The 72,089-nt window shown below is 41.0% G+C and overlaps 3 protein-coding genes across 4 annotated transcripts in view; 2 read left to right on the top strand and 1 right to left on the bottom strand.

The window, feature by feature from the left end:
- Window positions 1-4,262, top strand: part of LOC311064987 (nck-associated protein 5-like) — an 89,896-nt gene extending 85,634 nt beyond the window's left edge. For both annotated transcript variants that reach the window (XM_084085116.1, XM_084085115.1), the window contains exons 12-13: window positions 654-746; window positions 1,626-4,262. In XM_084085116.1, coding sequence (XP_083941242.1) covers window positions 654-746; window positions 1,626-1,627 — 95 coding nt within the window. In that variant the 3' untranslated portion in view covers window positions 1,628-4,262. The remainder of the gene's footprint in view (window positions 1-653; window positions 747-1,625) is intronic.
- Window positions 4,263-16,573: 12,311 nt separating this feature from the next.
- Window positions 16,574-44,197, top strand: LOC311064386 (ly6/PLAUR domain-containing protein 1-like; the record flags this gene model as incomplete). The annotated part of the gene is made up of 3 exons (XM_084084217.1): window positions 16,574-16,710; window positions 17,760-17,894; window positions 43,953-44,197. Exons 1-3 carry the CDS (start codon window positions 16,662-16,664, stop codon window positions 44,195-44,197), a joined length of 429 nt encoding a protein of 142 aa, XP_083940343.1. The 5' UTR covers window positions 16,574-16,661.
- A 3,092-nt stretch (window positions 44,198-47,289) lies between these two features.
- On the bottom strand, window positions 47,290-68,868 carry LOC311064385 (G-protein coupled receptor 39-like; the record flags this gene model as incomplete). Its single annotated transcript, XM_084084216.1, has 2 exons — window positions 47,290-47,813; window positions 68,106-68,868. The coding sequence occupies 2 exons, from the start codon at window positions 68,866-68,868 to the stop codon at window positions 47,290-47,292; spliced, it is 1,287 nt and encodes a 428-aa protein (XP_083940342.1).
- Between the last annotated feature and the right edge of the window lie 3,221 nt (window positions 68,869-72,089).

Below are 72,089 nucleotides of genomic sequence, written 5' to 3'. Positions count from 1 at the left end.
ATTGATATAACTTTTAATACAGCAATGCATTCATTTTAAAAATAAAGTGTAATTTGTACTTTTGAACAGTACTTGCGGTTGAGTAATATTTGACCAGGAGTATCTATAATTTGACTCAAGTACTGGGGTTGAGCACTTTGTCCACCACAGAAGATGAGGAAGATGAAGAGAGAGGGGAGGATGAGGAGAGAATAAGTTATTAAGGAGGATGACTAACACTTCACATTATTTCACTCCTCTTTCCTTGTATGCCTTCTTGTCACCTTTTGATAGATGCTAGTTATACTATGCAGATGTTGGTTACTTGTTCACATACAATACAGTATGTTATTTAGGGTGCGTTCGAAAATACAGCACTGAGCGCACTGGCCAATACAAACTAATAGGCGAGTGTGCTCCGGTGCGTAATTTCCGAACGCACCCTTAGATTGTTTGCTTTTGTTTGACCACAAATGTTCAGATATTTAGATAGCATGTTCTTTAGACAGATGCCAGGTTTGATGGTTACATTGTATCCTAGTTTCTTTGAACCAAACTTATGTGACTATTTACCCTGTCGTTTGTTGACTCGCTGGGTTCTTGCCATTTACTTAAGTGTCTGATAAATTCCAAAATTGTAAATTATATTGTGTGTCTTTTATTTCCTGTTATAGGTGGGATGGAACCAAAGAAGCTGACCTATAAGAAAGCAAAGAGCAGAAGCGCTCCGAGCCAGAAAGAACAGACACGACTTCAGCTTGCCAGCTGTAAGAATCACAGCTTTGAAACGTATAGAATGTGAACTGCACTAGTCCCAACACAACACAAATTCATACTTCATAACACGACGGCAGGGTGTGCCAAAACTAGCCTATCCACGACATGCTGTGAGCTTGTAGATCTACTATTTCTGGCGTGCGACGCCATTGTGCGATTGTGCATAAATTAGGCCTTACGTTCTCTATTGTACTGTACTCTTATTTGCCTGAGTGTATTCACTGTATCATGTTGTGTTGTGTTGTGTTGTTGTAAAGTTTCTTATTTTCTTTAAATCAAATTTTTTTAAATCAAATATACTATGTCAATGTCAGTGATTACCATAGTAACAATATTTTCATGACAACTTTAAACCCTCTGTTTGTGGTCAAATTCTCCTTTAGCCAATTGATTTGCATAACATAATTCTATCACTATGTACCTTTGGATATGCAAGTCCTTGAAAAGGGCTTTCAATTTCATACTGGAGCTGCCACTTCCGGTAGTTGATTCATCATTTATCTATTTCTGGTGAGAAGCTGGTCATTAGCAATGAATATGGGTCATTTTGTCAACCATAAATGAGCCGGGCAAGTTAGACTGAAGTTTGAAAACGTAGTGTTTTTGCCCTGAAAAGCACCTGGAATGCATAACTAATGACATTTTTGTTACATGTTTCCATACCGCCAACACACACACACACACACACACACACACACACACACACACACACACACACACACACACACACACACACACACACACACACACACACACACACACACACATTCCAAGTTAACAGTGGATTCTACATCTAAGATGGCTTAATAGTTTTACTCATTCTTTTAAAGGTATTTTTGTGGATTATTTTCCCCTCTTATCTGTTCCAGAATCCATTATGAGGCGAGGCCAAACGGAAGGAGAGATCAATCACCAAGGATTGGACCATTCTGACACCATTACAATGAAACTCTTCTGAGTGTTCATTTAACTCTGAGAGTTACACATGCATAAATTAACCCTGAGGATTTTACAATGTACAAGGTTCCATCTGAGTTTATTATTGAAGGAAGTAGTTTTGAGATGTTTTGCAAAACAAAAATATGACCCTTTTAAATTTTTTATTTGCATTTCTTCAAGCTCCTAACCAGTTTCACGAATCAAACTTCAAGCACATATAAAAACGTGATTGTAATGGTAGATTGCTTATGAAAAATATGTAAAACCTCACTCCTCACCAATATTTCTGAAGAAATCTTACAATACCAAGGCAGTGGATCACAATTTCCATCCAGATCTGTCTAATGTATGGCACATGACACCGATTGCTATTCATGGGCTCTGTGTTCTGTGCATTAACTTGGTAGCTTTCTGTTATTCTGTTGTCATATAGTGTTAGTAATGATTTGCATGCAAACAGCCTATGTCAAACTGGAGAAATGATAATGACACCTCTCTATGAATGCTTTCATTTCAAAAACCCATGTATTCATCTGGGTAGAATTGTGACCTGTTGTGCATTGCTCAGTATTAAAAAAAAAAAAAAAACATTAAAATAAATATCTCTGATTACAATATTATCTAACACAGTGGTTCTCAACTGGAGGGTCATGACCTAAAGGTGGCTCACTAGACATCCTCATGGGGTCACAGCACAGCTTAGAACATTGTATGTATTCAACTAGGTCATAATACAATAACCAAATGCACTTCTTAATGTTTGCACAGTTTGGAAATGGTCAAATTTGTGTCCCGAGTGAAACCAGTTGAGATCCACTGATCTAACATCTCATTAGCAGAAGTCTTCTGTTATCTAAAGGTCTTCAATAATACATTGTGAGTTTTATCTTCATGCCAATAATTATTTGCCATAAAGTAGGTGCCATAGGCCTATATGTTTTTTGCTGAATGAACCATTGTATTTAATTGTAGCGTATTCCACAGTTATGACGTCAAGAAAGACCAGGGAGGATGTTGCACGTATACTTAGTTATAATGACATCTACACTGTAAAAATCCTGAGTGTTAAATTAACATTCAGGATTTTGCAGTGTAGGCACATTGTGGATGTCGCAATGCTAGCTCAGGGAAAATAATTGTGTTGTGGTCTCTGGCGCTCTTGATAGATGCTGTGGAGGGTTTAGCTTCACCTTGCTACTCTATCTACACTGGTCTTGTCACTTTCCATCCGCACAAACAGCTGTAAAATATACCAACATGACTCAGTTTCTCTATATATTACTTATGCTGTGTTCTTTATAGTTAACGTTCTTCAGTGTTATGAATGCATCCTGACATGTTTGACAGTTTTAGTTGCCGTGAGATGTTTTTCCTGTCTTTCCCAGTTGTAGATGTTTTGAAGACATTGCTCTCTGCATTGTGAGAATATATCGCCAAGCACTACTCTTTGCTAATCACGGTATACAGTGAACAAACTGCACTGAATCTACATATCAGATTTGTCATGTCATGACCTAGAGCCATATTCTCTTTGAAAAAAAAATACAAGATTAGCATTAACCTGATGTAGCTACTAAGAAGCACTGTAATGTTTTTTTAATATACAGTATATTTACTGTACATCAAATCAAGTCAAACAGTCTTTTAAAAGTCAAGCACATATCCACATGCTCAAAGTTATACACAAAATACAGAAAAATAGTTCCAAGTAGTTTTTTTTTTAATCCGATACCAGTGGTTCTCAAAGTGGGGTCTCCAGCTAAATGAGGAACAATTTAACCACTTGAACGCAATTTTATACCTAGGATATTCAAAAATAGCAGATCTACAAGCTTGCAATATGAGCTTGTAGATCTGCTTGTAGATTTTTGAGGGGAAAAATCCTGAAACATTAATAAATAAATGAACGAATAAAAATAAATTGTAACAACACAAATCTTCTCTTATGGGGGTCCCTGGCACAAACTCTTTTCAAATGGGGATCTGCGGCCAAATACGTATCAATTTGGGGGTCCTTAATATGAATATATTTGAGAACCACTGTCTCATCCTATCTACTTTGATCTTTGATCACTTGCTATGTTTATTTGTAGAAAAAAAGCTTCTGTTTGTAAGCATGCACTTGTGTTTAAGACAATAGGCACATCTAATTATGACAAATGTAGCATAAAACAAGGCAAGATGTAATGGATCAGGGATCAATTCACTACATTGATACCAGTTGATGGTTCTGTGTGCATGGGTTCTATGTTTTGACACGTGTCAATCTGTGGACTTCAAAAGAGCATTGTATTTTTCTAGCATTTACTCTTATGTACTATTGTCTGGTATTTGTACTCTCTACACAGATATTTATGTAATTATTTGCTGTCCCTGCATATAATGTTATTCACATTTAATTAACCTTTATAAACATTTTCTGGTTTTCCAGGCCCTATCACATCTGGCATTCCTGTGTGACAATCTCCTTAGCAGTATGAGTTAAGAGTTGTACATTTCTGATATTCTTTGTTTTATGTAAAAGAGGGAAGAAAATAATAAACTATTTAAATACTTATGCAACAGTATCAATAGTGTCTGGTCACATCATTTGGTACTTCTGAGCAGCAAATTATTTAACGCGTGTGCTGAATGTTTTTAATGGTATGATTAAGCAACTGAAAACATTCCCTTATAAGGGAATAAAGCACTGCATCATTATTATAAGCTATTCTACCAAGGACCTGAATACACATAAGTACAACCAAATACATGTAGGTCAGACTTCAATAATTAATATGTTTGGCTTCTTCTCCATCTCCTGGCTTTACATACAGTACTGTAGAGAGTGTGGTGTGACTTCTAACTAAAGTGTGATTCAGCACAAGGAGGCATTGGTATGGATAGAGCGTCTCACCCAGGTCATAGACTGGACCTATGAGGTCTATTAAAACAGTATGAGATTACACAGACTGAACCAGGACACAGACAGGACCCGTTAGGTATGTTAAACACAGACTGACCCAGGACATAGACTGGACCCATTAGTTTTATTAAAACAGTACGATAAAGTGTCTGACTCAGGTCATACTTTAGACTACGTACAAAGTATAAGTATAAGTATGTATGTACGTACGTACGTGTGTGTGTGTGTGTGTGTGTGTGTGTGTGTGTGTGTGTGTGTGTGTGTGTGTGTGTGTGTGTGTGTGTGTGTGTGTGTGTGTGTGTACATACTGTACATACGTGAATGAATATATGTGTGTGTATGTATGTATGTATGTATGTATGTACAGTATGTATGTATACATACATTTCTTGCTTGTAGATACATCTATGTATTGTATGTATGTATGTATGTACTGTATGTACTGTATGTACAAAAAAAAAGCACACCCAGTGTGAAGAGAGTGGTGCTTTTCATGAGTTTCATTAGTTTAACTCACATAAGTTACTTTTAAGTACTTAAAGTACGTTTACTCAAATTGTAGATCGGTCGTTTTTGTGTGTGTGTGTGCGTGTGTGCGCGCGTGTGTGTGTGTGTGTGTGTGTGTGTGTGTGAATGTGCGTGCACAAGTATTTTTACTCAATTTAGTAACTTTCAAGTGCTTTGACCTAAATTAGTTACTTTTTACAGACTTTGATGACTTTTAAGTATTTTAAAATGTTTTTACTGACTTTTACGTGTTTTGACTAATTTTAACATCTTTTAAGTATTTTTACTCATATTTAAGTATTTTACTCAAAAGTGTGTGTGTGTTGCACTCCTGTTTGTGTTTAATTAGTTGCATCTTTGTGTTGCAATCAGCCGCAGCTGTTGAGACCGTGCTCAAACATACGGATTGAGGCTGTGCTCAAACATACGGATTGAGGCTGTGCTCAAACATACGGACGGACAGACACACACAAAGTCAGTCCTTGGAGTGGCTAGCACCACTCAAAAAGCGGAGTGAGACCAAAATTGTTGGAGAAGAAAAACACACAGGATAACAGAGGATGACACAGGATAACAAGGTAGGAACAAACTGAAAAACTGGTTTTGAAGACGCCATGACATGGCCAGAAATCCTCATATTTGATTCTACAGATCACATGATTCCTCTGAAAACACAGTCAGCTAGGGTGAGACATAGCAATGATGTTGATTGGCATTTACAGTAGCCAATGGGACGAGGTTATCAGTGAAAATGAATTAAAATGCCTCAGTGGAGATTTCATTCTCTGTGTCCACTGCCTCTGTAGAGATGTCATTGTCTGTGTCTACTGCTTCTTAGCAGGGCGGAATTTTGCCGTTTTCAATACACGATAGTGCACTTGGTGATACAAGCGCAAAATTTGGCACAGATGTCCTTCATATGACCCTAATTGATAATCAACCTCTGGCCACGCAAAAATCCTAAGATTTCAAGATGGCCACCACCAGTTTTCAAAATGCCTGCAACTGGGCCAACATTTTGGACTATATCACTTTGCTGGGGCTGTAAATCTTTGATTTTCCCCTTATTTTAATATAGGAGAATATGTTCTGAAGGTATTTCTAACAAGTAAGATAAAAAAATATATATTAGGTTCCAATATGGCGGCATATTTTCCAATATGGCTGCCGATAAATTGCATAAATGTACATTCACATGAGCTTGTAGCACATGTATTCTTTTATTAATTACCATACACAGAATCAATTTATAGCACATTTTAAAGTGATTTGGTAGCTTTTTAATGACCTAGGGCAACAGACTTTTCAATATGTTCACCAATAAATACAAAAACTTAGATATATATAGGGATATTTTCTCAAACAGGTGCCGACCTTTTTCTCTTTCCATGGAAGGACAAAACTGTATGGCATCTGCTGAACGCATGAAAGAAGCAAAGACCTGATGACTTTGATCCAATAGCTGATGCATTTTCATGAAGGGGGATCCATCTGAGGTCCTTCGACAGCTTTTTCAAGCCAAGTCTTTGTGTCTGGGTAGCTCAGTCGGTAGAGCTTTCACCTTCGGATCACATGGTCATGGGTTCGATCAGGATCAGTGTATGAGTAGGTACAGTGAGTGTGGCGCTCCACCTCAGCAATACCAGGGGGTCTATAAGACCCCTGCGTTCTCAGCTGATACTGACAATAAGTCTCAGACTTACTTAATATGAACAAGTGCAACTGCTATGACAACAATGTCAGTATCTGAGCTGCGAATCATGATGTGTCAGATGCTATCCTCAGCAGCTCTGCCTCAGATACTGACATTGTTGACATAACAATTTCACTTGTTCAAAGACTTCTCTTGAATTAGCTGTGGATTGCCTTTGGAAGGAGGGAAGGATCTCAGATGGATCCCGTTCATGAAATTGCATCAGCTATTGAATCAAAGTCATCAGGTCTTTGCTTCTTTCATGCATTCAGGGGATGCCACACAGTTTCGTCCTTCCATGGAAAGGGAAAAAGGTCAGCATGGCAAACAACTTCTCCAAATTAGGTTCAACACCTGTTGCAATAAATGATAAACATATGCAAGTCATTGAGGAGTTCATAGTACTCATGTACGATAGAACTTCATAGAAGTAGTTCCTACAAGGAAGTGAATGCAATTGAAGTGCATTCCAAACAGGACATATATGGGGCCAGTCACTCTTGTGCAGTCCTGTTTGCCAAATTATGCCAGAAGCTGACAAGATGTGGATGTAAAAAAGCATGTTCTGGACACTGAAAATGCTTTAAGTTTGGACTTATCTGCACACCCCTCTGTGGTTGCAGTTGCTAGTACACTGGCCTGTCACTTGCCCAGCCACCATTGTAAATGAGAATGTGTTTATAATGACTTAATAACAAAACAAAAAGTAAGCACTAAGCTTTACCAAGCTAATAAATCACTTTCAAATGTTCCATAAATGGATTCTGTGTATGATAATTAATACAAATACATGTACTACAAGCTCATGTGGATAAACCATAAGCAGATGCACATTTCTGCAATTTATCGGCAGCCATATTGGAAAATATGCCGCCATATTGGAACCTAATGTTATTTTTTATCTTACTTGGTAGGAATACCTCCAGAAAATATTCTCTTATATTAAAATAAGCCCCAGCAAAGCGATATAGTCCAACACATTGGCCCAGTTGCAGCCATTTTGAAAACTGGTGGTGGCCATCTTGAAATCTTAGGAATTCCGCGTGGCCAGAGGTTGATTATCAATTAGGGTCATATGAAGGTCATCTGTGCCAAATTTCGCGCTTGTATCACCAAGTGCACTATGGTATCAAAATTCCGCCCTGCTATCTGTGGAGAGGTCAATGTTTGTATCCACTGTCTCCATGGAGAGGTTCTTCTCTTTGTCCACTGCCTCTGTGTAGAGGTTATATTCTCTGGTATCCACTTCCTCTGTAGAGAGATCATTCTGTGTCCACTGCACTGCCTCAGTAGAGAGGTCATTCTGTCTCCACTGCACTGCCTCTGTAGAGAGGTCATTATGTGTCCACTGCCTCTGTAGAGAGGTTGTTCTGTGTCCACTGCCTCTGTAGATAGGTCATTCTGTGTCCACTGCCTCTGTAGAGGTCATTCTGTGTCCACTGCCTCTGTAGATGACATTCTGTGTCCACTGCCTCTGTAGGTCATTATGTGTCCACTGCCTCTGTAGATAGGTCATTCTGTGTCCACTGCCTCTGTAGATAGGTTATTCTGTGTCCACTGCCTCTGTAGAGGACAGTCTGTGTCCACTGCCTTTGTAGAGAGGTCATTCTGTGTCCACTGACTCTGTAAAGAGGTTGTCTCTGGTGTCCACTGCCTCTGTAGAGAGGTCATTCTGTGTTATACACTGCCTCTGTGATGAGGTTCTCTGTGTCCACTGTAATGGATAATTGAGTGTTAGAAGAATAGATGTTGCTCTTGAAGGGTGTATTACAGTTACAGTATAAGGGGAATGTGACAGTGCCCTGTATTATGGAGGTAATGGTATAGTCTGGGGTTATGTACCAGCTGAGGGAAATTGGTGGGTCTGTTTTTGTATCTGCCAGTCTGAGGTTATGCTGTAGCCTCTGTCATGAGTGAAATGTTTGTAAATGACAACTCTGAATCTCTGCCTGGCTTGTCATTCTACATCTAGCTGTACACCTCAATCCTGCTTTCCTAGGCTATGAGTTCAAACTTCAGTAGACTTATAAAACTTTACTAGTTTAGGAAATGATCTCCAGCGTTAATGCCCATGTACAAAAACTGTAGTAGCTTGTTGATTTTGTCTTGTTGCTTACATGCAGCATTAGATTTCCCATTTATACGTTAAAGGACGACTTCACCCATTTTCAACCTATCAACCTATCCTCATAATGCACCATTTGTGTCTGCTCGGTCTGTGTCTCAGGGCTGTGGACAGTTCAGAAACCCGCCTACCAGTAACATCATCGGTGGGGAATCCAAGCTAATAGAACAAGCTAAAAGAAAAAATAACCTGCCTAATGATTATGTCACTGGTAGGCGGGTTTCTGAACTGTCCACAGCCATCCTATGAGACACAGACCAAGTAGATTGTTTTAGCATTTGTGAGGACCATGTTGAAAATGGGTGAGGTCGTCCTTTAAGACTTTATTCCTTGGATTAATTCTCACACACAAGGAGGCTTGGATTGTACATATGACTTTCCGTGGACACAATGGAAATGTCAGGCCTGTGACATTTTCCTCACAGGAATGTCTCTCTCCATCTGTTAGCATCATGCCACATTTGTAAAGGCCATGCTTATTAAGTCAAAATGAAAGGAAACAGAGGAGCTTTATTTCGCGTATTGTAAAATGAGCAAACATGCAGAGCTGTTGGAAGTAACAAAGTGCTTTATCTTTACAGAGAACACGTCACAAAATTATTTAAGTTTCATGTTATTCTTATTCTGTTTGACATAATGGCTTCCCTTTGATGAATAGGCCCAAAGTCAGCAAAGATATGCTTCATGAGCCTATTACAATGACATAAGGCCTTTTCTTGGTATTATAAATCAAGTGTTTCAGGCTTTGATCATAGTGTCTCATTCTCTGATCCTGGGTGTACAGCTTTTGAAAGTTTGAATTGGTTAATTTCTTCGAATCTGTGCACTCAACAAATTGAAGCCGATTCTGTTCAAGTGTTGAAAAGGCATATGTGCAATTATCCATCAGTGATGCATAACTTGATGGCACTCCTGTTCTGTCATTTGGGATGATTATGAGTGACCTGGACCAGTAATTCGATTAGGCTCTAAGTGTGAGTGTTGCAGACAATCAATGCTGAACATTCCTTTCATATGCAGTTGCTGGACACTGTGCAAAAATTACAAAATCGCAAAATTCCTTTCAACCAAGAGACAACATTTGTTGTTTAGTGTTTGGTGTTTATCATTACAGGAGGTGCCCATGCCATTTAAGTAGCAGACCCAATGTCATAATGTACCAAAAGCAATTTCCACCAGCCCTGATTATGTGGCAAAATTAAAATGGTCTGTATCATGAAACTTCACTTTTTCAACCATAATGCCTGTTTGGGTGTGTGGGTAATGCCTTCATTGATAACCGGTCATTTATCATTACACCTGAAAAGGGCTCAGAACATGAAAAGAGAGAATATCTGAGAGAATCATCAGTGATTTTAAGCTAAAAACTTGTATAGCACTGTATTGTATTTTTCAAAAACAGCATAAAATGTCTGCTTTAAAAAATCTGTACATGATTCAAGATTCAAGAGGGTTTATTTGTCACTCACTCATACAGGTACAAGCAGTAAAATGTTGGTGTGACATGTTGCGCAAGGCTGTGCTTACAGATTGAATGCAGTTTTGTGTTACTTTTTTGTCCTTGTCATTGCTCTGCAGCCTCAGGGGGGGGGGGGACTCATTCTGAACCTTGAGGCACCAGGCTTTGAGACACCTCAGATGCTTGCCAGTGTGCATCATTATATAACAGTCCATTACTGAGGTGGTCTAGGGTTATTACTGGAGTGCGATATCATATGGTATAGGCCAGGGATTCCCAACTGGTATAGGCCGCAGCGTTGTTGCCCAGGGTTGGGCCCCCAAATAATTAGCAAAATACTACGATTTTAATGATTATGTATTTAAGTAAGCCTTGCTGAGCCATGTGGCCCATATAGGGCAGGAGCCTATCTCCTGCTTTCGTAGTGTGAGGCAGCTTGATGTACAAGTACATCCCCAGCCAAAATGTACAAGTACACCCCCTTTACACAACGCTAGTAGGCCAATGTCGCAGGGACTTACCACGAATCCAACCCTTGATGCTGAATGCCAAGCAGGGAGGCTGTGTCCCATTTTCTTAAAAAGAAAAACGAACTCTTTTGAGATTTTCAGGTGGGCCCTGATCCAGAAAAGGTTGGGAACAACTGAAGAAGGCTATACATGTCACGCTCACGGCCCGATACTCAGCCCTTGGATGTATTCCTCAGTTTTTGGACTTTTACTTCTGTTCTTGCTCCAGGGGCGTAGCTTGACTTTTTTTGCCGTGTTTTTTTTTTTAAATCAAAAAGCCCTGATATGGATGCATCATATGCAGCAACTAATTTCACTCGTTTAAACAACATTTACATTATGTAATCGACTAAGATATTCGTCTAAAATTAAGGAAACACACAGAAAACAGCCACAACTGTGCACATTTTGATAAGACATAAAGGCTTAATATAATTTAAAAAATGTATTTTAAATGCAGCTGAGAAACTTTGGTCAACTTAATTATGTACTTGCATAAAACGTGGTCTTTTGGTTGCAGAAAATTACCTAGTGGTGAAACTCCCCCCAACTTGGGAGCAACAAGAGGTTTATTCACAATCTTTGGAGTGCTTAAATATGCACTTTGCAGCTGTTGCACAGATACAGTATCTATCCCTCTCATTGCGTTTTTGAGCTCCTGATTACATTTGTTACCCCATTTTCGAAACAAAGTGAATGAAATCACATGTTGCTTCCAGGTAGAGTATGGTAGCCGGGATACTGTGCTTCTCATCAATGCGGAAATAATATGAATATTATGGGGATATAATCCTATAGGCTACATAATACTGTATATTGGAAATGACAAAACATAAATGTAATAGCAGATGTATTTACTGTATATGTAATATGGGCGGCTATTTTTTTTAATTAAAAACATGATTAATGAACTTAAATGAATTAATGAATCCCCTCCTGGAGGCCCCCTTGCGGTGGAAGTTCCATGTACAGTATGGTTCACATAACCCAACGACCCTATGCAAATTACGCCACTCCCCGTTTGGTTTAGGTGTTTAGTCTTGGTTACTTGTTGTTGGTCTTGTAGCCCTATGCTCTGTTGTTCAGTTCTGTATTAGTCTTGTAATTCTGATACTCTGTTGTTGCCTTGGTGTTGTGTATCTTATTTTGTAGTAGTATTGTAGTTGTTTCCTGTCTGCCTTTGTTTGCTGTTCCCTGTATTGTCTCTACACCCTGCAAATATTTTTGACCCTAGTCACCTGTGTCCTGTTGGCCCGTTAGCCTATCCTGTGTTGATTGTTGTTTGAGTTCATCTGTCTCTAGTTAGTTCTTTGTCTATTTATAGCCCTTGGTTCAAAAGTGTGAGTTTTAGTTAGTAATTTCATGTGGAGTGAGTCTATACCCTGTACAGTATGTTATCTACCTGAGTGAAGGTCTTATCTGGAAGAACCTTGGTTATTCTAATTAAATACTTTTAAGTTAATCTGTTCTGCCTCCTGTCACCTGCTTTTGGGTCCTCTTCCAAACTCATTCCTGACAATACATGATGGTTATAAAAAACATGGTTTCAGGCTAGTCGACAATGACAAAGCATAACTAGATCCTCCTATTACCGAGTGAGTCAGAGAGATCACCCTCAACAATTTTATTCTGCGCTACTGTAAAACCCTGTTCCTGAGTGTGCTGTCAGGTTTAGCCAGGCATACACAGTACAAATGAGTTTGGTGCCAGGAACAAGCAGGTTGATATGGTGTCAAAGCTCACTGGAAATTATATGGAAATCCTTGTTTTTCAAGGAATGAAGTCATGCGGCCTCAACCCTATTTAGCCCGTACTGCCTAGCTGCCAACTCTGAAAAGAGTAATGCGTCTTTTGAATTTGTGAGAGTACGATATTCAACTTGCAATGACAACTGAATTTCCCTCGTGGGATCAATAAAGGTTTATCTAGCTTATTTTTATTTATTTATTTATATTTTATTTTACTATTATTGTATTGTAATTGGTTCTGTCCATTTGTCTGTCCGTCTATCCGTGTGTGAAATAACTCAAGATTAAGAAGAGTTCGGGGGATTATCATGAAACTTGTTGGGAATGATCAGCAGGTTGCCTTGCAGAGTTGATTATGTTTTGGGTCAAAAGTCATTATCAAAGTGGCATAATAAGTCATATTTCAGGAACAGAGCGATGTAGTAACAAGAGATACTGGTGCAGGCAGGGTTTTCTCTTGGTACATTTTAATGGGGTGCCTCTGTAGGATGCTAGTCATCTATAAGAGGGTCAGCCTGTCCGCCGTTTGTCCTGAGCTAATTTCTTTTGCACGCTGCCAGTAGATCAACTTAGTACCTCCACACATTCTCTCTCTTTATATCTCATATGTTGTATATGTTTTGAAATATTGAACTTTGATTTTCTAATAGAAGTCAATGGTGATCGGATTGGGCTGGAACCTCAGATGTGTCACTCCCTTCCTATGTGGATCTCGAGATCTGAATACGATTTTTTTTTGCTTTTAAAAATCCTTACAAAATCCAATATTTCATAGAACCTTATTGCTATACCATCATGTATACATTTCAGTGTAGTGTTGTCATATGAACCTCAGCATAGCATGACGTTCCATCTCTTTTAATGACTAGTTTGTAAAGGGAATGTCTCATGGTATACTATACATTAATGAATTCATATATAATTCAAACGAATTATATATAAAAAATGTCTGTCAGTCCATTTGTCTCCACCAATATTCTACAAATATTCTACTATTTTTTTCTATATGATTTGTTTTTCTGTATAGTTAATCTTTCTACTGGCGAATGAGGTGTTCCTTTTGTCTTACGTCAGAATATTACGTTGGACAGGAAAACTAATCAGCAAAAAAGAAAAATATACTTTCCACAAAAGAGAAGTGATAGAAAAGTGAAGAAGTGGTCCAGAAACCTAGATATTCATTGTATCGGTGGTTTTCAGAATCGTGCAATGCAAACATTTTATTCTGGCAACTTCGTTGCAAAACATGTGACTACCACTGTCAGACATTCTTTGTGATCCTTTTGCCCTGGCATAGAGTCCAAAATTGCACTTGCTGTGAACATATAACTTTATTTCATAAGTTTATCTATGTAGTCTGCCACTGTACAAACATAATTGAAACAAGCCTTTAACCATCAGCATGACAGCATCCTTTATCATAACCATTCCCCCCCATTAACCTGTGCCTTTTCATACACACACAACCCCAAAACAATGTCATCACATGCACCATACACACAAGAATGGAGGATGGTAAGGTGTGCCTCCTTGCAGAGAATTGTGCTCTGAGCGCACCTTTCTAAATGTGTTTAGTCTTTCTCCCAATTTAGTCTTTGCCAATTCCCTATGTGTGCTTTAGTTCCTGTCACTGCCAACCTCTGCTGTTTGGTCTGGGGAGGGTGTGGACAACTACATGTCTCCTCCAAAACACATCGAGTTACCAACCACTGCTTTTCACCTGACAGAGTGTGCAGAGTTTGTCCTGGAGGATGTAACACAGGTTCACAACCCTGTTCTAGTCGTCTCGGTTTTGTGTGTGTGTTAGTTTCTGCCTTTTGTTGACAACAGAACATATGGCAATGCCAGTCTGAAAACTGAAACAGGAATGTAATAAAATGCAGCTCTGCTCTGAATGAAACTGATTGGAAATTATATTAGTTTCTTTGCCTGGTTCAAAATGAAACCTCCTTAATTGTCATTAATTAATCAATGAATTGTCATTGCCCAATAAGGTGGTTTCATATTTTACAATACTGTGTATTGCACATGGACAAGGTTGTAAATGACGTAATTGAGCCATTGGATTGCAAAAAAAACTGTGCCACGCTTTACAACTATTTTTCAAAAGCCTTTGACACAGCTGATCATCTTATTTCAAAGCAATGGCTACTCGTGTCCAGGATAGATGATGTCTTATACAGACAGGCGATCATCATATTGTTGCCTTCCTTTCCCCTCGGTGTATCCCGACGATGTGCAGGTTACTTCGCCTCGATCTATCTATTTTTTATTGGGATAATGATGGAAAATTGGCTAGAATTGTAAGTGTTGAATGTTGTTTGTACAGGTCAGGTGCATGTCTGGAAAGGCTACTAAAGCCTAATTTATATTAAAGCGAACAACTTGTCACAATGCAATGCTTTGTTGGAGTGACCTGTGACAGGGCCTGTCACATGATCACATGATACTGACATGATACTGTCATGATACTGACCATGATACTGATATAATACTGACACTGTAACTGCCAGAGTAATCATTTTATTTCCTTATTTTTGTTCTCTATTTAATATAATTATTTATGCCCATTTTTCATGCCCATTTGTTTAACAAGGTTATTAGAAGTATTTATTTTGTACCACAAAGTGAAATGCCCAAACTCCTTATAAGGTATGGCTGGGACTCGGAACCCTTTATATTGTGCAGTTTCCTTGAGCCACACAAGTGTGCAACACCAGAACTTCCGCTCAGACGGAGCGTTATGTTTGAACGTGTCAGGACAGAGAATGGAAAGGTTCGTTTGTTCTTGAATTGTGTCAAAGTCAATATTATGATGGTTTGAATGTTGTGTTAATTGTATTGATTTTATTGCAGTTTGTGTTGCTGTGAGTTGTCGTGGGCACAAGGACTCACAAGGACTCATTCCCTTACAAGTCTATATGCAGCCAGCAAGGTGTGTTTGTTTGTATTTGCTTTAGTTTGTTATGTATGTTTATTTGTACAATGTTTACGTCATGTTTCTGTTGTTAAGTGTTTGTTTGTTTATGCTTTGTTTTATGTATAGTTCGACGTTGGTGCATTAAGCCAGAAAGGTGCTTAATAAAACTGTCAGTATGCAGAACCACTGTGTCGTATTATGACTACTGGAGGGAGTGACAGACACGATACTGAAAAAAAAAAAAAAAAAACCTTTGTCCTGCATGTTTCATATCTGACTTTTAAAGCGCCACCAGGAGGCCGATTTATGTAAAAAAAAATATATATATATATTACCCCTACAGATTTCATCCAAATTTCACGCAAATCGGTAGGCCTACACAATACGATCTCTATCGTCATGTGATCAAGATGGAGACGGATCTGTTTGATTTTTCATATTCCATCCTGATTGGCTAAGATTGACATCTAAAGTTTGCAGGAGTGGCCCGTTTTTAACAAAATGCCTCAAATCATGAACGCAGCATCTGATTTCGGTGAAAGTTTACACGCACATTTCCACTTTATAGCACCATCAGGGGGCAGATTTTTGCAAAACATAAAAAAAAAAAAATATTAATCCTACATATTTTGTCCAAACATTGATTGGTTGATTGATTGATTGAATAGCCTACTTTCTTTAGAAGATTGAGATCCCCAGGTACTCAATTCATGGAGAAAAACGCAAATTATCTATAATCATGTGATGAAGATGGATCTGTCCGGTTTTTCATATTCCATCAACAATAACCTGCCTAACATGGCGGCGACATTTTTTAAATTATTATTTTTAAAAAAACAGGCTATATTTACTCCTGACCTATAAAAACGGACCAGCGACCCAAAATGCGTCCCGACCCTATGTTTGGGAAACGCTGACTGAGATGAAAGCATTAAGTTAACGTCACACGGTGACGGTACGTAGACTCAGTGGATCACCATCATTCCACACCGTGGTTGAATGGTGTGGACGACGGACGCAAAATGAGCAGCCTGTGGACTCTACCTGTCATCTGATCCAAAAAGTCTGATGTTTCTGTCCAACTCGATACAACAGGGACAATGCGGCTGTTTATTGTCACAGCTTTGATCGTGTGCCTTGTCAAGTCAGGTATGTTAAAATATCTGTTTTTATTTCGGCTTTATCATGATTCCATGGCACCGCGTTCTTGCGCGTAAAAGCTTGATATGATCCAACATGTGCGTAACTGATCTCTGAACAATTGGATTATGAACCATATAGATCAATTCCAAAGTTACAGGTTATATCGAATCATAATTAGGCTACTCGAGCAGATGCGCACTGAATAAAGCATTCATGCAAACATAGAAAAATAGCCTGGTTGAAAGATTTTCAAAGATTCGCTTAAGAACTTTCAACTTAATGTTTCCCTATTGTGCACGTTAAGGCGTTTTTACAAGCCAAATGCAGAATGTCTATTTTGGTTAAACTTTGACGGAAGCTAAGAGAGTTGTAATTGGCAGTAGCTATAAAAGCAATGGATTCAGTTAATGATGTAGCAGGTTTCTTTTCTAAAAAGATCATTGGCAAGTGTTCTACATTATTCCTTGTATAAACAAATACAACCTTAACCTTGTTAAAATATGTATTACTTACTACTTATGATTATGAAACTGGTAAGGAATTCCATGCAACCATTGCTAATGAACTGTTACAGTATAGTACTGTATGTATTAAAGTAGTTCTACACAGAGGCAACAGAAAACCACCCTCTGACTGATAGATAGGTCACTATAAAGTATTTCTGAGGTTTTACATATGATTAGCACAGAGAATAATGGAATACAGTTTATATACAGTTTAAGGCATAATTCAAATGTGTTTCATTATTATTATTGTTATTATTATATTATCATAACCTGGTCCCTGTTGAGTGAGTGACATCAAAGTTGGTGTTAGTGGATGTGTGTGTATCCCTGTATAGTGAATGCATGTGATGTTCTGCATAATAAATCAACCAAGGCTGACAGACAGACAGGTAGACAGACAGACAGACAGACTGTATGGCTATACTTGCACATTCAAACATACATACATAGAAACAAACAAACAAACATGCATGCAACAACATATATAATACACGCACATACTGTAACATACGTACTGTCCACATTGATGACAGTATGTGCGTGTTGCAGGGCTGGCGCTGCAGATCCGGTGCTACCAGTGTGAGGAAGTCACACACAATGACTGCTCCACCCCGGAGTTCATCGTCAACTGTACCGTCAACGTGCAGGACATGTGTCAGAAGGAGGTTCTGGTGAAGAAAGACGGTAGGTTATGATACACAGATGGTTCTCAAAGTGGGGTCCGGGGACCCCCAGGGGTCAAAATATACATTTATATGTTGGTTATTCAAAAACAGCATATTTTGAATAATCTTTTTTTATTTTTTGCATAAATCTTCTCTTCTGGGGGTCCCTGGCACAAAACATGTTCAGATGGGTGTCGGCGGCCAAATACACAATTTGGGGGTCCTTGACTTGAAAAGGGTTTGAGAACCACTGGTCTAGCATACTCTGGGGCAGTAGGATTTTCAGTTAGGATTTAAGGGGTTTATTCTGTTATTAAATGAACACTGAGGATTTTCCTGTGTATTTGTTTTATGTTGTTCCGCTTGAAATAATTATCATTACAAATGCCATTTGTATCTGAATCAATTCATACAGAAGGAATACATCATCAACATCATTACACATTATAATCTGTGATGTGTGTTATGCTTAGTGGCTGTAATTTGAGAAAGTGTAAAAGAGATTCTCACTATCGCCAGACCAGAGACCACTTTATGTGCATAGATAAAGGTATCAATTGATTAGAGATCAGTGCAGAGAGAAAGATAGAATACAATACTATACAATACTTTTATTGGCAACATTTAAAAGAACATAGAATCATCATTAAAAGCCCCGAAATCGATAAAATCACAAAAATGCTGAAGCTTGTTTCCATTGTAGTCCATTTTAAAACAATCAACACCAAACAGACTATACAAACAACATGGTTTGCATTGGTTACATTGTAGCTATTAGGAGAATACAAAACCTATTTTGTCTATCAGCTACAATGTGCTTAAAATCAAATGTAGGGCTAAAAACTAATTTCACATCAATATATACGGGGGGTGTGTGAGAGTGTGTGTGTAAATGGTGCTTTTATATAGCACTTTTATTCAAAGCGCTTTACATAGATTGTGCATTACATTCACCCACACATTCATACACCGATGGCGGAGGAAACCAAAGGCACCAACATGCTCATCGGGAGCAATTAAGGGTTCAGCGTCTTGCTCAAGGACACTTCGACACTAACTCTGGGGGAGCCCGGGATCGAACTGGGAACCTCACGGTTGCCATCCGGCCACTCTACCCCTGAGCCACAGCTGTGTGTGTGTGTGTGTGTGTGTGTGTGTGTGTGTGTGTGTGTGTGTGTGTGTGCGTGCGCAAAATGTTATACCGTATACAGTACATACAAAATGTCACTCTTCCTTTTTCAAAGGAAGTTTTCAAATAATTGTAGTGGAGTAAAAGTACAGTACAATATTTGCCTCTGAGGTGTAGTGGGGTAGAAGTATTTAAAATTAGAAATACTCCAGTAAAGTAAAACATACCTCAAATTGTACTTAAGTACAGTACTTGAGTAAATGTAGGCTACTTAGTTACTTTACACCACTGTAATAATCATATCCGTTGATATGCTCTGGTCATGATAACTGTCTGCAAGCTTAGCAAGCATCTCTCAGGACAACATTGATGTTGTTGTCTGCAGTCTCCAGATAATAATGGTTTTCCAACTGTTATTTTTCCTGTAGTCCAATTGTTCATGGCTGTGACCCTGGATAGGATAGCAAACACACCAGCCTCAGGCTATTCTGTGCAATTTGCAGGTGACCATATCTCAGCATGTAAAAGTAATGTTGCAGCTGGCAGTTTATAGAACAGCCATCGATATGTGGCCACCTAGCTTTAGGGACCATTAAAATCCCCCTGTGGGCTTGTTACACACTGTGTCTGCCCAAATGCATTTTGTTCTTGTATGTTTATTTCTGTGTGTTGGTGCACGCACGCAAGAGCATGTGTGTGTGAGTGGGAGAGAGATGTTAAAAGAAACAAAAGCCAGCATGGTGTGTGTGTGTGTGTGTGTGTGTGTGTGTGTGTGTGTGTGTGTGTGTGTGTGTGTGTGTGTGTGTGTGTGTGTGTGTGTGTGTGTGTGTGTGTGTGTGTGTGTGTGTGTGTGTGTGTGTGTGTGTGTGTGTGTGTGTGTGTGAGAAACCAGCATGACTACGTTTGTGCAAGCATTTCTGCGTGCGAGTGTGCGTGTATGTTCTAGAGCCATGTACTGGCAAGCGTTCTGGTGGAAGTGTGCATGCCCAATCACATAATTCCTAATGACTTAAGACGGGCCTGGAATATGATTGTAAAATTTGCTGTCCACATCTGAATCTCTCCTGAACATTCACACCAGATTCAATGCTGCTGTTTGATGTTTTCTGCGGTCTCTATTTGATTTTTCAGTCTACTGACTTGCCTTGTTAGGACTTAGGAGTAAAGTGTTTCTGTTGTTCTTTTATAGGGGCTTATTGGGGTCCCAGGGGATGGCAATTTCCACCCTCTAGTGTGTGCATTTAACCTCAAATTCAGTTATTTTATGCATATTTTCTCCACCTCTGAAAATGTTTTGTGTATCTGAATCCATGACCATCCATCTACATTACAGACTAACATGCCTATAATGCCTATACAGTTTTTAAATAAACTTTTTCCTCTATTTTTCACTATTTTTGCAAATTTTGAAAAAGGGCTTAAGTGGTCACTTTTGTTTGCCACCCTCTATTTCTTTTTCCCAAATTACACCTCTGTTCTCATACTATGCTTATTTGATAGCTTTGTCATCATCCCAACGACAACAGGTCGCTACACCCCCCCCCCCCCCCCCCCCACACACACACACATACAACCCAGCCCTGCAAGGTTGAATAAAAGCAATAAGCCCCTGTCTTCGGATGTATGACATGTCATTCCCAATCCAAAGGGCAGGAGCGCTGTAATGCAGAGTCGGCAGTTCTCTAATAGGAAATTTCCACATGAATGCTCATGAACATCCATGCCTTTATCTCTCAGCTTCATCATTATTGCTCCTCCGCGCGGAAAGACGGACCCTGGGAATTATAACTGACCGCGCCCTTATCAGTGTTTGTATTTGATGTAAATGTAATGGATGCATTCGCACAACTATACCGCCATCTGACTGGTATGTGGTTTTAGATTGGGTCATTGGAATTGTAACGAGTGGGTCGATTTGATCTTTCTAAGTACACTCACCGCGTGATTGCTGCCGTATGGAGCCGTGGTTTTGCATTCAGGTGTACATTCAGGTGTAGATGTAGAACATGAAGAACCAGTCAAGTGTGTCCTCAGTGTCACTCCCCCAGCACAGATGAGTCTCTCTCCATCCTCATCTGTCTCCCTGACCGCAAGCTTAACATAGATTTCTACATAGATTTAATTGACTGGGGTCCCTCAGGCCTCTATGCTAGATCTGCTAATATTTCCATCTACACCAAATCATAGTTGCTGAAAATATCCGATCTACAAGTTCGCAACGCGTTGTGATCAGCTATTTTTGGCTTATGTTTAGCCCATAATAGGTACGCACTAATAGGGTTCATGTGGTTTAAGTCAGATCATCGATAATGTGTACCGATTGACGTGATGTTTGGACAAAATCTGTAGGAGTAGTAACAAAAAAATAGTTTAGCAAAAATAGTGTGTAGTGCCGGAGATTAGCTGCTCACAGGCAGACGGACGGACGCACACACACGCACGGATGGACGGACGGACGGGTGTGAAAACATAGTCGACAATAAATTCCTTCCAAGTCCTACTACAAATATGAGTCTGGTCAGACATAGATATAAACGGCAACTGGTTGGCAGAGGCATACAACCGCAATGCACTATTTCTAAATCTTTCACTGTTTCCCCTACCATTGTGTTGTGGAAGGGGGGGGACGTCACGTCAATTGTATTTTATTTTATAGCACCAAATCACAATGTATCTAAACGTGCTTTAGAGCAGGTCTAGACCATACTCTTTAATTAAAGCAACAAAATAAATGTGTTATTTATCAAATTGATGTGTGCACCCGTTTCAACATCATCATCATTCCATTCTATTTACATCTGTTTGCTGAATGACAAGGGAGTGGTTATTTTTATTTGGCTAAAGAGACCTGTCCTCTCAGCTCTCACACTGAGCTGTCATTGCCACATGGCAAGCTTCCTGCCGTACATTTAAATGTCCACTGCCTATTATGTGTTGGAGGCCCCTGAGGCCTCAGCAGGGGGACTGAGAAAGACTTAGAATTACCTCTCTGTGCCACATCTCTGCACTGTCATTAGAGATATGGACTGGGTCAGCCGCTATTTTCTCCCAGGCCAGTTCCAAGATGATGAAAGAAAGTCATTGAACGCAATCACACACACATGCACGCGTGTGCACACACACACACACACACACACACACACACACACACACACACACACACACACACACACACACACACACACACACACACACACACACACACACACACACTTATATCCACAAAATAAGGGTTTCAGGGTGTGTAGTTGTAATCATTCCTGCTCGTAATGGAGTTATTTGTGGTCTTCGTTGATCTGCAGGTGACCACTTCCCTCATTGACTGTTGAACTGCAGTGAACCTTATGATTGGCCAGCTTAATGTAATCGTATTATCTGACTTGGTTACTGTTCATGATTGCAAGTGCAACTAGGGTTGTGTATTGAAATTCAGTCCCAAGTAGGAACTGAATCCCAATGTCATGCAAGTTTTGTGTTTTTCTTTATGAATCTATTTTTCTGCACTTCATATGGTTCAATTTGTAGCGAGGATTTGTGTTTTACGCAGAATAACAATAAAGGCACACAGCTTTTAATATTTAACCCATCGGCTTCACTGATTGGCTGAGCTATGTGTCATATTTATACCACTTCGACAATATAAGTGGTGGCCTGTGATAAAATGTGAGATACGCCTAAGACCTGATGAGTATTGCACAAACGGGCACCCGACTTGCGTGGCACCCGAGTAGGCCAGGCACCCTAGTCATTCTAATTTTGTAAATCCACACTGTCCACATACGCTTTATCATAAAACATCTTTCAGTGTCAAATGGTTGGGGGAGAACATGGTAAATTTCCACTTCAGTGCCGTCTTGGTGCATGCACTCCTCTGATACACACGTGAGCTATAATCAGTGTGTAGATCCTATACAGACTACCCCTGTGCATCCTGTGCATTTTGAGACAGGCATTGAAGTAAAAATCACACCCTGTGTGAAGGAAGCGGTGCCTTTGGGGCGGGCCTTAACTCATTTCAGTTCGTCCCTATTGGTGGTATGAGTCCACTTACCAAATCTGTACTTGGTAGCATGCTGCAAACTGGAATGATGGCTGTTTAAAGGCCAGCCAATGGGCAGACAGAGGGGGCGGGGCTTAAGTAATGACAGTGAGTCCCTATTGCTGGCTTTAGTCCATGTACAAAATTTGTACTCCATAGCATGCTGCGAACTTGAGTTATGGCTGTTTGAAGGCCAGCCAATGGGAAGACAGAGGGGGCGCGGCTTCAGCAATTCATGCTGGTCCCTATTGGTGGCCTAAGTCCACATACCAAATGTGGACTTGGTGGCATGCTGCAAACTGGAGTTATAGCTGTTTAAAATCCCGTGCTCATCCCGTGCTCATACGGGCGCTGGGGGTCCCTGGACCCCTCTTTGATAACTTCATCAATGCATGCTCGTGCCTATTGGTGGTCTAAGTCCACATACCAAATGTGGACTTGGTGGCATGCTGCAAACTGGAGTTATAGCTGTTTAAAATCCCGTGCTCATCCCGTGCTTCCACGGACATCCCGTGCTCAAACGGGCGGACGGACATAACTTACGGGGGGGTCCCTGGAGCCTGCTTTGATAACTTCAGCAATTCATGCTCGTCCCTATTGGTGGTCTAAGTCCACATATCAAATTAGGACTTGGTGGCATGCTGCGAACTGGAGTTATAGCTGTTTGAAATCCCGTGCTATAAACGGGCGGACGGACATAACATCATTGGGGGTCCCTGGACCCCTCTTTGATAAGCAGTGGCACGTGTGGCCAAAGAGAGGAGAGATGGCATAGGCAATGTCCAAGGCCGTGTGTGTGTGTGTGTGTGTGTGTGTGTGTGCGTGTGTTTGTATGTGTTTCTTCTTTGCCGTCAGGCTCGGACGGACGGACGGACGGACATACGGACAAAGCCACGTATAGAGCGGTTGGCACCGCTAAAAACAAAGCTGTGGCTTTGAGAGAGAGAGAGCACAGATTTGAGCAAGAGAGAGTACATTTCAACTCGTATCATTTGATTGGCTGATGATAAAAACATAATTGGCACAAGGAATCAGACTTTTCATATTACATAGACGTTTGAATGACACAAATCCGTTCAGAATTATGTACGGTATCAGACCGGGGATATCATACATCATGCTCAGCTTTCTCCTCGGGTGCTCAGGCCCCGAAGCATCCACGGAATCGGCGTCTATGGCATAAGTTTACAGCTATAATGAAATTCCCAAAATACGGACGTCAGGTTGAAAGTCTGTCTGTGGGTTTTATAAATATGTAACCAATGAAAAGAGTTAACAAGAGCTTGACGACTTAATACAAATTACATAGGACCCAATGGAACACAGGTTCTTTTTTCCATTTCCTGAAACCAACCATGTTTCCGTAACACTACATCTATTAAGACAACTAGAACTTCGGCCCCGCTGCGCGGGGCCTCAGCTCTAGCGCCCGCGCCCACGTATCGCCCGCGCCCACTTGGCAGCGCATATCAGTGGCGTAGCCAGTGGAACCCACTTATAACCCACATGGGCATCCCAGTTAAGAGCCACCTCGGCCCCACATAGAATTCCCTTGGTGGGGCCCACCTAAGGCCCGTTTCCTGAAACCAACCATGTTTCCGTAACACTACATCTATTAAGACAACTAGAACTTCGGCCCCGCTGCGCGGGGCCTCAGCTCTAGCGCCCGTGCCCACGTATCGCCCGCGCCCACTTGGCAGCGCATATCAGTGGCGTAGCCAGTGGAACCCACTTATAACCCACATGGGCATCCCAGTTAAGAGCCACCTCGGCCCCACATAGAATTCCCTTGGTGGGGCCCACCTAAGGCCCGTTTCGGTGGTCACAAACGGTGTTAGGGTGACCACCTCATTTGGTAGCATGCAGGGGCCTTAAGCAGCAGTAATGTAACACAAGCTTAACACAGTAGAACCGAAATTAGCAGAAATTACTACATTTCCCATGATGCCCTCTGATTGTGCAGCAACGCGTCGCTGCCATTATGTTATATTGTGTAACAAAAACCCACAAAATACACTAAAATGAAACTCTTCAACGGGCTAATTAGGTAGCATTGATGACATTTACCAGACTAACGTTCATACAGGTTGTTGGTAAGATGTGTAACAGCTCCGTTTCAGTCACATCAACAGCGTTAGCATTAGCCGCATGCTAATGCTACTCGTTTGTTAGCTCATTATAGGCTATAACGGCTCATTATAGGCAGTGCTTGGCTAATAGTCATTTAACCCAACTAACGGCAACACAGTATGGACATAAACATTCACATATATGCTTTAGACACTATTAGCAGGCATTAACAACCAGCAGCAACAGAATCCAAGTTGCAGGCCACGTTAGCAGCTAATGCTGTGTACGATGAGGGTTGGCAGTTCTGTTTGTCGTATAAGCGATTTTGGGCTTATGTGGGCGCACAATCTACAATGGAGTAACTGAGCAGGAATAATAAATAATTCACCACACTAACGTTCAACACCCACATGATTTTGGGGGGGTCCCCAGGTGATAGTGAAGTGACAACTTAAGGACATTTAAGACCTTTTTATTACCGAAAACAAAATAAAAATGTAAAGGAAAAGACCATTACTGCAACAAAAGTAGTAAACAAACTATACTATAAAACATTGGCCAAATTGTCAAATAATATAAGAAAGAGGCAAACATTTTGAAAATAGCCGATCTACAAGCTTACTACGCCTCGCAACGTGAGGCGCTGTGAGCTTGTAGATCTGATATTTTCACAATATTGACTTGTGGAACGGAATCAAACAAAATGTGGGGGTCCCCAGTTCAAATATGATTATTTTGGGGGGGCGCGGCCTGAAAAGGTTGAGAACCACTGCCCTAATCGGACCGAAATTATCTGAAATGACTACATTACCATAATGCAGCCTAAACGTGCATTGCACGGGGCGGTCCTGCCATTACGTTAGTTACTGGAGTTGCTGTGGAGCTACACAGTTCTCCACAAGACACACAAGCCCACAACATACACCATGTACAATGGACTAACCGAGCAGCAATATTAACATTCACCACACAAACGTGCATTGTTGACAAAGTGATTGCACAGCCGCTTTAGCGTTAGCTACATGCTAACGGTGAAAGTCTGTTAGCGCTAGCTGCATGCTAAGAGCTGATGTTAAGCACCCCTGGGAACTAATCATTCAAATACAACGAACGCTATCACAGTAGTGGACATAAACATTCGTTACATTAGTAGCAGGCTGCAGTGACCTAAAAGTCTTGACAATATGAATGACAGGGCGATTTATTAGAGAAATTGCGGTGATTGTGCTGTCCAGCTCAGCTCGCACAACTATCACAGAGCCCTGTCGTTGCTGCGTCTGACTGTGATGGTGGCAGCAAGCTGTCTGCGATGCTGCTGTCTGGAAACTGGCCTCAGCATGACACGACCAATGAGAGTGAGCGATTTTGTTGTTGCTAAGATACAGTGTATGGCGTCTCTGCCCCATGGCTTGTAGATCTCTCTCACATGATTGGCGTAGCCTGCGTTGCCAGGTCTGCCTTTTGTGTAAGCGATTTTGGGCTTATTTGGGCGCGCTTTTGGGCTTGTTTGCATAGACCACGGCAACGCTTGTTTCTTGCCTGTTTCACGGATGTGGCAACGAAGGTGCTCAGTTTTGGTCCGCAGATGATGATGATTGGCTGTTAAAAGAACCATCCGGAAGTAAATTGCGAGCTGGCGAAGTGATTTGCATAAGTATTGGGGCATAATGCGTTTCATATTAATTGTACATCCTGCAAGTACAGTAACGGTATGGGAAGCAGCTGTTGTTACAGGCAGAATATTGAGGAATTTTGGGGGGAAATGTGGAGTTAGTTGGGCCATGTGTCTGCTTGGAGAGTGGCCCCATACACAGCCCATACACTCGTGTACACTCCATGAGTGTGGCCGCCAATTATCGTAGCAGGATAAATCTGATAAGACTGATATTGGGTCATTTACTAATACAGTTTTAGATGACAGAGTGTTTAAGAGTCCACATTTAATTATCTTATTTTGTTGGACTATTGCATTGGTAATGGTATATTTTATTAGGTTTTTATGCTCTTCTTTACTTTTGATTGAATTGATATACGTGGTCGGTGTGGGGGGGGGGGAACAGGCACAGTTTCTATGGGCTTTGGGTGGGTGACTGTTCTAATGGGAATGCAGGGAAGCATGTAGAACTGTGACTACCACCTGGTCTCAACTCTGGGTTGGTATGGTTTTGGCCTACTAATAAACTCAACCGTGTTTCTAGATGGTTCGATTTGTAAAAAGTGGGGGACATTTTCTGAACCGATTAAGCCCTATATACTTCCTATGACAAATAGAGAAGATGGCTGATCTACAAGATCCATAACGCATGGCATTGCAATGCTTTGTGAGCTTGTAGATCTTCTATTTTACTTTTTTTTGTAGTAAATAAATTATAAAAACATTTTTTTTGAACATACATTTTAATTAAATTGTAAAATATGACATTATCTAAAATAATATAAAAATAATATTTGTAATAGTATATAAATAATGGTATTTAATTCTATCTGACCAGAAGCAGGGATCAAACATCTTCGCAATGGCCATAAAAATGAATTAGCAAATATTATCAAAAGGAGAACATGGATCCCACTCCCCTCCCTCCCAGCATCCCACCCTATTTCTAGATAATTATAAACTAAAATGTTTATAAGCAAAGTTTTTAGTTGTAGAATGAGTACAACTACTCTCTGGCAAGATTGTTTTTGTCATTGAACAGGGATTAGATTCATCTTGGAAACTACTTAAAATTCACAATACAGACATGTCAAAGAATATGAGAACCCCAGGGGTCCCAATTAGTTAATATAGCGTCACAATCATTTTAACCACTTTAACCATATTTTATACTTTGGCTATACAACAATAGCAGATATACAAGCTCATAGCACGTCACTTTGTGCTGCTCTATGAGCTTGTAGATCTGCTATTTTTGAAAAATCCCTGGCACAAAATATGTTTGAGATGGGGGGTCCCCACCAAATACATATCATTTTGGGGGTCCTTGACATGAAAAAGTTTGAGAACCACGTGTTCTAATGAATCCCTCAAGGTGCTCATATACATATGTCACAGTTAGCAGTTGTCACTGCTTGCATCGGTGCCCCTCCCCAATTGTTGGTCTTAACACTGGAGATGTGTTGTCATCATGGGAGGGAGAGAGAGAGAGAGAGGGGGGGGGGGTACATGGGGTGGCCTGGTGACAAGACAAATAAGTGTAATGATTCCCCTACGATTGGTGTGAAAGGAGGTCTGGATAGCGAGGGGATGGGGGTGAATCTCTCACAGTGTGGTATCTTTCTCAGGTGATGCTGATAACTCACAGCACTGGAGCAGAAAATGGCGCTGTTGCTGTGAAATCTTCCTTTCGCCGACCGTTTGATAAGTTATTATAGATATGAGCATGAGTATAATATAACTGGCCATGAAATGCCTTGCCGATTTCACAGTGTGAGATGTTGCTGCACTGAATCTCATGTCTAAATGTTTGGACATGAGAATCTACTGTACAGCACCAGGAATATCCAAATACATACTGTAACACAACCTCATCACAATTTATGTGGTTATAAAGACAGATATGGAGGTCACCCTTAAGCCCTTTTCATACTCGCTGCTATTTTCAGCACGCGATACCATTGTGCGAGAGAGTTACAGTATTATGCATTATAGTTCAATTTCTTTGACTTTCAGAGTTACATAATTTGCGGTGTATCAGGAATGTAATGTAGTGCACCTCAAAATGCTTAGGTGGACATGGATTAAACATGAACATGTCCACAATGCAAGCCTTTAGATATTAGTATAGCAACATATGAAGGGAACCAATTAACCCATTCAATCCGGGAACGCAGACTGTGTCATTTATTTTTATTTTTTTTGCTATAACCATTATTTTACACTTTGGGCTATTCAAAAATAGCAGATATACAAGCTCATGCCGTGCTACGAGCTTGTAGATCTACAATTTCTTTTGAAAATGTGTGCAAATCTTTGAATATATATATTTTAAAGCGAACATTTTTTTAACTCAAAATAGTTTTTTTTTTAACTTAAAAAATATTTTGTGCCAGGGATTTTTCAAAAAATCAAGCAGATCTACAAGCTCATAGCGCCGTACTATGAGCTTGTAGATCTGCAATTTTTTAATTGCCAAAGTATAAAATGTGGTTAAAGTAGTTAAAAGGATTGTGACGCTATATTAACTAATTTTGCTGAGGACCCACTGGTACCCCCCCAAGGACCCATGGGGGTCCCCTGACCCCACTTTGAGAACCAATGAGCTAAGGGATCAAACCAGGAACCTTCCAATTCCCAAGCAGCCACACCTCCTGGGCCACTGCCGCCCATTCATATTGTACATTTTTGTAAGCATCAGTGCAGTAGCCCAGTGGTTCTCAACCTGTGGGTGGGTGACAATGTAAGACCTTTTTAATTCCTACAACAAATAAAAAAAAGAAAATAAATGAAATGGGGGAAAAAAGCATCAAAAGTAATCATCAAAATATAGCCTACTATAAAAACTGGTCAAACATTGGCCAAATTGTCAAAGAATACAAGAAAGAGGCAAAAAATGTGAAAATAGCCGTTCACAGAGCTTGTAGATCTGCTATTTGCACAATATTCATCTGTGGAACCGAGTCAAACTAAATGTAATGCCTCAACTCCTACAATTCCAGGTGCTTGTCAGGGTGGGGAGTCCCCAGTTCAAATATGATTATTATGGGGGGTCCCCAGTTCAAATATGATTATTTTGGGGGGTCGCGGCCTGAAAAGGTTGAGAACCACTGCAGTAATTTATAGTAGAGCAGTCGCATGGGAATCAGACCCTGTTCAATCCCAGCTCCTCCCATGTCCTTGATAGTGACCTTGCCTCCTCTCTGCCACCCCAGGTATAAGACCCTGGAAACGCCACTGTGATGGTCAACTGCCATGCGCACAGGCATGTTGACAGTAATTGTTGAGAGGGGAAGGGAAGGAAAGGTTTCAGGCCAAGGACTCACCCCAGCAACCTAAGGTCCCATTACCATTACCCCACTGCCTCTGTTTGACGGGACCAGCGAGGGGGCAGCAGAATGTCTGCAGCAGAAGTGTCCCCGCACGATTTCACTGCTTATCTAAATGAGCCAATTCTATTCATGAAAGTTAATTTGCTGCATTGGGGTAGAAGAAATGACTGCGAGGTTTTGTCACAATGACACAATTCACCATTCTATTGTGGAACTCTGAATGACTTTAGGAGTCATCTCTTGTTATAATTTGGAAACGTGGTTTTAGATCCTGTGTCTTTGTGAAGGACTTGGGCTTTTTGTTTTTGTTATTTTTCCTTCGCTAAACCACCCTCGGACGATGTCCAGATTTCATTTAAATGAAGATGACGGACCGTAGTTCCAAAATGAGACATCCACAAAGTTTGTTTGTGTTGCAATAAAGAAAAGATACATTTTACTGACTGAATTAGCTATCTACGCCACTGAGTAAAAGAGAGTGTGAGTGCATGCACGCACGCACATGCACACACACAAACAAACAAAGACACATACACACGTACCTGCCTCTATATGAAATTTGACAAACACAACTTATCAACATGGATCATATCTGAATGGTTCAATAGTTCAAGGTGTGTACATACACACACATGCAATATACAGTACAGTAAATTGCAGCATTAGGCAGTTACATTCTTGTACTTTAGAAATAAGTGGTATGAAATAACAGAATAAGAATATAATTTAAACAAATAAGGTTAAGCATCTGGATGCATATTGTCTCTTTCGGTCCACATTTAGAGTATTTTTATTTTCTCTTAATGATCTTGGCCTTAAGGAAGATCATCGAGGAGGTGAAGAGGAACAACCTGCCAGCAATGCTGTGTTTTTTTATCCATTTAAAAAAGGCATCCCAACACCACAATCAGAGAGCCCCGCGCCTTTGGAACCTGAACATTTTAGGAACAACTCACGACCAAAGCAGTGGTCCAATTCCCTCCCAACTTGCTACAAAAATCGCTCATACAAAAGTATATAAGTACTTCTACTTTCTTTTCCACCTTCACATGTGTCTCCACTTCTACTATCTAAAAATCATACGGTGTTACATATATTTCAGCTCGCAATTTACTTCCGATTTACTTCCGGGTGGTCCGTTTCTACAGCCAAAGCGAGCACCTCTTTGACGCTGGCACCTTCTTTGACGTTGCCTCATCCGTGAAACGGGCAAGAAACAAGCACTGCCGTGGTCTATGCAAACGAGCCCAAAAGCGCGCCCAAATAAGCCCAACATCGCTTACACAAAAGGCAGACCTGGCTACGCCAATCATGTGAGAGAGATCTACAAGCTATGGGGCAGAGACGCTATGTGCCATACACCGTATCTTAGCAACAAAGAAATCGCTCACTCTCATTGGTCGTGTCATGCTGAGGGCAGTTTCCAGACAGCAGCATCGCAGAGAGCTTGCTGACGCCATCACAATCAGATGCAGCAACGACAGGGCTCTGTGATAGTTGTGCGAGCTGAGCTGGACAACACAATCACCGTCATTTCTCTAATAAATCGCCCTGTCATTCATATTGTCAAGACTTTTAGGTCACTGCAGCCTGCTACTACTACTACTCCACTACTGTGATAGCGTTTGTTGTATTTGAATGATTAGTGCCCAGGGGTGCTTAACATGAGCCCTTAGCATGCGGCTAACGCTAACAAACTTTCACCGTTAGCATGTAGCTAACGCTAACGTGGTTGTCATGCCTGAAGCGGCTGTGCAACGACTTTGTTCACAATCGCTAGTTCAAAATTTGACAGGGGTGCCACACGTTATTAGATTCTATGTTTTTATGACATAGACTCGTTATGCCATGGTGAGGGGGGTGATAAAAGGACTGAGAGGGTGATAAGCTTGCATTGTTGCCTCATTGCTGCCGCCTTATTTTCCCAAGGGGTCCATGTCATCCACAACAGTGTATATGGCTGTGTGAGACCACACCTACTTGCTTGTACTACTTGCTACCTAGCTTGACATCACATATATGAGCCTCTGCCCTGCTTCCAGTGCCATTGAGCAGAACATTCATGTTCAGAGGAACTGGACTGTACATTTTGTGTGGATGGGACTGGAGTTTAATTGGAAAACACTAGCAGTAACATCATGCTTAGGCTGAATTGTATTTTAATTTGAGGACATTCTTTAAAGGGCTTCAGAAACCTAAAAACAAAATCAATGTTTGGAGAATCGTTACGGCACAGCAAACTATTTCAAAATCTGGTGCTTTAACCCCCAGAGTATGAATGGACCTATTATGCTGTATTGTCACCTAAAAGGGTCGATTTCTACATAGCTGAAATGGTGTCCCTTGTAACAGTTCTGCAAACATTGCATGAGCCTTGGTTAGTTTGTTGTTTGATTTCATGCATTCTGAAACTTCAGGCTGATTCATCTGTCTCACTTAAAAAGAGAAATCCTCAAGTGTCACCAGAGACTTTGAGACGCTGGACTGTTCATCATTCTTCATCGTTCTTTGTGCATCCAACCAAAGCGTTTCACATTAGTCCTTCAAGCATGTGTTTTCCTGCAGTGCTGGAAAGCTGATATGTTATTTTTTCCACTTTTCTATAAAGTTTCTCAGTAGAATAATTAAGATAGGAGTGCTGAATGTTCAAATTTCCACACACAAATGAAGTGAAATCCCTCCCAGCAGAGAGAGACAAAAACGTCATTGCGTTTGTAAATCTTTATTGCGTTCATGCAATCTGAGTTGAGTGTTCCCCCGCTGGCTGCATGGTCAGATTTATTGTGATGATGTTGGCCAGAAAAAAACACCCCACACCAGTGCTCAAACCCTTTGTGGAAAAAAGTCATGATGCATTATACCTTATGACATTGGGTACTGGGAATTTCACAGGTGTTCTGGTGTTACTAGCAAGCCAGAAGCTCAGTGTAACGCTTACTACACAAATATATACAGTATATTGATCCCTAAATAATTATTGGTACTTTGCTTTCACTAAACTACTACTCGGATTCTCGTACAGTACTATTATGTAAATGTATATGTACACTATGTACATAGGTAGGTTTGACCGTTTCTTTGTTGTTTACCAGCTTTTAATTCACCTTTACGCTGCAATAGCTCAGATAAGGGGGGGAAACACTATTTTGCCAGAACATGTTCAGCTCTGCTTTGGTGAACCTGTGATGAAGTGTTTACCTGACCAGCATAGCTCAGGGCGGGATGGGCTCTTATCTAAGCTCCTTTTCAGCTTTAAGCTTTTGTTTGGGGGTCAGTGTGGTCATTGTACAATTATCCACCGGGACATTTTGGAGTCTGTTTGTAGATGGATACGCTGTCAAAGGGATGCTTTTGTTTGGGGGAAGGTTTTTCACGTTCCTCCGTAGGATTTCAAATGCAGCATTGAAATCCTGTGTAAATCACACGTTCATTACACAAGCTAATGAAAGCAGAATCTTTCTTCCTATACTTAATGAATAGTAACAAATGAAGGAAAATGCAGGTGGGAAGTACTATCACTTGGATTAAGAGTTCAACAAAACAATAACTGAGGGGAAATGGCTGTTCCTGGATCTGGTGGATGAGGTCATTCGCCTCTGTGAGCGGAGGGGGCGGAACCGTCTATTGGTGGGGTGGGAGGCGTCCTTGATAATATCGAGGGCCATATCTTACCCCTTATGTCTAAACTTATTAGCCATATTTGACTATTGTGGAAAATATGTTTAAATAGTTCAACTAGCCGATATACATCGACGCGTTGTGAGCTTGTAGATCAGCTATTTTAATAATTTTAAAAGGTTTTTCGAAATAGTAAAAATGGTAAAAAAGTTTAGGGATAAAGGGCAAGGCGGCGTGCAATATAGGGCCCTAAGGGCCTTAGACTGACAGCGTTGTTGGTAGATAGACTCGATTAATGGTAATGAAGAGCCTATGATACGCTGAGCAATTTTCACCACCCTCTGCAGTGATTTCCGCTCCAAAACAGTACAATATCACACCCATGGGCAAGTCAAAGCACACCCAATTATTTTTGCTATTCATAGCAAAAATAACTGATCTACAAGACCACAGTGCATCGCATCATGACAAGTTGTGAGATTATATATCTCTATTTGCGCAGATTTTTAAAATGTATGAATTATTTATTTGGCCTTTAATAGCATGCCTAAAATTGGAGGCAGCTTGTACAGGTCCATGACCCTAGTATGTCACATGATGTACACGCCCTGGACATGATGCTAGTATGTCGCAGGGAATTACCCACAATCCAACCCTTGATGCTGATTGTCAAGCAGGGATGCATTGGGTACCATTTTTATAGTCTTTGGTCTGACTCTGCGGGGGATTAGACTGAAAGAACGAGCCCAATCGATGGTCTCGAAGGGCGGATCCAAACCCAGCCGCCCGGATTCGTGCGCCGCTTGCTATTGCTTCACCAATCTATGTCCCCGCCTCCCCTCCCCCCCCCCCCCGGCCTGTACACGGAGCACGCTGACGTCACCAAATTTAGAGCGACGCCCCTCTGCACTCTGATTGGTTAGGAGATAACAAGGTCCTAAGACCATCGTTCCTGCACCGTTCTCCCAGGCTTTTTTTTCTTTTGTAACAAAAAAAAAAGCATGGGTTTCCGAGGCTAGCGGGGGATTGAATCCCAGCCTCCCAGTCTCAGTCACAAGGCCATTGAGCTGGTACTCATTTAACTATTCTCATTTCCCTTAGCTACCCACTCTCCCATTGAAGGTGCAATACAACCTGTGTATGCTCTGCACACGATTTGGACAGCATTGCTCTAAAGATTCGTCTGCTCAGTCTCCAATCCTCAGACCTGCACTTCTGCAGTGTGGGTTGTTTGCACATGAGCGAGCTGTCAAATACCATAACAACAGCACTAGGAAATGTACAGATGGCCCTAATGAGTATCAGTGATGAGAGTGTCTGCAAGGGTGGATGAGGGACCTCTCAGTAGCCAGTGGTCATGGAGGCATGACAGAAGTCCAGCCCTGAATGTCAGTGAGACAAGTAGGCCTTACACAGTTAGTACATAATCGCCTGATCTCAATTAATTGAGCTAATCGCAATTATTTTGGGATAATCGATAGAATCATTTCCATTCATCTGTATAAAAACAGCTGGATGGAATTAATGTAATTATTTCCATGTCGCTTTTTAACCACTTTCAACCTTGTGTACCTATTTTGGGCATTTATGTCAAAACATTTTTTAATGTTAATATATTTCTCAACAGATCTATAAGCTCACAACGTGTCATGATGTGTGTTGTGAGCTTGTAGATTGGCTATTTTTGAAATTGCGAAACTGTACAATTATTAAGGATATGGCCTGTGTTGGCCATAGTACATTAATTATTTAGATTATTGGTACCTGTCATTGCCAGTTTGTATATTTCAGTAGTAGGCTTTGTATATTTGTCATTATCTGCCTTGTGCAGTTTTTGTTTACAAAGCCTAAAAGGCAAACTGGAAAAAAATAAAATCATTAATCGCAATTATCTGTATGACAATTAATCATCAACTAATGTCATGCTCTTGATAGCTCTAGAGACAAGCGAGTGTCTGTCGAAGTTGTTCTGAGTTTTAAGATTTAATTCTTTACAATTATGTTAAGTATATTATTCTGTGATGCCCCTTCTATGGTATAACACCCACAAGCACCACGCTCACTCACATCACCCTACACACCAGTTATACTTAAAAGAGCCATTTTTCATTTAAATTCAGACATGGCATCTAAAAACGAATGAACTCTAATTGCTGCACGACTGGAAGCATTCTGCCAGGAGACAAAGTTGCCTCGCAACTTCACCGTCACTGTGATGACTGCATAATAGCCCCATCATGGCTGTGCAATGAAACAAGAACTTTAACAATATTGTTAGAGTCTATCAGAGTATATCAAAAAGAGTCAGCTAACTAAAAGATGTAGTACACAGTCTGACCATATAACATTAATATGCTGATTAAACTGTGGTTCAGGATGTCTTCTCGTCTCAGCCCGCCTCTCGTTGATCTCGCCGCTGTTCTGTCAAAAATCAACAGAGATGCTACAGAAAACAGAAAAACATTACATATATTTTATAGCTGCAAACACGTACGTACGTACGTACGTACGTACGTACGTACATACATACATACATTCATACATACATACAGTACATACATACATACATATAGTACATACATACATACATACATACATACATACATACATACATACATACAGTACATACATACATACATATAGTACATACATACATACATACATACATACATACATACATACATACATACATACATACATACATACATACATACATACATACATACATACATACATAGACATACAGAACATATATATTATACACACATAGACATACATACATATACATACAGAACATATATAGACACACACACACACACACACACACACACACACACACACACACACACACACACACACACACGCACACACACACGCACACATGCACACGCGCATATGGATTATGTAAGACCGCCTCAAAAAAGTGAATCATCATCAGTTCATCCAGCAGTGTCATGCTATTGTAGTTTTTGTATGTATAATGTTTACTGTGTATATTGTCTTTTATGACAGATGATTGCTTTATGTTTTTAATAAAATGCAATGACGAAGTAGCTGGAATTGGAACCAGACATCCGTTTAATTAAAGAATAATAAATATTTTGATAACTCACTTTCCTATCAAACAAACTACAGTATGTAAAACATAAGTGGCTCCGTGGTAGTCGTGCTTTTCTAATTATATTTTTTACATGAGAAACATTGGTTTAATTCAAAGAACCAATAAACACCCTGAAATGTGCAAATATAGATGATAAAACAGGAAAATGACATTACATTATATATATATATAGCCACTCCCCGTTCTAAATCGCTTCCCTTTCTACCACACTTGCCTTCACTCATTAGCCACTCCCCATTCACGATCAACTGCATCCACTACACCTGCCTCCACTCACCACAGCCAATCCTTGTTGCAATCACCACAGTATAAATACACCTGCCATCTCTCGACCAGTTTGATGTGGAGATTAAATGGCGTTAGCTGGTCTCTGCCGGACAGCAACGATATATATAATGTAAATTCTATCAATTAGAATTAGTTGAATTAAATCTCTGTTACGTTTAGTCTAGCAGAGTCTTTCCAGTGACCCAACTCCGCATGATGGGGTGCCTGACTCTGTTTGACCTGAATGGATCAGAGCCTTAATTAGTGTCATTGGTAACATCTGTGTTTACCTACTATTTTGTGTAAAAATGGCTCAAAATGCTGCACTCCTCAAACACAAACACCCATTTCTTCTTGAAGACAAAAGAATAGAAGTGCTGTGTGATCACATACAGCTGCTCTGAGAGGGTGCAGGGTTGATACAAGGAAGCACTGATTAGTGATTACTGGAATAAACAGCAAGTCTGCTGCAATAAATCTACTGGTTTTGTAGAAAAAAGTAAAGTTAAAATGCCTCAGTATGTCTCAGGACTGCATTTAGACAGCAATCACACAACATGCTGTATAGGTTATTAATTGGCTAAAAGGGACAGAATATTCTATGTAATTAGTCAGTGGTTGTTTGAGGGAAAGATGCTTCATTATCTCTATGCCACACGTTCCAATTACTGCCATCTGGTTCTCTTGCTGTTTTCCAATTACCGCTCATGATGAAAAACAATATATTTATGCAGTCATCCACACCCATTGTAGTTTCTACTGAATTTGATACCTGCAGCTGGCTTTTTTTCTTTTTACCCCCGCCAGGCCGGAATGGCTGAAGGCAAAGGATTATATTTCTATATGTTGACAAAATTGAAATTATATTTAGTCATCGTTTTTGTCATCACAGCTTAGTTTTTATCTAGTTGATTTCAATGATGATGATTGCTTTCACCTCGATTCAGCTAACTGATGTAATTAATGGTGCTGTAAGTGCTGTAAAAAATATTTTGTCTTCAAGAAGAAAAAATATTTTGTTAAACAGTTAAAGCTCTATATTCTGATAGTAATCATTGCTATAAGTGCTTGTTCCGTAACAGGGATCTCCTTGTCTCTCCAGCTCTTTAGTAAACGGAAAATACATTTTCAGGTGGGTCACAAATTTCATCCAATCAGGATGAACCCTTTGATTCATCAGCTTCAATTTTATAGTGTTCCAGTTCCAATTTTGTCTGCTCCATGTTACTTACTTATCCTATATCCTGAATTAATTCTATCTCCTGTTTGGATACAATTTTAATCCCGACTTGGAAATCATGTAAAGAGCTGGAGAGACGGAGAGACCCCTGAACAAATTTCAGAATATAGCTATTTAACACTTATTTTAACAGAAACATATCACTTATAATATCACCTTTATTATATCATTATTTCCACATGAACAGTGTTTGGCTCTGAAAATACCAGTTTCACACTCAGCATGATGTTTTAACAAGCGTCCCAACCATTGAACCATGCTTTTAAGTTTTAAATGACATATTCCAGATGGTTGGCAAAACTTTTTGTTTATCACTCTTAATAAAAACGTGTACATAGTTACAATTGATATTTTAATTAAATCCTCAATCCTACATCATTATTTTTAAGTTGCAAGAAATGTTTGCCTCTCGTTTTTGGCTTGGCACAATTCTATCACTAATTGTGGATAGGTTCTTCACCAGTCATTATTACACGGTTTATGCCTTCTGTTGTCTGTCTTGATGGAAAAGACTAAACGGGTCTTGTGTCTCATCTAACAACCTCACAGGGTTGTCAGATGAGTTTCCATCTCCAGGTGGAATATTCCTTGCATGAAGCTCTAGCATTTCACGCTTTGTTGAAGCAAAATGACACTTTGGCAGGTTTGGGTTCAAGATTCAAGAAGTTTTATTTGTCACTGACTTATACACGTACAAGCAATGTTGTTGGGACTTGATTGTGCTACATACATATAACAAAAAAATATTAAAACAAGAAAATAAAGACTAGAATAGAATGACAATAATGACAAATAATATATACAAATATACAGTTATAGGGCTATACGCTAATATTTAGGGACTTGTCTTAGACAGGCACATCTTGCTACCATAATTGACGGCCACAGTCATGGAGTGTACACGAGTGTATCGCCTCAATGGCCAAGCAGACACATGGCCCAACTAACTCCACATTTTCCCCCAAAATTCCTCAATATTCTGCCTGTCAAACCAGCTGCTTCGCATCCCATCACTGTACTTGCAGGATGTACAATTAATATCAAACGCATTATGCTCCAATACTTATGCAAATCACTTCGCCACCTCAAAATTCACGTCCGGGTGTTTCTTTTCACCAGCCAATCATAAGTGACCACCCTTTCACGTTGCCACGTCCGTTGCCACGTCGCGCTGACGTACGCTAAACAAGCGCTGCCGTGCGCACTATGCGAACGAGCCCAAAGGCGCGCAAAAATAAGCCGACCATTGCTTAGACACAAAGTCAGACCTGGCAACGCAGCCTACGCCAATCATGTGTGAGAGATCTACAAGCTATGGGGTAGAGACGCCGTGTGCCATGCACCGTATCTTAGCAACAACGAAAGCGCTCACTCTCATTGGTCCTGTCACGCTAAGAGCAGTTTCCAGACAATGGCATCGCAGAGAGCTGTAGTGTTTACATATATCTATGGCTGTAGCCATCAGTCAGTCGCAGCGACGACAGACAGGGCGCTGTGATAGTTGCCATGTAGCTAACGCTAACGTGGTTGTCATACCTGCAGCGGCTGTGCAATCACTTTGTCAACAATATTCGTGTGGTGAATGTTATTATTGCTGCTCCGTTAGTCCATTGTAGATGATGTATGTTGTGGTATGTAACGTAATGGCAGGACCGCCCCGTGCAACGCACGTTTAGGCTGCATTATGTTGTAATTTCAGATAATTTCGGTCCGACTAGGGCAGTGGCTATCCCCCGCCCTCCCCCCCCCCCCCCCCTACATCATATTTGAACTGGGGACCCCCCCATTTTGTTTGACTCCGTTCCACAAGTCAATATTGTGAAAATAGCAGATCTACAAGCTCGCGTTGTGAGCTTGCAGATCGGCTATTTTCAACATGTTTGCCTCTTTCTTATATTATTTGACAATGTGCCCAATGTTTTATAGTATAGTTTGTTGACTACTTTTGTTGCAGTAATGGTCTTTTCCTTTACTTTAGCTTTTTCATTGTCTCCGCCAGGCCGAAAGGCATGGCGCCAGAGTATGTTTTACCCCCTGTCCGTCCGTCTGTGGATAGCTAATCTCCCGCATCGTTGCCTTGCTCGCAGCGAAACTGTGCACACACTCCCTGGATGCCAATTCAGAACCTCTGCCCCCATTTCAATACACGCCGTCTCCGTTTGTAGATGTGTGTGTGTGCGCGCGCACACGGAAATTACTTCAACGCGCGTGTGTGTGTGTGTGTGTGTGTGTGTCTGTGTGTGTGTGTGTCTGTGTCTGTGTGTGTGTGTGTGTGTGTGTGTGTGTGTGTGTGTGTGTGTGTGTGTGTGTGTGCAGTACTGTGCGTCTTCTGATTATTAAAAGACGCATCCAACTCACCATTCGTGTGTCCACATGCACTGTTGTGCAAACACACAAAAACAGCCGCCATCTCCACACACATTCCTTGTGTGTGTGTGTGTGTGTGTGTGTGTGTGTGTGTGTGTGTGTGTGTGTGTGTGTACGAGCGCAACAACACACAAACGGCCGCCATTTTGACCAGATTGTACAGGGTCACACATTTCCGTATAACACCCGCCACCGAAAAGATGTGATGACTCATTGTATTATTATTTGATTATTAGATAATGATTATACATGCCCCATGATTATTATAAGATCATATATCTTAATCAAATATTATAATCATATGATATAATTAATCATCAGAACTTATTAATACTCATAATAAAATAACAATATTAAATAACAATATATTGCCCATTTCCCCCCAGCCATTTCGCCATTTAGATATGTATATATATATAGAGAGAGAGATAGATAGAGATAGAGATAGAGAGATAGACAGATAGATAGATAGATAGATAGATAGATAGATAGATATCCAGTAAAGTGCAGTACTTGAGCACATGTAGTTATTTACTCACCTCTGTAATTTAATTCATGACTCCCAGGATCCATTCTCTTTTGGACTCCTCTTAGGACATGCTTATGTCTCCTACAGACTACGCTAGGCTACTTTACAGGTCACACTTGGACCATTGATAGGCAGGAGTAGGCAGCTTTAGCTTTGTAAAAGGTGTGAATGGGCCAGCCAATGTATCACTTCAGTAACGTCACTGGCGGCCGGCGGCTGTGTCTATTGTTGTCGGAGCAGAATTCATTATGGCCCCACTAGCCCTCATGACGCTACGCCAGTGATCGGCGCTGCCAAGTGGTCTCTACGTGGGCGTGGGCGCTACGTGGGCGTGGACGCTACGTGGGCGTGGACGCTACGTGGGCGTGGACGCTACGTGGGCGTGGGCGCTAGATGTGAGGCCGGCGCAGCCGGCCGAACTTCTAGTAACATATAATTAGCAGCGTTTCCGTGTGCAGTCAATTCTGATCAAAACTCAAAAAAGTATATTCTGACAACATGTACAGTAACATTGCGAAACCCAACACAGCATTTAAAACAAAAATGACAACTTTGTGTCGATTTTCCTATTTGAATTAGGAAGAAGATCTGGACTGGATCCACGGATCCTCAAATAGTAAAACCACCATAATGTTCATATTTGACATCTGATCTTCTTTTAAACTCCGTTTCTGGTTTTGTAATAAAATACTATTATCAGGATCTACCAAAAGAGTAAAGACCTGTTTCACTGTGCCATGTAAGTCAATGATGAGACGATTTGGTTTACTGATTTCTAATCAAAAGAGAAACTACTGAACATGTCTCACCAATATTTGGAGTTACTTCATGGCAAGGTAACACAACCCAAACCTCTACAAAAGTATCATTGTGCTTTATTTAACCCATTCAATCCGGGAAAGCATCTGTGTCATTTTGATTTTAGATTTTAGCTATATAAATAGCACATTGGTTCTCAAAGTGGGGTCCCAGTTAATATAGCATCACAATCATTTTGATTAAGCTATTCAAAATGTTCAAATATATATCATAGCGCATCACTTTGTGCCACGCTACGAGCTTGTAGATCTTTGAATATATATATAATTTTTAAAGCAAACATTTTTAACTAAAATCTTTGCTTCTGGGGGTCCCTGGAATATTATCTTTTTAAAAATGTTTGAGCACCAGTGATATAGCAACATTATTGTATAGTATTGTAATGGCTGTGTGGGAGAGATGGGATAATGAACACAACATTAACCTGTGGTTCATTGAATGTCTTTTAAATGTAGAGTTTGTGTAACGGATCGAGTGAAATTATTGCTTCCAAGGAAAATAAGAGGCAAAAACTGAATTATGGCTTCATTCACCTCCCAAGCACATTTTCAAAACAAGTCCTGCATGAAGGATGTTCCTGCTGATGGGTGGTGGGCGGTGCGTTCACCATTCCATTCAGACAGATGTTCAGTACTTTGACCGTTTGTACCTACAATACCGTGGCACTCTGCTCACATTGGACGATCGGCATTTTCTTCTCTGGTGTTTTGTATTGCTGTTAAGAGGGAAAAAAACGAAAAAAAACTATCATCAGGTCACTCTAGACCAGTGGTTCTCAAAGTGGAGTCCGAGGACCCCCAGGGGTCCTTGAGGGGATTCCAGGGGGTCCCCAGCAAAATGAGGAACAGTTTAACAACTTTAACCCTATTTTCTTTAAAAAAAAAAATCAATAGCAGATCTACAAGTTCACAACACGTCGCATCGCGATGTGTTGTGACATTCAGATGATACGTTTTCACACTCTCCACTGTTATTTCTCCTCTTACACTTAGCTTTTAGTATGACAGTTGTAAAATTATGTACTAAATGATGTACTAAATGATGTACTAAATCTAATCTAACAACAAAAATCTTATGGGGGCTCCTGGCACAAAATATTTTCAAACGTTTTTTTTTTTCAGGGGTCCTTGGCAGGAAAACGACTGCTGTGGACAATATTGTGGACTGACAATAATGTAAAACTGGACTGAGTTCAGTGGAACTCAATTTGAGCTGTAGTCGAGATCAAAGGGCATGGAGTGCTGGGCTGAGACAAAGTGATGCCTCGTTTACAGAGACTATTTCCAAACTCATTGGTTAGCACAACTGTCTGGCCTTTTCCACATCCATTTATAACTCTTTGTTTCGGCCTCATGCACACATGCATGCACCGCACACACACATGCACACACAGTTTACAGTACTATCCCCTCGCTCTGAATATAACGCCTGTGTGTGTGTATGTGGTGGAAGGTAACTAAGTTCTGTTACTCAAGTACTGTACTTACTGTAAGTGCAATCTTGTACGTTTACTTTATTTGAGCATTTCCATTTTTTGTTAATTTATACTTCTACTCCACTGCAGTACATCTCAGAGGCAAAGATTGTACTTTTTAATCCATTGAAAGTATTGTACAACTATTTTATCCTTCGGCTATTCGAAAATAGTATATAAAAGCTCACAATACATCGCATTGTATCAGACAAATGTTGGGGAAAAAAGTGAAATGGGACATTCTGCATTATGAGCACTTTTACGTTTGGTAGGTACCGTAAGTATGTTTTGATGCCAAAACTTTTGTACTTTTACTGAAGTAAACTTTTGAACGTGGGTCTTTTACTTCTACAATTTCTACATTGTGGTATTGATACTTATACTTAAAAAATTGTGTGTGTGTGTCTTCTTATTACAGGTATACATTACCGCAAGTCTTGCGCGTCGTCAGGCGCCTGCCTCATCGCCTCCTCGGGCTACCAGCAGTTTTGCACCGGCAGGCTCAACTCCGTGTGCATCAGCTGCTGTAACACGCCTCTGTGCAACGGGCCACGACAAAAGAAGCGCCCGCCATCTTCTGCCGCGTCGTCCGTCCTGAATGAACACTACCGCTACGTCCTCTTCCTCTCTGTCCTCTTTCTGTTCTCCTCCACCCTCTGCTGACAGATCTTCAGACACAGAGGGCAGGAAGATCCAAAATGTAATGGTGGAGAGGTGGAACCTATAAACGCATGTCAGAGACGTGTGCCCAGAGACATGTGGAGAAACATGAGCTGAAATTATTTGTATTGTATGAAGGATTTTCGATTCCCAGTGAGGCCAGGTGTTAAAAAGGCATGTATTATATCGGCATCTGGCTCTTCCCATTCACCTATGGACTCCTGTGTTTGTTTGTTTATTTGTTTGTTTGTATCAACGTATCAAAACATATCAATTTGTAGGTCCTTCACATGAAAATGGTTGAGAACCACTGGTATAGATTATGTAAAATGATTCTTGTGTTTCTTGTGTTTAAAGGCTGTGGAAAGATATTTGCAGATACAGTATAATAAACTGGTCAGAAACATACAGAAAACTGTTGTTAGTTAATTGAATGTTAAAAGAAGTATGTGATTCCTGATGAAAAAACAATGTGTTGTACAGTATTACATCCTTTAAACTCTTGTCAGGTTCCAAATTGTGCAGTTGCTACTTGCTACTGTACAATTCCTGGAAGGAAAATCATTACAGATGGATTTTTCCCCAAAATGGACTAACGCTCGGCTCATTTTGTCATTTCGAATTGTTTCGGCAGTGGTTCAAATTGTGCATCATTATCGTTCTAGGTCAATAGTTCACCACTCCATTCCTGTGGACCCAAACAACTGCAAGTTTTTTGTTCTGCCAGCTGGTTTAAGGAGAATGCAATTTTGTGTATCTCTTGTGTTTGTAGAAAAGTTCCCTGTACCATCGAGCAGCGGTTTTCAAAGTGCGGTCCAGGGACCCCCAGGGGTCCTAAAGGGGTTCCAGGAGGTCCCCTGCTAAATAATTGATACGGTAGTTAAATTGACCCATAGAGGTCTGTAACTCTGACAGTGTACAAATGCAACCAAATGGAGCTGTATAAGGGTTAAATTAGCACTGAGGATTTTACAGTGTAGATTTGGGTCCCATGCAGACATTAATGCATATCAAACTGGAGGTACAGATTAAAATGAGCTCACACACAATGAGCCAGATCTCTACATACTGTAGTCATGTAGGTCATCACTATATTCCCTGCATCCTTATGTTACCAGGAACCCATAGTATCAGTCCTGACATACTGTACAGCCCTAACCTGCTGAGTAGGATAGGCTTCAGCTGCCTGCTTTACAAAGGAATACAAACACTACAGTACCTCTGCCACTATTTCTCTGCAGAGATGCTTTGTCTAATAGGGAGACTTCATCAGTTCTGCCTCCGTGTGGTAAATGATTTGAATGTTCCTTTGCAGTGGAATTTTCCATTAATTGCATTCACCTGGCATCTAAGGCTTTGTTCAGACTGCAGGCAAATCTGATTAGTTTTTCAAATCTGATCTTTAGGACTTGTCCACACTGTTATTTGCAAGTGATCATATCGGATATGTGTATTCAGACAACATCCATGTGTGTGTGTGTGTGTGTGTGTGTAAGTCATACTATGTTTTACTGAGACAAATCTTTAGAAAGTTTTAGATTTTGATGTCAAACTACCAAGGGATGTGGTTCAAATTTGATTAGCAAAAATCTGTTTACAGATGTTTTTTTTTGCTGTTCAGACTTGATCAAACCAGTCTGGATATACCAAAAATCTGATTTGGGCTGCCAGTCTGAACATAGCCAAAATGTGTCTAAATTGGGGTATTAGTGTCAAGCTTTATACATCAATGCTAGTGGGCCCATCAGTTAGCTATTTCAGTATCATCTTGTTAACACTCACCTGTAAAGGATGGCTTTTCAGGGCTGGACTGGGACCAAAATTCAGCCCTGGCCTTTTGGTCCGAACCGGCCCAACCTCCCCCCGGCCGTTTTGTCAACGGGGGGGGGGGGGGGTGTGTAAAGCATAGGCCACCACCTGGGTTGCACATGAACTCTGCAGCCGCACTGAGGCCACTGCTGGAAAGCATCCCAGCCCAAACATTAACGTAACTAATAATTGGGCCGTGCCCGGAAATGACCGTGATAATCCTAAAACGGAAGCAAAAATATTTTTCAAAAAAATATTTGTATAAATATTTTATTTATATATATAACATATATATGGTACGCTAAATGGCCAGTCCTCCCCTGTGGCTTTTCGTTTCTTCAGGGTATTTTTGAATTACCTTTATACATGTTTTTGTTTACTTTTTCTTTCTAACAATCTCTGAATCCAAATCAAGAGGTGAATATGGTTTCTGTTTGGGAATATTAATATAATAATATCAAGCTGATTCTTCCTTCGGACATAAAGTCATCCTTATTTCACTTCCAATGCTACTAACCCTTTTACCTTTTAGCCATTTACTGAAAGGTCCCTAATTTGACTTTGTTTTACTTAAAACAGTGTTTATTTATCACGTATAGTACCAAGCCGGTAGGGGTGGTAAGCTTGGGCTGATGGGTCAGGCATATTGGCGCGAGGTAATTGGTTTGATTGGATTGCTGACCAATCAGCACAAGCCAAAGTGCCACTGAATTGTCTGTACTGTAAGTGACTTTGATGCTGAAGGAAGTGTCAAACACAGAGGAAACTCAGCTGTCAAACGCGATTCCTGCACATGATGGGGTCATATTCACTGCTGAGGTGTGTGTAAATTAACCAAAATACTGAAAAACAGCGACCTATGATTGTTCACAGATTGAGCGAGTCTAGTCGGCAGCAGCTGGCACCTGCAGTGTTTTCAGCCAACTCCCTCCCCACATTGTCAGGAATTCCCGCAGCAGGACTATACAAGTCATTATGTTTGCCAGGGCAGTTCCTCGATTGTTGACACTAATGTTAACCTATTTATTAAATTAAAGTGTCTATAAAATGTTCTCACTGATTTTAGCTATTTGACATACAATGAAGTATATAGGGTTCAAGAGGTTAAGAAATAATTATTGCCCGGCATTCATCGTTGGTAGTGATCTATATTTATTGTGCATACAGAATATCCATATCTTTATTTCTGGATGCAGTACAAGTGTCATTGTATAAAAAAAGGAAAAAAGTCTGAGTCATGTTCCCTTGACTGTGTGTCTTACAGTATGTTGCATTAAACTTGTGCGTTATATCTCGCTCTCTGAGAGAACAGCTCTCTTTGTCTTGGCGGTTGAATCTGACTGTTCCGCCAGGCACAGGGTCTCCTGCGTGTCCGAGCCCACTCCGGAGTCGGTGGTGCTGGTGGTCTGAAAGGTTGTGAGCATGGGCCGCGGCGCTTCTGTGTCCTTGCCGTCCCGTGCGGTGGAGCGGCTCGCCTTGCTGTGCCGCAGCGACTTGAGTAGCAAGGGCCGCAGGGAACGGGCGGAGGCGGCCTCGGAGCTCCGCAGCACGGTTCGCTTGTTGACGTGCTCAATGGTGAGGCGGCAGCGAGACACCTGCAGGAAAACCTCCCGGAACTGCCGGGAGGAGAGGTTGTAAAGGAAGGGGTTCAGGACGGAGCTGAGGTAGAAGAAGGTGTCGCCCACGGGGTGAAGGGTCACGTAGCTGCGGAAGTAGGACACGGTCCATTCGTCCTTGGGCTTCGCCACCGTCATGAGGCGCCGCACCTGGTTGGGCATCCAGCACACCATCAGGGACCCTACAATCAGACCTGAGAGGGAGAGCGAGAGGGGGGGGGGTGCAGCGAGAGAGGGAGGGAGAGCGGGAATAAGACATAAGGAGATAGAGAGGTGGGGGTGGGGGTGGAGTGAGAGAGAAAGCAGGAGAAATAGTGAGAGGGAGGCAGAGACTGGGCTTTAATGCTGATCAGTGTAATTATGAAACATAACAAACAAACCAACTCTCTAAGACTAACTCAAGATCCAGGAGGGCGCATGAATGAATATGAACTCATCGCTCTTAATGAAACCTAACGGCATGGTGACACGGTACAACAACAAAACCTTGGAGTGATTCCTTTATCTTATCGGTTCCCAAACTTTTTCAGCTCGAGACACAAAACAGTATTTTGTTTTAATTATTTTCATTGTTTGTTTGTTTTTTCAGAAAATCCCTTTATTTTTAGGATTTTTTTTTTAAGGGGAAAATATTATATTGACTTGCAACCCATAAAAACAGGTCCACGCAGCTTTATCTCATCTGACTCAATGTGCTTCTGCCGTAGAAGGAGCATCACATCAGTCCTCTTCTCTTATCTGCTGTTTATCCATCTTACTGCAATGCTTTTAATGTGAGTCACACTGTGACCAAATAGCCTTTCAAAATATAACAGATTGCTCTGGCCCACATCTCATTTCCTGCCGAAGGAAAATGGATGTCCACACTCTTGTTTACCAAACACACGGGACTTCTGGGGAGGGACGGAGGTGTTTTGAAGAAGTGTTTGAATAATTTAGACGTGTTTGAAATTCCAAAAACATAGTGAATCATTTCCAGGGTAGTGTAAGGAGAAACATAGAAGCCATATGTCACAGATGTCTGATGAAAGAAAAGTAACATTGTGGTGTTGTGGTATCTGATGATTTGATTTGAAAAGCTGGTTCAAACTTTCATGCTGGTCTTAGAGAACATGTTAAGCAGAAGGATCGATCATCTTTGAGAAAGGTCCTTGTGACCGAAACATTAACCTTTTAAAATAAATCAATGAAAAGGTTAGTGTGCAGGAATTTACTTTGGAAGAGGCTGACCTTTGACTAGAGTAAGAATATATGATTCCATGACAGTTTTGTGGTCGAGATTCATATTGAAACATGCAATATGGGCAATATGGACATGTTCATAAACAAAAGAGAAAAAGGACAGGGAGTGAGTTCATTTTGAGCTCTCATTCTAGGAGATGACTTCAACCTACCCACCCTTCTGTATTCATTCAACCTCTCTTTATCTCCTTGTCCTCCTACTCATAGAGCTGGAAATGTATACTCTAATAAAATTTGTTCTCCAGATCGTGCTCACCTCTCTGTTACTCCCCTTCATGTCTGAGACGACCATTTCATAACCGTCTCACTCTCCACTCTCCCACCTAAACCTATAACCACCCTCAACTGTCACCACTCAACAGAACCTGAGGTCCCTAAACCACCAGTGTTTCGTTTATTTACATTCCCACCTGTAGATATTTAAAAACCGGACCATTTGCGTGTCGAAACAGCATGTCCTACCCATCCAATCAAACATTTCAGTGCTCATCACAGGCCTTGAACACAGCAACTTCATCAAGTAGTGAAATAAAGTGATTCAGACTGTGAGTCCCATTTTGAGCACAGGCAGGACAGTATTCTTTTAGATGTATAGAGGATCTGAATTTTTAAAGACTACGTTGAAAAACTCTGCACTGCCAGACGGCATGAAGAGTGACAGGAAAAGATGGGAGAGGAAGAGAGCATAGGTCAAGGTCAAGAGACAGATTGAAATCCGAGACTCAGTCCACTGAATCACCAGAGCACCTTGAAGGTGGGGAAAGTGATTTTCTTTGGTTAAGATAAGTGTTAAATAGCTCTAAATAGTACTAGTTGCTATAGAGTGTCTGTTCAGTAACAGGAGTCTCTAAAGTGCGTTATAAATAAAATCCATTATTATTATTATTATTATTATTATTATGTCTCTCCAGCTCTTTATTAAACATAAAATGCATTTTCAGGTCGGGATACCAATGTTATCCAATCAGGATAGAGAACTCAGTCAGTATACAGATTAAACAAGTGAAATTGGAAGTTGACACAAAGAAATGAGCGGACAAAATTGGAACGGGAACACTATAAAAATTAAGCTGATAAATGGGTAATCTCTCCTGATTGGCTGAAATATTGTAACCTACCTGAAAATATATTTTCTGTTTATTTAAGAGTTGGAGAGACAGCAGTATATAGCAACTAGAGTTTCGGGGGGCTACGCCCCCCGAAACCCCAGCCGCGCACGGGGCCCAGCGTGGCCGTGTGTATATTGGGGTACCCAAATGGGCGCAGTAAAACGGTGGAAAAGTTTAAAAAAAAAAAAAAAAAATTGAAGAAATTATATTTGTTATGTTGCAGGGGGTCCGCAGGGGGTCCGCGGATCCTGTGGAGTGTTGGGACGCGCGGGGACCCCCCTGGAACATGGGGGACCCCTTCGGTGTTTTTTTTTTTTTTTCATGAAGGTGGTTGCTTGTTTCTGGCGCTTGTTTTTAGAGAACCTGGTATGCCAACCTGAACCTGGCAACCCTGATGTTTACCCTTAGCAGATGCCGTAACGGTGCGCGCTGTAGTAGTTTTCCACGCTCGCGCAAATGAAACACTAAACGGAGAAGCTTATGATTGTGAGGTTGAGCGTGAATGTATTAGCATTGTAGTCACCTGAATTGAGCGTGGAAGCAGAAGACATGGTGAAGGGGAGGTGAAGGAGGCGCTTGTGTTGTTGTTTTTGTGGCGACGGAGAGAGCTGCGGAGTTTCAATGGCGGCCGTTCGTGTTGTTTCGGCGAAACCCGTCGCCGTTCGGTGTCGCTGGTGCGCACGGTAAACGGTAAGAAAGTGATTCACCTTCCGTTTTGTCCGAAATGTGCTGAGTGTAATAAATTATGTTGCGACGTGGAAACTGTGGAGTGAGCAATGTTAGGTGCCCTACGCCACCCGTAAATTGTGAAAGTCGGCCGTGGCTACTGTTTTCGCGACATGTCCTATGTCGGCGTTGTGTTTACTCGATTACAGAGCTGTGGCTATAGCGTCAGCGCCGCGCGGAAGTAACTTGTCGTTTATATAATTAGATGATTACTATCAGAATATAGTGCTTTAACCTTTTAACAAAAACACTTTTAACCGCTGAGCACTCGAGTGTGGATTGGCCCCGTCCGGAGGAGAGGGCCGCACCGCAGGCCTCCCTCCTCGATGGCATCGGTGTAGCCAGGGCAAAGCGAGCAATGAGGGACTACTTTTATAATACTCTGATGTCATCCAGCAGAGTAATGGTTGAACAAAAATGAGGCAAAAAGAGTCCTGAGGTAGAAACCAGCTGCTGCAGCCCTGCTGGCCTGGAATCAAATGTCTCAATGAAGAAAGTGCCAGGGAGTTTAGCCACATACTGTAGTAGAAAAATAACAAAGTTGGTATGATGAGTGTGAGAAGAAAAAGATGAGAAGAGTGGAAAAAGTAAAGTATAGAAAGCAAATATCTCAACCAGAGAGAGGGTGGAGGGGGGGCAGACCAGAAAAGGAGACTAGAAAGAAAGGGAATGTTAAAGCAGACTGATAAAAGTGCAGATAATGAATTCTTATCGCTGTGTTTAATAAATAAATCATACCAGGGTGAGTTTTGCTAGATTTTTCAACAGATTGACTGAATATAACTTTCCCTTGACCTGTTCTCAAACACTCATTCTTAAATAATACATATTGTTTAATTCATATTCTGTAACGTGTGCATGTCGTCTCTCCTTGGCAGGAGTGTATTTTTTCCATTCACCTCAAAAAAGAAAACTCACACTTGTTGCATGATGAGGAATCATGTTAAGATGTCACTAACACTTGGCGTCAATGTAAAAAATGTACAGGTGGATTTTCATGACCTTTGAGTCAACAAGGTCAAAGGACAAGGTCACAACCAAAGATCAAAATTACATTTATTCACGATTACATAGTTTTGGCAGAGGATGCACTTTGAGTACAAATTCATCTTAAAGCTTTTCCATTGTTTTATGTGTATCCTGCAGTCATTTCCCCACTGGGATAACAAAGTTGTATCTTGATTAACTTGACTCATTCAGTCAATTTAATTAGGTTTTCACTATCCTTCTGTTTGTCTGTCTGTTTGTCAGTGACCATCCTGTCTGGACAAGTAATGGCCGGATTGCCAAGAAATGTAATGTTAGAATAAGCTGATTTATTTTGGTCACCCTATGACCTTTCCTCTAGTGCCACCATCATGTCAAACTTACAAATTTCAAATCAGAATCCATTTCCAGAATCCACCAGGCCGGATCGGATGGCCGAAGGTCGGAGACAATGTTTTTTCGCCCCTGTCCGTCTGTCAGTATACCATCCATCTGTGTGTCCGTCCGTCAGTATGTCCGTCCGGCATTGTGTCTGTGAGCAGCTAATCTCCAGCTACCGTTAGCAGACAGATTTTTGGATTGTTTATTCGTCACACATTCATGCTCCCAAAACGAAGAAACCTATTGATTTTGGTGACCTTATAACCTTCTAACACCATACATCAGGCCAAACTTTCTCAGCAAACTGAGATATTTTTCAGCCTTGGCAGAGGTCTGCACTGAGTGCATTCTGGGATCTTTTTCAGCCTCTGCAGAGGTCTGCATTGAGTTCATTATGGGATATTTGTCAGCCTCGGCAGAGGTCTGTATTGTGTGCAGTATGGGATATTTGTCAGCCTTGGCAGTGGTCTGCATTGAGTGCATTCTTGTTAAATGTGTTGAAAGCTCTGCAAGCATTAATGGTACGTTTTCAAATACGCCTGAAACAGTGATGGTGATGACTCAGTGACAAACTGAGTATGAACTCCTATCAAGGCCAGAATAGAGTAGGGCCTACAGGTGAAAAACTGTGGCCCTTTAATTAATTCTGTTTTTAAGTTTGTTCCATCCGACACATGCCTACAGTATATTTCTCAGTCAGGGACGCCAGGTTGAAAGGGGTTAATTTCACTATGATTTCACCAGATAAAAGGTAATCCATTGAGAGAATGTACTGTACAAGAATATTGAGATCATTGGTTTCTCTCTCCCTACCTACAGTATAAAGTGAGTAGGTCGGAGTTGCTTAATATCGGTATCGGCCGAGACGAGAACGAGGATGACTGTCCCCTTTTCAATGCACTACACCCCTGGGAGATGGATTGCTAAGGTGGAGCACAACACCTACCTTCCCGTCCCAGTATTTATCGCACATGTTAGTTACCCAAACTGTGCCACTCATATTGTCCTGGAATCGAACACAGAACCATGTGGTCCAAATGTGAGTGTGATCCAAACCAGAACCTTGTGGTCTAAAGGCGAGTGCTCTGCCAATTGAGCTACGTGGACACAAAACCTTCTGTGTACAGTATTTACCATTGTAGAATTCTGTACTTAATCTAAACAAACATCTTCTCGTGTAAGGGTCCCTGGCAACAAATCTTTTCAAATGGGGGTCTGCAGCCTAATATGTATCAATTTACAGGTTCTTGACATGAAAAAGTTTGAGAAACACTGGTCTAGGCAATGCAGTAGGCAAATCGCATACAGTTGCCAGCTGTAGACATAGAAGAAGTCCCAGTTCTTACTACATGCCTGCTTTACTGTTGCATTTCCATTTTGGGTCCATCCCCAAGAGAAACCATTACATTTTGCTCCGTTTTCACCTGCTAGACTGCACAAGGAATGCCCTGGGTAGCTATAGCTGGATGAGTCACTATAGAGTCTTGTGTTACAATTCACAAACTGGCCCTACTGTACAACATTCAAACACTGATTTGTTCAGTAACAGGGGTCTCCCTGTCTGAACTGCTTAACAGTCCTGAATTCTGATCTGTGTGAAATACTCTCATTTGTTTGAATATCTGTTGCCACGCTGGTCGCTTCCGCTGCCCGTTATCAATTCTGACCTCATGACAGTGTTGAACACTCACTGACACAACCAGATGCATGCACACTCTCATGGGTGAAGATTTACTGTCTCTCTGCTGCGGGCAAGAACTATAACTGCCAACTAATTGTAAAGCAATTAGACCAGATTATTGAAGCTATTAATTTCCTGTCTCTGCTGTAATTGGAGTCCGTCTGATTGTCATTACTTTCGAGTACAGTGGATAATTAGACAGTGATGTAACGATAGGTCATTATACATTGTTATTTAACACAGTTTACAGGGTTAGAGATGGTCAGTCTTGTTGAGCTGTGATTGATCATACACTCACACATAATAAGGCTGGCAATATGGACAAAATCAAATATCACAATATTTTTGACCAAATACCTCAATATCGATATTGTGACGATAATAGCGTATTGAGACAATAATATCAATTATCTTAAATTGTTCTAACATTTGTGCTGCATCAAGACACATTGTGAGCTTTTATCGGCTATTTTCACTCACTTTGAAAATGTTTGACAAAGTATATAATAAGTGATTCAAGCCAGTGATTCCATATCACAATATGATATCCAAAATCCCCAAAGATATCTAGTCTCATATAACGATACCGATATATCGATATAATTCCCAGCCCTACTTAATAATTAATACATATTTTCAAAAGCAGTATGCAGTTCAAAAGATGTCACTCAAATGTTTTCGTCCTGACAGAAATACATTGCTTCCTGCGGCAAAGGGAGGCATTACCACAACACATGACAGGAAGCATACGCTTACCTGGAACTTTCCATGCACTGTCAGAGGAGACAGCAGGTTCATCATACCACAGTTGTGCTGTGAAATAGAGAACCGCATTGCATTCAAACAACAACAACAGCGTGTTTGAGACACTCAACTTCACTAAACCACCAAACATGCTCTCACTGAAGATTTCCACATGAACGCATAGAGTCACTGCAAACGTTGGGACAGAAAAAACAATCAATCTTTCAAAGTCTTCACTGTGATCTGTGAAAGTGTCAAAACTTTCTAGTATCATTACGTTACATCCAAAGCACTACATTCCAAACAATTGGGGTGTAAGTAGACTAAACAAGGGGTTACAAAACATCATCAGTTTGAGACACATACAAACAAACAACCCAAACATACAATTAACAAAATACAATTAATCTCTTACACCCTATTTAAAATATAGACGACTGAAATGGTAATCTACAACGTGTCACAATGTGACTCCCCTAAGTCCCTGCAGATAGTCTACATATTACATTTAAAATCATCCTTAACCGTTAAATTCAATTAATTATTTCAATGGACTAAAATCTTGTTTTATTTGATGCCCTTCCTGACCTGGCATTTGGCCTTTATGCCCTCAAAAATGGACAACACCAAAGGCCAAGTGGCCTTGCCCCTAAAATGACAAAATTCCAGGCCTGGTCACGAGTCACGACCCTATGTTTTGGAAACCCTGGACTAAACCACTAAACATATTTCTAAATCTTTTTGATGCCGACCGGTTACACATTCATCCGGGGAGCTCTTTACATCAATGTAATATGGAAATTAAAAGAAGATGTATTGTGATCTCATATTAGAGAGAGACCGGACAGAGAAAATCTACGTTTGCTGATCTGCCAGGCACAAATAGAGTAATTTCCCCTCTTGCAGCAAATGGATAAAAAACTGACTATTCATAATGCTCATTAGCTCATATCCGAGGGAAAGTGTGGGGAAATTAATTATCATGCTAACAGAAATTATAGTCATTAGACCAAATACATTGGTGAATATTAGTCAAGTTCGAAGTAATGTAATCATCCTAAGGGAGACTTTCTCTTCTTGGATGTACCCTAGATAATCCTTCTGTACTCAGAGGAGTCACTTTTCCTAACACCCATCCCAAGTGTAAATGATATCGTACATTTCCTTGTTGTGGCATGCATACAGTTCCATGTACTTATGTTGTACTGTACGTGTCCTGTATTTCTGCCAAGTCAAGTCAGTTTATTTACAATCAATGAAATTTTACCAAACTGTGAATACAAATTGAATCAATAACCTACAACTTTAAATAAAACAATAATTACAATCAAAATACGAAATTAAGCATGTAGATCAGCTATTTTTGTCAAAGAGATATGTTGTAGAGGGAAATCATAGAAGATCTACACAGTATAGAGCCCCAGGCGACACCGCTCATAGGGTTTAAGTGGTTTAATTCCCCAAGTATAAGGTCCTTCCACTCATCCTTGATAATCTAGGTCCTTCATGAATGCCAGCTGGATCAATGGGCCTTGTGTTGATGAAGATGATGAAGGTACTAAGTGAGAATGTTCTTGAGTGTTGAGAATGAATTCTCACAGAGTGAGTCAGTGCGTGTTTAAGTGCTGTCAGCACACTTGGCATAGCCTCAAGTGGCTTTTGGCATGTTGACAAGTTGTTTAATCATTCCTTTCCCCCCTTCTGGGGCAGAGGATTCCTCCATTTGCTTGCAGAGGAAATCACGTATCATTCTGACTCCACAATGGTTGGGCTAGTCAGATCTACTTGTCAGATCTCTACTTGGAAGATGTGCAACGTTCGAAAGGGATCCGGGGCTTTGATCCGGTCGATCAGTTTACAGTATCAACAATGTGCTCTCAATTGCACTGTCCGTCCGTGTATTATGTTCTGATCGACCACCATGCATTTATGTGATAACATTGCAATGTGTGTGCGTCACAACCAATGACATTCCCGTGTGTTCATTTATTTTGTTTATCACTTAATCAAAGGTTGCTATTTTAAACGTGTCTTGCTTTTCACTGTTTACACCAGTGAGAGAGGGAGAGAGAGAGAGAATAATGTATTGTTATAGCTTGTCTTACTAAAAAGCCAAAAAGCCAATGTCTCAATTCAATTCAATTCAACTCAACTCAACTTTTTTCAAATCTCTACTCTCTAAAATGTGACACTAAATACTAATTAGCAGTTTACTAATATTGATAACAGCTACACACTGACAACAATGTAGAGTCAGTGTTCAGATGCATTACCAACTATATTGACCGTAAACAAATACCATTATTTTGATTTCAACTGAAGGTCAGAGCTCATCAAGGGTACAGTGGACACGATCACCAATCACCACCAACACTGACATCATCACAGAGCTGAATCAATCAATCATACTAATGCCTTTGTAGATTCCAAGCCAGGGTTGGTTTTACTCTAATTAAAACAGGGACTGCCAGTGGTGGAAGAAGTAGTAGAAGTAAAAGTAGCAATACTACAATGTAGAAACACTAAAAAGTAAAAGTCCTGCATTAAATGTATTTCGTAAAAGTACAAATTATTTCCAATTTTGTTTATCTCCCTTCAATCATACTCAATTCATGCTTATACATATTTACAAAAGCAAGCCCACACACGCACGCACGCACGCACGCACGCACGCACGCACGCACGCACACACACACACACACACACACACACACACACACACACACACACACACACACACACACACACACCTGACCTTAACCACTTAAACCCTATACTCAGTTGACCGTGGATCTATAGCCTACTTGTTCCCCTACGTTTTTGCCTCTACACCAAATCACTTTGCTAAAATAGGCAATCTATAAGCCCACAAAGCTTGTACGTGTCACTCGACCTTTGGACTTAAACCATGTTTGTCAACTTGGACCTTAGTTCCCTTAGTTTGGTTTAGGTCTTAGTTTTGTTTGCCTGATTTACATTTACTTGTTTAGTTTTGTAACTCTGAGTTCTGTTAATTCCCCTGTGATTCTTGTGTATCTTATTTTGTACTAGTGTCCTTGGGCTTCCTGTCTACCCTTGTTTGCTATTACCTGTTTTGTCTCTCCACCCTCCACCCCTATGTTAGTCTGGGAGACATCGGCTCAGCGCCTGCACAGCAGGGGCGCGGCCACTGCGTTCTGATTCAAATCAACAGCCAATGAAGAAAAGGGGGCGGGATCCACATGCAGTGGGTGTTGCATGTAAATAGGAGCGACTGTTGCGGCCGCCATTGTTGTGTACTGCTGTTTGCCTCTCGTCGGACTGACGAGTTGCACAGCTCTCAGACCGTTAAGAGGCGTGTCCGCTCAGATTCTGAGCGTAAGTTACATCCCGCGCACAAATACCGGGGCTCTGGCCCAGAAGTTCCTCGCTGGTGAGACTAGGGTTAAAGTTATGTACGTGTACTAAGATGTCAGCATCCAGAGATGTGCATGAATTATTAATCAGATGCCATGCCAGTGATAGTTCACAACCCACTCGGTGAAAATTCCCTTGCAGAAATGATCAAAACACCAAGCAACCTGGAGAGCTCATCCTTTCTTATCCACTTGCTTTTTAATTGCCTTTTCAAGACCAAATGTGAGAAACGGATGATTTGTTTGTTTGGATAAAGGCATAGCTCCTTTACTCTTTACTTCTGCTGTTTCCCTCCCAAAGGAAACGAGACAAGAAGAAACAGAAAACGATCCTCCAGATTCTCCTCACCTGTTCAGCCTCAGCAACCTAGAAACATGCCAGAGGGGCCTCTCAGGAGGACAACAACATGTTCCTTAAAATACGTCTTGGTCTCGAGACCTTGAGAGTTCTGTCTGTTTTTGCCTTGGAGGTTGTCTTCTGGGATGTACGTGTGTGTGAGTGTGCGTGCTTGCTTGTCTGAGTGCAACTAGTTCAAAACATCTCAGTATGCACATATACTGGTGATAGATTACACATAAACATGTACCTAGGTCTACTGTACAGGGTATATTTTATATTTATCAACTACAGTACATACCTATGTATACATGTCTATATGTATATATTAATCAATTTTACTGTTGACACTCTTTGTAATGTACATAAGCCTACATTACTATATGACCATATTAATATAATAGATATTAATTTATATCCGTCAAGTCCAAGTATACAGATGGCCAGGTGAGTCTATTTATATGCCATTTTTATTGGTGATAGAATGTGCACAATACTTACGCCTCTATTCCTACCTACTGGTGGCCTATACACTAACACCTAACCAGCCCAGGCACGTAGGGCCAAGTCAGATGTTAAGTCATCTTTTTACTTTATATTATATTTTTACACTATTATTTTGTATTAGTGTTACTAATACTACTACGTAGGATCAATAAAGTTGATCGATCTATCTATCAGTGAATGTTCTCTATGTGGAGAACTTCATTTCAATAATATCGGATTTGCCAGTAGTTTTAGAATCAACTTATTTGACTTACTTGAATGACTTATTAATCAGCTTAACCAGGGTTCTTTCTCCATGTTCTCTCTGGGGACATGGCCACTGTATGTTGCACATACTTTCATCGAACTATTTCATGCCTTGTTCTGGCTCTCTACTCAACCATTTCTCAAATCTTCTTTTGTTTTTCAAAATGCAAGAGGCCAGCTATTACGGAGGTCACTGGGAGGCAGCAGGGGTGTAATAAGGGGGAAAGTACAAATTCACTTGATTAGCAGAATTTGAAGTTGGTTTGCATCACATTATTGAAATTATGATGCATTACAGTGATGGCATGCATCAAATCTGCTGCACACACACACACACACACACACACACACACACACACACACACACACACACACACACACACACACACACACACACACACACCAAGAATGGTCTCCCATGAGCCGGGGGGGGGGGGGGGGGGGGGGGCTCTGCTGTCTGGCCGTTAGCGTAGCTATAGCTGCTGGGGTGCAGAGCTCAGGAGCACATTAAACTAACTGACTGTCATTCGGGGGTGACAGACAGACAGACAGACAGACAGACAGACAGACAGACAGACAGACAGACAGGTTGGTGGTGTAGGCCAAGGCAGTAGGGGGAGAGAGGGATAGGGGGGAAGAGGGGAGGTGGAAAGAGAGGGAGCCAGAAGGGTTGGAGAAAGAGGGAGGGTGGACGAAATAGAAAGGTGAAAAAGGTAGAAAAGTGCAAAAGAGAGAGAGAGAGAGAGAGAGATAGAACAGAGTGAAAGCGGCACATTCATCGACCTGCCCAGTGGGGTTCATGCATCTCCGGCAACAAATCCTCCCAGAGGTTTATTCTCCCTGCCAGTCGCTCAGTAAAAACGCTTTACAAGAACCCAGCAGAGCAGCAGCATCTGCAGTCTTGCACAATAAACGAACCCCATCGATCCATGGGACGGGGGTCTGTGTGTGGCAATAGGCTTGTCACGGTTTATGAGCTATAGCCACCTCCTGGTAAGCTTGGAGAGAGAGGTTCATAAGGGGGAGGACATGGTTTATCAAAGACCAAAGAGGATTCAATCGTCAAACAGCCTTAGGTTACAAACAGGGTCAGAGTTTAACTGTCACGGGGGGTGTATTTTCACACTCACAAGGCCTTTCAATTTAAATTAGAGCCCAACCGGAGCTTGTAGATCTGCTATTTTCAGACACCGGCTTGCAACTAAGTTTACAAACCAGGTTTGACTCACTCACACATTCCCACAAGTTTGATTTCTTTTGCCAAATAGGGTAGAGTAGAAACGGACGACTGAATCAAATGATTCTGACTGAGTACACTGCGGGTGAATAATTCAATTCTTGCGTGTCAGTCCCCTGCATCTGGTCCCTGACTGACTCAGTCAGGGGCCTCCGTAAATCGGGACCATTTCAATTGAAACGGGTGAAACATACTGTAGCTCGGCCACCTCTCTTTAGTCTACACCTTCCAGACAGCACATTTTAATTTATACTTTGTTCTTCTAATGAAAACAGTGAACATGCATTTTTTCTACACATCTACGGCATACCATCATAATTTGTATGCAGCATATGCATCAGATCTATGTGGTATACACACTGTTGGAATCACAGGTTCCCATCCTATAGAGAGCACATTGCTTGCTCTTAGGTATGAGTAATGATGAATGCCGGGCCACATAAGTACTATCTGTTATCTACGCTGTCTAGAAAGACTTGAACAATAGCCTCCCCAACCTCCATTTAGTTATATCCTTTCGCTCGCAAAATCACACGTCTTCTCAGTGCCCATCTGAGACTGACTATGACTCTCCACATCACAATTTTGGATATAAAAAAGGTCACAAGACAAAAGGCTGAAGGCAGCAACTATAGAATTAATATTCACTTCACAAATGCTTGCTCCAGGTCACTAAAAAGGTATCTGAAGCAATTAACCTTCCATCCTAGATGTGATGTGTGGGCACCTTAACGACTTCATGCACTACTTTTAATTACTTTCTGAAACCACAACTGGGATTAAAAGTTATTCCAAGGTAAAGCAGAGCGGCAACAGGAGCGTGGTGTTGTATTTCCAGAGATAATTGACATCGGTGATTAGTACACAGTACAGACAATTTTCAACAGAGACTCATGTCATACATTTATGTCATGTATGTGTGCCCATCCCTTGCATAATAACATATCCATGGTAGTAACAGTTAACCAGTATTCTGACAGTATTGACACATGTTAGTTAATTCAGTCCTTATTTCCCCTTGAAGAAAGCAAGTCTTGTGAAGGTATTTATTAGATTGTTGCATAAAGACAATACAGTTCCATGATATGGAAATACCAAGTATTTCTTTCTACTGGGTCTCAGTAGAAAATACTCCACTGCAATAATGACAAGTCACACATAGTCAAATCAAATGTCCTATTCAAATACAGAGGGCGCAGCGGACTCACTTGTGACACAAACTAAGTCAATAGATCTGAGAGTAAGTGGTCAGATATTATTGATGCCAGCCTGTTGACCTCCCATTTTAGAGATATTTAAATATGAAAATTAGGAAGCTCTGCTGCAGCTGTTTCAGCTTCAATTCTGAAGCTAGTGAAGTAAACTTTCAAACATAAGCATGTTATTTCATATGTAAGATATTTGATTTAATATTGTGTTACTGGGTGATTTTGAGTTCTGCAGTTAACAGTGTTTGAAGTTGGAAATAACTTGTGTCCTCTCCCATCTGTTGGGATGCGATCGTCAATTTGCATTCCCAAACACTCCAAAAGTTCTGGCCATTGTTTAAGTTTAGAAGCCCAGGTGAGAGACAACACCTCTTGATTTGAGAACCAAAGAAGCTTGTATTTACTGACAGAAGATGGGCTTTTGTTCTATTGTGTTCAGACCTTTTGAAGCTTGTCCTCCCACAGGGCAGAGATGTAAATTGTTGGGGTCCAAGGGTCGACACCCTATCGAGGTTGGTCTCTTTTGTTTTTATCTAAGCTAATCAGAATTCCATTGTTCCCCTTGTGAGAGCAGAAGACAGGATGTCTACCGAGGACCTTTTAAGTGTAACTTTAACTATGTCAAGCTGAGTAAGACCATGTACATTGTACACAATAAGAATCTTTTAAATGAGTAGTTAAAATGAGAAATGTCATTTAAGGAAAGGATTCAGTCTTGAAGGAACTGCTGCTTTTATTGACCCATTGTATGTCTAACTGCTGTTTGTAACCATGAATGTATGAAGTGTGTGGAATCATTTTAAAGGCTGAGAGATGCTGAATAAGAATTAGCAACCAGGTTATATTTTGAAATATTGTGTCTAAGTATAATTGATAACTTGTATTCGACATACATCTAATGTGTGATACCAGGCTGTGGGCTGGGCTCGGCCACGAACCTCGTAGTAATGAATGTATTTGATGCGTGTTAGGCATGAAATTGGGGGCTGGGCTTGAACCACCTGGCCCCGCCTCTGGTTGCAGAAAGTGAACTCAGTATAAGTTGTTGTGTTTTGACCTGTGACGGGGCGCTGCTAATCAGACTTAACCATGGCAGTGGCCATGTCGGGCGGAAATAAAATAGGCTCTGACTGAATCCTTGGACTGGACTTCTCTCCTTAAAAGCCTGCTTTCCCAGGAAACGGTATTAATGCCCGCCTTTTGGATTGAAAATATACAGTACTTCACTAGCTTTCTGTACTAGATGATAACACTTTAGCATAGCTCTGGGCAAAATCCATGTGGTTCTTTTAATATTCCAATTTAAAGAATATTGCTTAGTCACACAGAAATGATGGTCAGCATGGCTGTCTAAAGAGCATTTTGATCATTCTGCAGTCATCTCAATTATTGAGGTTGGCTGTGCAACAGATATGAGATAATAAAAATAAAAATATCATGCCATTATGGCCTGTATATCAGCAATAAAAACACACTGTACATTCTGAATCAGTGCTCATGAATATTTATTGATACTACTAAACACAATTGTACCCCTCAGTGTTTGTCTTAAAAGATGGATGACGTACATACACAGTGTCAAATGCTTGGTAATAATACCACACAACACACACAGGGACACCAAGTACTAGTAGCAGGACCGTCCATAAAATTAGATTAAACAACTGGTATGTCTAACATCTGTTGATTATCACAGTCCTTATGCTAAACCTTGCTAAGGGGCGATAGGGACAATAATACATGCCAACAGCTCTGTTAAATATTTAACGAATCTCTCCCATGTCATCAATTTCAGGAAATATTTCTCCTTTTATACCTATATCTTTCTGCCTGCTTGAACTTTCTTAGTTCAAGCAGAGAGTATTGTTAGTTGTCTCATTTTGTGAATCACTTCAAGATTTGAAGAGTAAACCATTTTTAGAGAGATACAGTTACTGATGAAATTCTGGTAAGGTCAACGTTACATACACAGTGTCAGATGCCCACAGACCATACTTGTGTGTAACTGAGGCACAACTCCTTCTACGTTCGGTTCCACTAGTTATCCTGCGCTAAATGGACTGCCATCATCTCTATCATTATTTGAATGACATTCCCTACAACAGCACTCATGTGGATCAAGTGTCTATATTCAACACAGACTGTGCATGCTGTGTCCATACACACCATACATGGTATTCTACGAGTGTACCGTATACTATGTCCAGCTAGGGGGGTGCATGCCTGGCTGACATCTCACAATGGATGCCCTGCCCCCTGCACAATCTTTCCATTTCCATCAACAACACCCTCACTCCTGCATGCTCAAACTGCCAAGAACCTGAGAATGGCCCGGATGGTCAGCTGTCCTTAAATGCAAACATTGCAGCGATCACCTCCATCTTGTAGGTTTATACATTACCACATCTCGAGGATCAGACCCTTGCTCACCAAGGAGTCTGTCCAGCTCATTATCCAGGCCTCAGTCATCTCCAGTACCATTGCAACTACCTCCTTATTGGCCTTGCAGCATGCTCACTGAAGCCCCTCCAAATGATCCAGAATGCTGCAGCATGAATGGCCTTCAACCTCCCAAAATGTTCACATCACCCCACTTCTGCGTTCCCTTCACTGGGTTCCAGTTGCTGCCCACACTCAGTAAAAAACACTGATGACCTACAAGGCCATGGCACCCCTCGTTACCTTCAGGACATGATCCACCCGTCCTCTACACCCCTTCCTGCACACATACTGTATACAGTATAGCTAACCCAGGACATCTGCCCCTCCCTTCCCTTTGACACGCTGACCAATGCTCCAAGACTCTTCTCTCTCCTGGCTCCCAAGCTGTGGAATGACCTCTGACCCCCCAGGTCTGCATTTTGGAATGATGTGCAACCCAACTATCTGTCTCTCATTATTTATGTTTATATTCAACCCAGCAATATGATGTCGATGTGCGTAAGTATCCGCTAAAGTAGTCTACACTTTTTACCATAATAAATAATGTAGTATCCTGCTACCATAATTGACGAGCCCACTCATGGAGTGCACATGATTTGCTACCATAATTGACGATTGCATGTTGAGGGTCTCCACGCAGACACATGGCCCAAATAACTCCAAACTTTCCATTAAAATTCCTCAATATTCTGCCTGCGTCCATACCTGCTTCCCATACCGTCACTGTACTTGCAGGATGTACAATTAATATGAAACGCACAGCCAATCATCATCATCTGCGACAAAAACTGAGCACCTTCGTTGCCACATCAGTGAAGAAACAAGCGCTGCCGTGGTCTATGCAAACTAGCCCCAAAAGCGCACCCAAATAAGCCCAAAATCACTTACATCGACATCACAGACGCGGCTAACGCTAACGCACTTTTACCGTAGCATGAAGCTAACGCTAACGTGGTTGTCAAGTGGGCGCGGGCGCTAGGGGTTCGGCCCCGCTGCTTCTAGTTAATATAATTGCTATAATATAATTGCTATAAAATACTCCTACAGTACATTGCAATAATATTATTGCTATTCAGTGAGTTTAACCTTTTAACCATTTAACACACTAACACATTGAAATAAAGAGCAAACGTTACCATCACATTACCTCAGTCCCTAATGTGTTTTTACCCAATCTTGAATCTTGATATTGGTTCATTGAATTAATTTTTAATGTAAACAAGCTTTGGCTTTTTTGTGTTCAATCCATTTGTTGCTTTTAATTGGTGATACTGTGTTGTTTAATCGTTGCCAAAGTATTCAATTCTATTCTATTCTATTCTATTCTTTTTTCAATCTGTTTATTAAACTTTTGCCATAATAAACAAACAAACAAAACATACAAATAAACACAAATAACAGTATAACATATATTAAAATATTATTTACACCCTAACACAAACACAGAAACACACAACAAGCCCCCCACCCCAATACAAAATAGGACATAGACAATACACCGGAAGAGACTAAATAAAATACAAATTCAGAAAATACAGAAGCCGTTTTTATGTGGCGAACAAGTGAAGACACCACTCACTATTGCACAGGAAAATACAAATCAGGAGGATACCTATTGCCTGGCTTCTACGTAATCAATAAAGGGCTATTCTATTCTATTCTAATTTACACAATATAACTGTTTGGTTAATAAACAAAGTGTAGTTATTGTGTATTATTATTAGCTGTAAGATTTATGTTCTGCAGGCTGCAAGTGGCTGAACTTTTAGTATGTATTCAAATATATCAGGTCACCATCTTGCTCAAAAGCATGAACATTTACCAGCAACACAGTTTTAAATAAAGATATTGAATGTCTGCATGTGTGGAGATGCCCAGATGACAAATCCTGATTTTACCAGGAGCTGTTACAGTCTAGAGCACAGACAAACAGAAATTATACAGAAAATGTATAGAATTGCTTACAAATAGCTGTCCCACACATCCCTTGCACATATTCAGTGCCAGTCAGACTGTGAAATCAATACCTTGCAATCAGTCCAAGCAGTGAGCCCGTTACCCGCTGTGACACCAGCATTTACCTCTCTGCAGCCACTGGGCTGAGACAGCTAAGGAATCTAAAATCTTAAGGGACTCACGTCGTCTCCACAGGCCATGCAAAGATATGGCAGGAATGACAAATATACCAACTAACACAATGCTACCCTTGCTGCTTGCCATAGAAATTACATTGTGGCTCCTTGTTATTTTTGTAATTTATCTCTTCGGCATCAGAATAAAAATGTAGTTAAAGATGAGCTGGCAAAGGTGTGACGGCTTTCAGACAATAGAAGATAAGGTCCAGATGAATAATTTATGCATGATTTGTGATTCACACTTCATGGTTAACAAGCTGTGCATGTAATATGTGACTAAGCTCATCAAATTGATTCCTTTTTGGCTTGTTGCATAAATTGCGTGTGCATGAGCTGATTGGAAAAGGAAAACAGCAAGAAATATCACCACAGTTGATCACCACTGGACTGGGAGCTGTAAAGAGCAGAGAACGACTTCATATGCTGCTGATTGGTAATGTATGTAACAACACTAGGCTACATGACACATTCAAGTCATGAGTGTGTCAGGGTATTTTAGATAGAAGACCAGGAATGTCTATGTCAATGGAGAGGAGAAAGCCACAGCCTTAAGACAGACGGGCGGACGGACGGATGGACGGACGGACGGACGGATGGTCTATAGGACTATGGGCTATATACTGTATAGTATATATGTTTTTACACCACAGCATTTGATCAGTAACAGCATTTGATTTTAAAATTTAAAAAAATCTATGAACCAGCAGTTGCCTAACACTGATACATGAACAATACTAAATAAACACTTCACAGAGACAATGAAAATATATACACAATATATTCAAATCTCTTATATGTCAATCTTCAAGAAACTCAACAAAATGTCCCCATATATCAACAAAGCTCTGCATCTTAAGCCCAGTCACAGGTCGGCACAGTTTGGGGATTCTGTTGCAAATGGTAGCAAGTTGCAACTTGTTGAATCAAATGCGAATCATTGGTGTGGACTGGGCTGCATACGTTTTTCCATAAGCGTTTAATCCAATGTTCAACTGTTGGTACCTCTGTATTTTCCAGGAAATTGCCATACAGTGTTTTGCGTAGAGTGATAAGAGCATTATTACTATATTTGTATTTGCATCTGACAGTCTAAACTCCGATGGCAGTAATCCTAGTATAAACATCCTAGGACAAACAGACAGAACAAAAGAAATAATAATAGATATGATTTGTACGACTTTTTCCCATGCAGAAATCTGCGGATCCGGATCTTCAAATAGTAGAGTCAACATGAAGTTGAACTTTTTTTTGTCTTTCTTTTTTTCATTATTGGTTTTGTGGTGTTATATTTTTGGAAGAATCAGCATGCGTTCATTTATGTGCCAAAAGAGTGACTTTGTGAGTTGTTTCACTGTGCAATGTAAGTCAATGAGGAGACTATTTTTGGAATATCAATTTCAAATCAATGGAGCAATGGAGCAACATATCTCACCAATTGGACTATGACAAGGTACAAACTACACTGCCCAACCGAAACCTCTATCAAAATGGCATTGCGCTGTAAGCCATATATAACTTTTTTTTCGTATTATTATTTACTTGCGACATATAAAAATGGGTGCGCGTCTCAAAATGGCCGAATATGTCTTAGTATAGCAAAAAATGTTCATCAAATTCACCTTTTTATTCAGTTGCCTGAAACTATTTATTTAAAAAAATCTACTGGGAGCTAACGGTGTGCAGACTTCCCCTCTTTTACTCAACTATTGTGGAGGAACATTAGACTCATGTTGATAGCTAGGGGCACAGGGTCAATTTTACATGTCCCATCCAGTGATAAACATAGGAAGACTGTTTGACAACCTGACGGCATGCATACACTCACAGACACACGCCGACATCCTTGCACACACACACACACACACACACACACACACACACACTATAAGAAAATGTAACTATAGCTTTTTACTCTTGAGGGGACATTTAGAGTAGACACAAGCAGTGTCTCTCTCTCTCGTTCTCTCTCTCTCGCTCTCGCTCTCTCTCTCTCTCTCTCTCTCTCTCACTTTCTGCACCCGGACTGCTTTCTGTCTCTCACATGCACATATACACACAGCTACATCAAGAAGGAAAAGGTGTAAAATAAAAGTCATAAACCAAACATACCTAGAAACAGGATGGTCTGCTTCCTGGCCGTCTTGACCTTTGAACTTTGAGCTCCTTTGACCTCTCCTGCTCCCATCGGTTTTCGCAGGACCAGGATCATGGCCCGGCACATGACGGCCACGCAGACCAGCACCACCATGTAGACGATGAACGCTGTGAAGATGCTGACCCTGTACATGACCCAGCGCTCCCTCAGGTTGGTGCAGAAGGTTAGGTTCTGAGCGGGCCTGTCGGCCCGGGGTGGGACGTGCCCCTCGGTTCCTGTGGCCATCAGCAGCGGCAGCGCCACAGCCACGGAGGCCAGCCAGGCGAAGGCGATGAGGCAGGAGGTCCGCCTACCCGTCAGGGCCTTGAACTGGAATGGGTGGCAGATGGCCGTGTAGCGCTCGAAACTCAGAGTGGCCACATTGAGGATGGTGGCATAGCTGCAGGCCTCGAACAGGAAGTTGTAGATCTTGCAGGAGGCGTCGCCCGAGGAGGTAGTGAAGGGAAACCAGGTGGCACTGTAGAGCTCCACAGGCATGCCAATGAGGAGCACCAACAGGTCGGAGCACGCCAGACTCACCATGTGGTCCGTCACGTTCTTCTGCAGGTAGCCATTGCGCCGGAGCACCTGTGTCACCCGGATGGTCACGGCATTACCCAAAATTCCCGTCACCAGGATGAGGCTGTAGAGAACGGTGAGGAAGACTTTGACGGAGAAGCTGGGTTCCAGCTCGTGCCAGTTCTTTTCCTCTGCTATCTCTGCGTCTTCAAAGTTCATGGCGACCAACTGGTGAGCTCAGATTTTCCCCTATTGATTTCTCTCTCTCTCTCTCTCTCTCTCTCTCTCTCTCTCTCTCTCTCTCTCTCTCTCTCTCTCTCTCTCTCTCTCTCTCTCTCTCTCTCTCTCTCTCTCTCTCTCTCTCTCTCTCTCCCTCTCTCTCTCTCCTTTACCTTATCAGTTCCACAGGGCTCAGTTCCACAGGGATCAGTCCCTGCGATCAGGCCAGTGAGAGGAGTCAAAATCCAAAGGCGAGAAATCTTATGAGATAAAAAGCCATATATCGGAGATTCTTAACTCACCCGAAACTATGATGGATTCCTCAGGCAAGTAATCCCAGTTGGATCAGTCACCATTGGATATATCGCCCCATGGTACTCCTGAACAAGATTCAAGGTCTCAAGTTTGCCCTGAGAGAAAGTTCACCGTCCTCAGCAGCAGTTCAAAGGTCAGAACAACAATGTGACTACCAGGTCTGTCTTCTACAAGCGTTCTGGATCACTGATGACCCTCTCAGATCCTGGTACAAAGACGAGTGGATTCACTCCTCTCCTCTACGTCAGGCGTCAACACAGCACACGTACAATACAGCCCTACATCAAGTTCCTACACCCTCCCTCCAACATGGGCAGGCCAGTTAAACATTAAACTTTTAGAGAGAGAGAGAGAGAGAGAGAGAGAGAGAGAGAGGGGGGGAGGGGGGGGGGGGGAGAGGGAGAGGGAGGGGGTGTGTGAGTGCTCAGGGCAGATTTCTCTTATCAGAGTAGCTAAGTAACTCACTTTGATATAAGCTCTTGCTTAACCGTACTCTGCTTTAGCACAGAGATTAGACACAAGATGTACAGAATATGCAAAAATAGTAACTGTAATAACTTTTACTTATATAGAACCTTTCAAAACCAGGGTTACAAAGTGCAAAGTGCTGAAATAAAAGAAGTTATTAAAAAGTTGGAGAGCAGAAATACAAGGTACATCAAAAAAACAGCATATAGTCAAGTAAGATCAGACAACCAAAACATGCTACTGTACATACCTGATCTTCACCAAATAAATTAACTTACAGGTTAATATATAAGTTGTGTTAGCATAAGCATAAAGGTACAGATATTAACCCGCTGCACTTGGACAAACTGAAAGTGACACTAAACATGACTAAACATGCACGTGGATATAACACCCACATAAAAGTGGACAGCAGTACTGAAAGCAGTACTGAAAGGGTTAGGGAGTGAGGTTGAACTTTTATGTTGTTAACGAAAGGGTTAGTCGTGAGTTAATGTGATAGAGTGAACTCTTGTGTCAGTAATGAAAGGGTGAGTTAGAGTGTACTCTTGTGTCATTAATGAAAGGGTGAGTTAGAGTGTACTCTTATGTCATTAATGAAAGGGTTAGTGTGTTGTTAGTGAGTGAGGTTGAACTCTCATATCGTTAGAGAAAGGGTTAGTGAGTTTGGGAGTGAGGTTGAACTCTTATGTTGTTAATGGAAAGGAAGTCGTATTGAAACAAGCCAGACGTGGCTCTGTGCTGTACTGTAGGTACGCAATCATATTTTCCACGATGGCCTTTATCACCCACTCTGCATCATCAGACATTAACAATGAGTCAGTTTTAAACAGGAAGGGAAGCAAATAAAGAGTTGGCCTGTATTAAAAGAAATGAGACCTCAACTCTTACAAAATTATTAATAGCACTAATTTAATACAGATTAAGGTATTTTTTATGGCGTGGCTCTGCAGGAGTCAAGCTATAAGAGGGTCAGTCTGTCTGTATGGATGTATATCTGTGTGTCTGGAGCTAATCTCGCAAACCACTGGAGTCTAGCCATCTGTAAGAGGGTCTGTCTGTCTGTCTGTGTGTCCAGAGCTAATCTCACAAATCACTGGACCAGTCAGTGGCAAATGAATTTATTGCACACACAGCCAGTAGACCTCCACTATTTTTTTTAAATGTTTTTTTAAGAAAACAAGTTGGTTAAGTAGTGCATGCCCATACATCAATATCATGCCACCGGTTGTTGTAAAACCCCAATTTCATCTTATCTAAAATAAGTTTAACATTTTATCAGACCGAACGAATAGAAGGAGAAGAGACTCTGTATTTCATATTTCAGCTGAGCGGTGGCAAATTCCATCTGAGATTCAAACAGAAGAGGTCAGAATCACAGCTCCTTCCTGATTAAATTACAGCTTTGAGTGCACCTGCCACTCACAATTTATCACTACCATCAATTAAACCTTCATGATCCGAATGACACAGCACTGTGAGCCAGGTGTAAACTCTCACAGCTAAAGCCCTGAAAATGAAGGGTGATTGTTTGTTTACTTTAAAGGTAGGGTAAGTGATTTTCTTTGGTTAAAATAAGTGTTAAATAGCTCTATATTCTGATAGTACTCATTGCTATAGAGTGTTTGTTCAGTAAAAGGAGTCTCCTTGTCTCTCCAGCTCTTTATTAAACAGATAATGCATTTTCGTTTCAGTTTCAGTTTCATTTCCAATTTTATCCAATCAGAATAGAGAACTCAATCAGGATATAGATTAAACAAGTGAAATTTGAAGTGATGACACTAAGAAATGAGCAGGCAAAATTGGAACTGGAACACTATAAAAATGAAGCTTAAAAATGGGTACTTTCTCCTGATTGGCTGAGAGTTTGACACCTACCGGAAAATGTATTTTCTGTTTATTAAAGAGCTGGAGAGACATGGAGACTCCTGTTACTGAACAAACACTCTATAGCAATGAGTACTATCAGAATATAGTGCTTTAACCTTTTAACAAAATACTTTTGGTTTTAACCAAAAAATATCACTTACCCTACCTTTAATTACACCTGCCTCTTCGACTCTGCCCCGGCTCCCTTTCAAAAGGATTCATTATTATCTTCATTGGCCTCATTGTCCTGATTATAAATGGCCTGATAACACTCTTGATTTATGTGTCTACATAAAACAGCTCAACAGATAACTTTTATTGTACCAGGGTGCAGGTCTTCGCATAACATTGACTTTGCATTTTAGATGTATGCATTGTTAGATGGAGAAAGAGTGAATGCCTATAGCCCTTAAGAGCTTGTGTTTCCTGACCCAAAATAAAACATGAAATATAAGATAGCTTTTGAAGCACAGCCTTTGAGCTAAACCAACCCTAAACTCTGAGCAAGCAGCACCCTTTTTAAATAGTGTTGAGGGGATTTTGGCTTTCTTAAAGAATGCAGCAGAAAG

Source organism: Gymnoscopelus microlampas (assembly GCF_963454915.1).
Source record: "Gymnoscopelus microlampas genome assembly, chromosome: 17".
Lineage (NCBI taxonomy): Eukaryota > Metazoa > Chordata > Actinopteri > Myctophiformes > Myctophidae > Gymnoscopelus > Gymnoscopelus microlampas.
This window is presented reverse-complemented; position numbering and strand designations above follow the sequence as displayed.